Raw genomic sequence first — 72,089 nt, forward strand, 5'->3', positions numbered from 1 at the left:
ATTCTTTATTCCGGCGCTGGGAGACACGGGGGATAGCTCCACCTAGCGTGTATCTCCTTCTATTGCTCCATACATGGCCTTATATAGATGTTGGGCATACATACATATTCATGAGGTTACGTATGGATTACATAATTTTCCAGAAAGTTCCCTGCATGCGTACAAAATTGTGGTAGGGGTCTGTGAGGGTCGTTTGCTTCTTCCAGCAGTCTTCATCACTTCTGGCTGCCTTTGACGCATGCGCAGTAGATGCTCATACCAGCTTAATTGGATCGTTAACACCAAAGACATAATAATCCTTCTAGCTTCCTACTTATCAGTTAGTTTAACTGTAGCCCATCCTGGACACCTGCCATTCCCGGATACTCCTTATCCCTATGTCTCGTTATTCTAGACTATTTTTCTTAAAACTATGTCAACTATAACGACTTATCTTGCACAAGAATTCTCAGTGTTTTCTCTAGCTGTACTCTATTTTCCCTCTACATATCATGCCCCTCAGTAATTTTCCACTGCTACTGTTACAAAGCCATTAAACTTAGCATTACTTAAAACTAATTCTAAAAGTTTATATATTCCATTTTATGATTTTATGGCCCCCTTTGTTTCAATTTCGCCATTCTGAATAAATCCCACATCAACAGATTTCTATTTCTAATTTTTATTTTAATAAGTAAGCCATATAGCAGCTGTGAAGTTACTGATAATAAATGTTAGGAAATAGGATTGCTCAAGTGAGTTAAATCCTTCTGCCTTTTCATTATATGCTATATAATACTTGAAACTCATGTCCTGAATAGACAGAGAACAAGTAAATGGAACTTACTTACATATTTGATCCTTATGCCTCTAACTGAATCACTAAACAATTCTCAGGCAGTATGGGCTTTCCAAGGATCATGTTCATGAGAAAACCTGGGATGACAACAGTATCTAAATGTGCTTTTCTGCACTACTGTGTTTAGAAAATCTCCAGCAGGTTGTGGGAGTTTGTGTAAGATTATTAAGAGTAGGCTGATTTTGGTTTATCTTGGTAAGCTATATTTTAGCATCTAGTCATCAACAGTTTGATACCTAAAAATCCATGAGACATTTATGGCTATAATCCTGCAGAGCCCTAAAGTTTCCATAGGGCCACTCCATACACTTTCTGTCACTGTTACCACTGGGGTTCCACAGAGAACATTTTTATTAGGAGCCTATTATTATATTAGACAATGTTATGAGCCATATGCTAGATATATTTAGGGGTGGAATGAGAAGTACAAGTGATTGGTTACCTGAGTCACTCTGAAATAAATGGTCACAGCCTACTAAAATATATTTAACACACTTCAGTAAGGGTAATACCAAAGGAAACAACTACATCTATACCTACAGAAAAGGAGACTACCTGGGAAAGAAATGATTCAGAAAACAACTCAAATTCATCACTGAACTTCCTTAACATGACCTTTAATTCTCATACTGGAGCAAATGGTCTAATATTCCTGATGAATTTATAAAAGAAAACTGTCAAGTTAAAATAGAGAGATGGTTTTGACTTAATAAGAAAGAAATAGAAAGACCTCTGTAAGGATGTGCCAAATTCCAGTGTCCACATTCAGACAAACATGGAAATACTGAAGATAGTTTAAAGAAGGGCCATAAAAATGGGTGATTTAATCAGCATACAGGTGCTCATTCAAGTAAAAAGGATGTGATAGTGGGGTTGCTCCATATTACAGACAAAGACATAAAAATCTCCAACATTTGGAAGCTGAACTTTGATGAATTCAAGCTTGGAAAATAATTTAAAACAAGTAAGAGTAACTAATATGAAAATAGATGTGAGAAACACACCAGCATAGGGACATTTGAGGTATAGTCTAACGTTTGTTCTTAAATCCATCCAGCATCTAGGAAAACTGAGAAAGAGAACTGACTCATGATGGTGTTTTTCCTTTCGGAGTCTCAAATCTTCATTACTTCAATTTCAATACTTCATTACCGCTTAAGTGAAGGGAAAGAAGTCTATTTTGTAAGAGACATAGGCCAAAAACCACAGCACTTTGGAAAATAATTTTTTCAAAATATATCTTATTTTACACACACATGCACACAAATAATTCTTCTTTCCCATTGATGCTGACTCAAGGAAAAATATAGGTTGTTTGAGCTAAGAAAATTCTCCTTGTACTTCAGTCACAGATCTCAGGGAAAGAGAGGAAATCACTATCCACCTTTTCTAGTGCATTTTATCAACATCTAGGAATGTCAAGCTCACATTTAAGAATCTAATTCACCATTTCCTTTCAATTCCACATTCCAGTCCCAGGAATTGAGGCTTCCTAAACATGAAGTGAGTATGAACTGATCCTGTGTTCAGTCTGTTGAAAGTAACAAGGCAGCAGTAACAGATGAAGGATCATGCTAGGGTGTTAACTCTTGAAATGTTTTCACTGGAAGACAACTTAAATGTCATCTCTTTGCTTCAGAGGATGATTTATATATCATTGCTACCAACAGAGTATTTTCCATGCAGAGTTTTATGTCAGAGAAGCAGACAGATAGTCCTCAGTCTGGCACAGTGATTTGTAACTTTCCTTAAGCTTCATCTTTACTGCAATTTCTTTGTGCTGTTTTCATTTATTTTATTTACTATTTGACTCAATAGGACCAATGTGAGTATGCCTACTTTATTAATAGACTTAGTTCACCCATATTTGGATTAACTCACACAAGGCAGTAGTAATGCAATTGAGAGAAATGTGGATTAGCAGAATTCATGTAAATTGAGCATTGACCCATCTCCCTTATGTATAAAACAGATGAGTTTACCTGTTTTACTTTATTTGCATTACACCTCAGCTTTTATGAAGTGGGACAAATGGTTTTGTTGTACAAACTAAATATGGGCACAGGTCGCTAGACTTTCCTTAGATATCTACAAATTCTCTGAATATAAAGAAATATTATCCAGAAATGAAAAATGGAAAGACAGAAGAAAGGTAAAAAGTAAAATCTGGAAAAAGAAGATTGTTGGTGGGGAAAAAAAAAGGACCATAAGGAGAAAAAGTAGCTCTGAAAAATATTGAACTTCTCCACAACCTTTAGTAGGGAGCAGTTCTTATATTTCTATATGTCACTGAAAGAGCAGATGAACAGAAGACCATCTCTCATATCTTGTTTCTCAGGGAGAACTCAGCTTGAAAAAAGTAATTGTCCCACTTCTATGACATCCCATATCTGCAGATTCCTGAAGGTATTAAAATGTATGTTTTTTCTAGAGAGTTTCTCACTCATATGAAATACCATGGATGAAATGCCATGTACTTACCTGAACCCTGCTATGTCTCTAATCAGATTAATCCCTACTACTCCCACAGTAAAGCCACATAGCCCTTTGGTTGTCAGACTGGTAAAAGAAGCTTCAAGAAAACCTATCTAGCTGTACGAACTATCATCTATCTCCAGAAAGACCTGTTTTGATAAGGCATACTTGGAAATTTTGTTTATTCTTCCTGGAAAGAAGCTGAGCCAGTATTTTTCCTATGTACATCTTTTCAGTTGAAAAAGCTAAATAGTTGTTGGGTTGGGTGAGTTTGTTTTTCAGTTTAGGTTATTAAACAGTAGAGGGAAACTAAAACCAGAGATGAGCACTACAGATGATGAAAATGCTCCACTAATCACTTTCAAAAAAGTGAAAAATTGAAACACAACTGTACATGATTAAACTAAAAAATACAGTAAAATAAAAAAGTTTCATTTCCAGCTTGGCTGTGGCTTATGATTCACAGACATAGGCTGGAACCTAAGAAGATGGAACCTTTCCCAGTTGCTGAAGCATATATCCTCTGTATTGATTCTGTCACGCTGATGTGGGTACGAAATCTGCCTGTGACTATTCTATCAGTCAGGGCTGCTGGTCAAAATTTGCAGAAGTTTTCAATGGTTATTGTTGAAGGTTAGGACAGAGTAAAGGGGATGGTAGGAGAAAGAACTGGAACACGATATTTTCAATTTGAGAGACAATGTTGACAGCAATATGGGAAAGTTTTTTTGTTTCCCTCTTCTTCCCCAAGCCAATAATATTAGAAAGTATATTACTGACTTTGTTGTTGACTTAATAAGAGAAATGAGAGAGTGGAGAAATGTAAGAGTGACAAGCGTCTGTATAAAAGGGTAAGATAGATAATTGCCACCTTTCTTTTTGTTCTTAAAAGTTAATTTATTCCCTGAGCAAACAAACTTCATTTACAGGGAATCATTTTTCCTTTTCACCAACTACATTTATGAACATCTTGTTATGTCTTAAATTTATGTATGTGTTGTTATGTTTTTAATTTATGTGTGCTTTACTCATGTAGCAAAATTCCAGACTTGGAGTTTTATTGCTGTGCTGTGTATTTCAGCAGTTCTGTATGTCAACTCCATTAGATTGAATAATTATTTAAGAACTACTTACTTTATTTAGTTATGATAAACATCAGGTCCCTGTTGAATGTCTGCAACAGGGAAGAAAAGTAAATTTAAAGATACAACATTATTGAAAATATTGCTCATCTGAAAATTAGTGCCCTTTTCCAGCAACCAAGGGTCATCTATATAATTTTGCTGTTAATACTTACTGATTCAAATTGCACCCAACAGTTGGACAGAAATTAGAGTGGTCTTCTTTATGCAACAGCAGACATCTCACCTACTGTATGCTTAAAGTATTACAATTGCAATTTTGCAATTCTTCCGAAAGATAGTTAATTAACATTGTTTTCATTTCCATAATTGTAGAATCATAGAATAGTTATGGTTGGAAAGGATCTTAAAGCATCTAGTTCCAATCCCCCTGCCATGAGCAGGGACATCTCTCACAAAACCATGTCACCCAAGGCTCTGTCCAACCCAGCCTTGAACACTGCCAGGGATGGAGCATTCACAACTTCCTTGGGCAACTCATTCCAGTGTCTCACCACCCTCACAGTAAAGAACTTCTTCCGTATATCTGACCTAAACTTCCCATATTTCAGTTTGAACCTGTTACCCCTTGTCCTACCACTACAGTCCTTAATGAAGAATCCCTCCCCAGCATCCTTATAGGTCCCCTTCAGATACTGGAAGACTGCTATAATGTTGCTTTCTGTCATATTGCTTGCTTACAGTGCTCTGCTCTATCTGCAAAAGTCTACTCTAACTGAACATCTTCAGCTTCTTCCTTCAAAGCACATAAGTTCTTGCCAGCTATTTCTCTAATTCATTTCCTGCTAAGTTTTATGTGATGTAGCTAGTCACATGAGCGAGTCACATGATATTATTTCTACTAGATAACTCAGAAATTTTCAGAAGAGCATTTTATTATGGATTTTTAGTACATGAGTTTCATACAAAAAGCTATCACATTCTTCCAAATTGAAGAATATTTTTCAGAATCCCTTGGCTAGGTATCCAAGAAATTAGAGAAAATGTCTAACAATTCCAAAAATATAATACATGTTAAGTTTTAAATCACAGATACATGTATATCCTATGATTAACTATTCATATGTCTTAAGCTTAGTAAATTCAAACAACTTATTTGTCAGTAAAAGATTAATGTGAAAAGCTTTTTGAATTCATACATTGCTAGGCAAAATCCTTTATGCTTTGCCTAGATACATGATTTGGTAAATGCCTATCTGAGATCATAAAAGGGGCAAAAAGTTGTTAAAGGAATGAATGACATTTTTCTTTTCATACTGCACTTGCAGTTAATTTATTTTCTCTTAACTATGAAAAGCAATTATGAGTTCCAAGTATTAAAACTGTGCAGATCTACAGTAATCACTGTCAGCAGGTCTAAGTTCTTTAGAAAGATCAATGTGACAATATGTAATTTCCTGATTAAAAAAAAAAATAATAATTTCTGCTTCCAGTAAAAAATAAACAATTGGCTAGAGCCAACTCTACCTTGCAATAATTATTCATTAAAGAAACGTTTAAAACCACCTCATACTCAACAAAGAAAACCAGAATTTTTCCTGAAAATTCAAATCCAATCACACATAAAAGAGTGAGAAAGAATATAATACACTTTAAGCTTTATGGTTTTTTTCACCTTGACATTATATATGCTAGAAGTTATAATAGTGTGTTATGAAATACGTGCATACTTCTCCCTTTAAAAACATTCAATTTACTCTTGTGTATCTTCAAATGAACCCTTGGGAATTGAAATTGGTCCAAGAGACCACTAAGCCTATCAAAAATAATTATAAACAGTTTTCAGAGCATGTTAACACATTCTACTGCTTCTCTCAAATATCCAACAGGCTATTCCAAACTATTGTTGCAGGACAAATATTTATATAAATGGATTTTGGTTTTTTTTCCAAAAAGATAAGTCAAGGTAAAAATGCATTTCTATCCATGCAGCTATATAATTGTGTAAAATAAGAGCAAAGTGTCTAGAACTAAGATTCAGATTTGCTAGCATTTTACAACAGTTTTATATATGTCCAAAAATTGAAGTCTTCATCAAAGAATGCTGGACCCAATGGCAAATTTAGTTGGTAGACTTACATTTTTTATCATATCATAGAATCATAAAATGGTTAGGGTTGGTAGAGACCTTAATGATCATCTAGTTCCAACGCCCCTGCCACAGGCAGGAACACCTTCCATTAGACCACATTGCTAAAAGACTCATCCAGCCTGGTCTTGAACACTTTATACAGGTAATCTGAAAAAATATATTCCTAAATAAAACTGGAAGCTAAGCAGATAAATGTAGCCTTTAGGGAAATGGAGGAAGGAAAATAAGTTTCTTTGGTATATGAGGTGGTCCAATATAGAATAACATTTAAAAAGCTTATCCACTGTTACATTTCACTTATTTATTATTTTTTTAACTGTGACTTTGTAAACATTAATTTTAGAATTCAAAGAAAATAATGCTTATGCAGCCATAATTATTATGTATCAGAATATGAATATGCATTCTTACCTATTTGCTCCTTTCCGTTTCTCTCCTTCAGATTCTGGAATGCTAGTGAACTTTTACAAGACATGTTAGAGGAACATATCTGAAAAATAGTACATTTCAACAGAAAGCCTGTACAGGACAACAGTCAACACACCAGCATCTGAGAGGTGAAGTGTTTTGTAGAGTTTACATGGGGGCCAAGAGTAGAGTTCAGATAGGCAATCAGGACTTCTTATTAACTGACCGAATTAGTATGTGTACAACTGGCAAAATCCCAGAAAGGAGAGCAGAAGAAAGCTTAAAATGCTGTAATGGGAGAGTACAGGAAACCTGACACACGAAAAATGTGATGCTGCAGTTCAGATATGAAATACACAACCAGATGAACGATGTTTCATTTTGGCTTCTATTGAAAAAGTCTCTTGTTCAGTTCACAAGGCCTTTTTTCCCTCTGGAGTACAGGCAAATTACATATGAAAAGCCTTTCTATGAGCTATCAGTGTTTAGAAAAACAGGTATCTTTCTGGATCTGTACACCATTGCTTATTCCTAAAATCACAATAACCTGTTTAACAGTCAGTTTTGACTTAATCTTTGTAAAAAAACATATTGTGTATGAGACTTGATTAAAGTGGAAGTTTAGCCATACAAAGAAATAGGACGGTATGAATCAGCTAATATAGAAGAAAGTGAATGTGACTTGCATAGACTCAGTCCAATGTGAAATACTTTTCAACAACAGCCAAAAAACCCTCCCTGGGACTACCCAGTAGCAGAATGAGTTAAAAATGAGACGGAATTAGGTTTGAGTGGAAAGACAATACATTGATAAGAAAGCTCAATGAGAATACTTCTGCCTTAAGAAAAATCTTACTTTTCCACCTGGTGTCCCATCATCTGAAGAATATTCTGCAGAGGTAGAAGTGTAGCTCCCTGAATGATGAATGTGCTGTTTGTAAAGTTGTTTTTCTAATCAAGAAATTACTCGCTTTCTTCTATCATGTGCGCCCATGCTCAAAAAAGCAGAACAATATGATTAATTAGGATTTAAATGTTGTCCAAAAAAAGATGCATATTTTTTTCAGCACTTAAAATGTAAAAAAAGGCAAGACAATTGTGAGCATATTGGCTTCTTTCTGTATAAAAGTAGAGTTCAGTTATTATATGAAAGAGAAGTATCTTTATCAAAAGCAACTCATGGACTTGTGAAATCATACTACCCTTGATTTAAGCTGAAGATTCAGGAATTGGAGACTCCATATTCTATATATTAATATAATAAATAGCAGCAGTGATATAGATGACCATTGAAAAGAGAAAATTTCTTTCAAGCTTCATGAAAGGGCCTAGATTTGATCATGTAAGATGGCCATTCTGGGTGTGAAGCTTCTAAATTTGAATCAATTCCTATGGGTGACATGAAATTGAGGTGTTTATGTGAGGATGTTTGTACCTGTGTCCAGTGTTTAAACTGTCTTTACGTTAGGTAGAGACCTAAGAACTTACCTTGCCTAAACATTGTCATCTAAAATACATGAAATAGCCTATCTGAAATATTTGTACAGGACTGGTGGAAGAAGGACGGAACCTGCAGCAGGCTCACATCTTTACGGAACACCAGTTACAGCCCAGACCTACTTGAAGGCAACTGATCTAAGCTTATATCTCCACTTACTAAAATGGGAACTTGTATTGAGTCACGTAGAGGCAAATTTAACTAATTTAATCAGGGGCTGAATGCCACTCTATCTGTTTACAGAAGCAGGAGTTTCTCCATCTTGAAAGACATATGTAAGTATTCAAAGTTGGATTCTCTTAAGAAAAAATGAAAAACACATGAAACACATAAACACCAACAAAATAAACTGATTGCTGTTTAATTGTTTGTTCTGATTTCAATGTGACAAAATCAGCACTAGATTCTCATTAAGATTTACAATAGAATGGCACAGGTTACAAACAGTTCAGAGCAATAATACACCCTAATTGCCAAATTCTATTCATATGCTTAGCCATATTTATTCAGTTAAAAAGAACAGTAGGGTTCTCTTGAACCTGTCACTAGCAATTTATTAAGTTCATTTTATATTCTTTTGTTTATAGACCAAACATGGGGGGGAAATGCTCACCAGTGTTGAACATATCTAACAAAAAAAAAAAAAAAGAGGATTGGGTATTTAACTTTGCATTGCAATGGGTTCCACAGTTTTAGGAGAGAGACAATAATTAAATTTAAGCAACTGGTTTGATTGAGGATAACTGCTTTCTGACTCTTAAATGCCTCTGAAATCAATGTGCCTACTCAGAGCAAGATAGTATGTCCTGAAAAAACATGGCATCGCCTTGGTGGTGACTGAGGTTTCACTATGTGTTTGGTTTGTGAAAAATTGAGATCAGTTTCACTGAAAATTGATTTCTTACATGCAGGCAATAAATATCAGTGAATCAGACATTGCATGTGCTAGAATCATTCCTTTGCTAAAGAAACACAAATCAGTGTCTAAAAGTGTTGAGTCTTGTAGTTACTACCAAAAAGCTTCTGTCTCTTACCAGAATTACGCTTCACTTCAGAGGAGCAGCTGGAAAAACTGCTAAACTAGCATTTAAATACCAATAGCAAAATTAATTAAAATTAATGAAAAGATGTTCTTAATTTTAGAAGGATTTACATGGTTATGATAAATAGGGTTCTTGGAGAATTTCTGCCATGCTTGATCTCATGCTCACCAAGAGGGAAGGGCTAGTGGAAAATGTGATGCTCCAGGGCAGCCTTGGTTGTAGCGATCATCAGATGGTCGAGTTCGAGATCCTCAGGACAGTGATAAGAGTGTGCATCAAGCTTACTGCCCTGGACTTCAAGAGAGCAGACTTAGGGCTCTTCAAGAGCCTGCTTAGCAAGCTTCCATGGGATATAGCCCTAGAGGGCAGGGGGGCCCAAGTCTGTTGACTGATATTGAAGGATCACCTGCTACAAGCTCAGGAGTGTTGCATCCCAACTAGAAGGAAGTGCAGCAGGAGGGCCAGGAGACCTCCTTGGATGGATAAGGAGCTGCTCAGCAAAATTCAAAGGAAAAAAGAGGCTTATAAAAGGTGGAAGCAGGGACAGGCAGCCTGGGAAGAATACAGGGATGTTGCCCGGGAAGCTAGGGACCAGGTTAGGAAAGCAAAGGCCCAGTTAGAATTGAACTTGGCTAGGGATGTTAAGGATAACAGGAAGGGATTCTATAGGTACGTAGCAAATAAAAGACAAACTAGGGACACTGTGGCTCCTCTCCAGAAGCTATTGGGAGAACTGGCTTCCCAGGATTTGGAGAAGGCTAAGGCTCTAAAGACTTCTTTGTCCCAGTCATCACTGGCAAATGCTCTGAACATACCACCTAAGTCTTGGAAGGCAGACGCAGGGACTGTGAGAAGGAAGACCTTAGGCCTACTGTAGGAGAGGATCTGGTTTGAGACCATCTTAAGAACCTGAACGAACACAAGTCCATGTGTCCTGGGTTCAGCAGTAGCAGTCAGTTTTTCTCCTTTTTAGTAGCTGTTGCAGCACTGTGTTTTTGACTTTCAGCCTCGGAACAAAGCTGATAACAGTGATGTTTAGACTGATCAAAGACTTTGTGAGTCTCATGCTCTGCCAGGGAGGAGGAGGGGCCGGGAGGAAGCAGGGACAGGACGCCTGACCCAAACTAGCCAAAGAGGTATTCCATACCACAGCACGTCATGCCCGGGGATGTAACTGGGAGCTACCCGGAAGGGCACGTCCTTTTTTGGGTCGGGCTCTTTTCCGGCGAGCGGTATCATATTTTCTTCCCTTGTTATTTCTCTTATCATTATTATTATTGGTGGCAGCAGTAGTGATTTGTGTTATACCTGAGTTACTGGACTGTTCTTATCTCAACCTGTGGGAGTTACATTCTTTCGATTCTCCTCCCCATCCCTCTGGGGAGTGGGGGGGGAGGGGGAAGTAGACTGCGTGGTTCTAATTTACAGCCGGGGCTTAAACCACGACAGTTCTTTTTGGCGCCCAACGTGGGGCACGAAGGGTTGAGATAACGACAGATCTGACCGGAGTGTGTCTAATCGTATTTGTGATAAGCATTCAGTGTTTTAGATTAATAGTCACTCGTCACAATGCTGATTTATTGGCTCTCAAAGTTGTTGTTTTTGATCTCACAGTCTCAATATGCCGTAGGTTACTTAGAGCCGGTATTTGCTGTGTTGGTGTTTTTCAAGTGTGGGGCTTGGGCTAAGGTTGTTGTCTCGTTGTATTTTGTAGCAATGACTTGTAATACAATAGAAGGATTGATCATGAAACTGATCTGGCTTGTGTTCCCAGTGTGGTCACCACCTTTATACTTTGGGAGGTATATAATACAAATGCTTAGCAACTATACATCTTTTTTCTCCTTCCTGGGTGGTCAACCTATGAAGGAGACATTCTTTTACCCTCCCAGTGCCCCTCCCAGACCGTTTACAGCATCGTTTGAGAGTTTTGAAATTTTTGAGTGGCCTTTTAATATTGTTGAGACCTGTTTGCTGATTGTGATGGGGGTCACCATGTTGGCACGCATACAGAGTGTGTTTTGTTCACAACCATTACGTCTGATCTCAAGAGTTAAGCAGAGTCGGGTTTGGGTCTTGTCTGGGGTTAGACGACAAAATAGGGGGACAGAGAGATTTTCCCCGAGGCTGGACAGCCATGAGTGGCAAGGTGTGTGGGATAGTATGGGCAAGTACCTAGGTCAGTGGGCCCCTCCAGTGTTTTGGAATTTCACCACCGAACAACTGCAAAATCCAGAAGAATTAGTAGGAGAATTAGAATTGGGACCTGACGAAATCCATCCGTGGGCCCTGAAGGAGCTGGCGAATGAAGTTGCTAAGCCTCTGGCCATCATATTTGAAAAATCATGGCAGTCAGGTGAAGTTCCCGATGACTGGAAAAAGGGAAATATAACCCCCATTTTCAAGAAGGGGAAAATGGATGACCCGCGGAATTACAGACCAGTCAGTCTCACCTCTGTGCCTGGCAAAATCTTGGAGCAGATTCTCCTGGAAGACATGCTAAGGCACATGAAAAAGAGGGAGGTGGTTGGTGACAGCCAGCATGGCTTCACTAAAGGGAAATCCTGCCTGACCACTTTGGTGGCCTTCTATGATGGGGCTATGAAACTGATGGACAGGGGCAGAGCAGTTGATGTCATCTACCTGGATTTGTGCAAAGCATTCGACACTGTCCCACATGAGATCTTTGTCTCTAAATTGGAGAGACATCGATTTGATGGGTGGACCACTCAGTGGATAAAGAACTGGCTGGATGGCCACACGCAAAGAGTTGTGGTCAATGGCTCGATGTCCAGCTGGAGACCATGAACGAGTGGTGTCCCTCAGGGATGGGTGTTGGGACCGGTCTTGTTCAACAGCTTTGTCGGTGACATGGACAGTGGGATTGAGTGCGCCCTCAGCAAGTTTGCCGATGACACCAAGCTGTGTGGTTCTGTTAATACACTGGAGGGAAGGGATGCCATCCAGAGGGACCTCAACACACCTGTGAGGTGGGCTGATGCCAGCCTTATGAAGTTTAACCATGCCAAGTGCAAGGTCCTACACCTGGGTCGCAGCAATCCCAGGCACAGGTACAGGTTGGGCAAAGAAGAGATTCAGAGCAGCCCTGCAGAGAAGGACTTGGGGGTGTTGGTCGATGAGAAAATGAACATGAGGTGGCTTCAGTGTGCGCTCGCAGCCCAGAAAGCCAACTGTATCGTGGGCTGCATCAAGAGGAGCGTGACCAGCAGGTTGAAGGAGGTGATCCTACCCCTCTACTCTGCTCTCGTGAGACCTCACTTGGAGTATTGTGTGCAGTTCTGGTGTCCTCAACAGAAAAAGGATATGGAACTGTTGGAACAAGTCCAGAGGAGGGCCACGAGGATGATCAGGGGAGGAGCACCTCCTATATGAAGATAGGCTGAGGAAGTTGGGGCTGTTCAGCCTGGAGAAGAGAAGGCTGCGCGGAGACCTCATAGCAGCCTCCCAGTATCTGAAAGGGGCCTATAAAGATGCTGTGGATGGACTGTTCATCAGGGACTGTAGTGATAGGACAAGGGGTAATGAGTTAAAACTTGAACTGGGAAAGTTTAGATTGGATATAAGGAAGAAGTTCTTTTCTGTGAGGGTGGTGAGGCACTGGAATGGGTTGCCCAAGTGTCGTGGTTTAAGCTCAGTTGTAAATCACGCAGTTGCTCTCTCACTCCCCCGCTTTCCTCCCCCACTCCTGGAGGGATGGTAAGGAGAATCGAAAGAATGTAACTCCCACGGGTTGAGATAAGAACAGTTTAGTAACTAAGGTATAATGCAAAACCACTACTTCTACCACTAATAATAATAATGATAAGGAAAATAACAAGGAAAGAGAATACAATACCACTCACTGACCGGTAATATCCAGCCCAACCGGGCAGTGAACTAGCTTTTCTGGGTAACTCCCAGTTTAAAATCCTGGGCATGATGTGCTGTGGTATGGAATACTTCTTTGACTAGTTTGGGTCAGGTGTTCTGTCTCTGCTTCCTCCTGGCTCCCCCTCCTCCCTGGCAGAGCATGAGGTTCAGAAAGTCCTTGGTCAGACTAAACATTTGAGCAGCAACGAAAAACATTGGTGTTATCAGCGCTGTTCCCAGGCTGAAAGTCAAAAAACACAGCGCTGCACAAGCCACTAAGAAGGAGAAAAAATGACTGCTATGGCTGAACCCAGGATGCCAAGGAAATTATGAATGCTCCATCCCTGGCGGTGTTGAAGGCCAGGTTGGACAGTATCTTGGACGACATGGTTTAGTGTGAGGTATCCCTGCCCATGGCAGGGGGGTTGGAGCTAGATGATCTTAAGGTCCTTTCCAACCCTACCTATTTTATGATACTATGATTGTAATTGAAACTTGAGCATGTGGGAGCCTTGTTAAGAAACATCCTATTTTTATTTGGAGGCAAGATTTGACATAGGGAAAAAGAGTCATTTTGAGGCTAGCAAAAGTGTACTTTGGGACACTCAAAATATTGTTATAAAGTTATGCTATTAAGGAAAGAATATCTTTGAACTAACTGGTAAGTAAACAGTTCACTGACTGTACAATAGATAACAGTATATAACTAGAGTATTTTTCCCACACCATATAATATAACAGAGCAAAGTTACATTACAGTCACTCTCTGAAAGAAATTCCAGATCACTCGTAGACAATTGTCTGACATCTCCTCCTGACACTTTGGATATAACTGCTAATTCACCAACATGCACCTCCTCTATCCCTTTTAAAACCTCCCCCTCATATTATGTCAGTACTGAGATTAAAGTTAAATACTTAACCTTGTTTTCAATTTATATTTTTTCACTCTCCATCATCCCAAATGTGAGAAAAGCAAAAAAGAAAACATGGGTTCTGGCTCCCACAATTCTGGGTAACAATTTACAGCAGCACGTGCTTGTCAGTGTGTCTGCATTTTAAAAAAATAGCCTCATTCACCATTTTGCTATCTCAAATACATTTTGAGACATTTCTAGAATTATTCAGATATGTCCTTGTTTGATTTTATACCTGTGGCTTTTATCTGTCTCTTTCAATGGGATTCATAGCTCATGGTTCAGTCACTTGTTGTGTAATGCTTTATTAGTGTTATAGATTTTACAAATAGGGAAAAAAGCTTCAAAAAGCATCTGCTAACATCAAAGAAGTATAAAAAGAAGTTATGTGCTCTTGTTATTTATCTCATTTTGAATTGCACTGTGAAAGACAAGAACAGTCAGTGATTAACTTGAAAAGAAGGAGGCCTTCTGGGGAAATTATATTTTATTCACCCAATAGCAAAATGTAAAGAAAAAAATATGACAGTAAATGCCAATGTAAAATTTGTGCTCTTCAAAATATACAAAATACACTGTTCAATATTGCGAAAGCATGAAAGTATTTTAAAAAGGAGACCATAAGTGCTTGCTTAAAAAAATGAACAAGGGATGCACCGTTTTGAAACAGCACATTCAAATAAAGGTTCAAGTTAAACACAGAGAGAGTGGAGAATATGCTGTTATTAATGATATTATACAATTCAGTCATTAGAAATAACACGAGCAGCAACAGATTATAAACGCAAATATTACAGGGAATAGTTACATAAGAACTTAAGTAAGGTTAGGTAAAAAATTAAAAGAATTATGAGATTCACATCTGGTGGCTCAGTGAAATGAGGAGTGTGGTTACAGCTTCTCAGACTGTCACACATAAAAGATGTATGGAACTTGAAATGCTAGAAAGTCTTTTGTCATTTTTAAGGGTGCTGCTAAAGTCAGTCAAAAAATGTGTTCACCAGCCTATGATAAGGAAGAGTAAATGTTTCAGGGTAACAGCATTGGTCTTTACAACTCTAGCTGATGTTGTGTTAATGATGGAATAGACATCACATTCAGCAAGTTTTGTTTGACATCACACAGTACTTACAGTAAAGTTCCTTCCACTTGGAGAGCTGCTAGTTTTGTTAAATACTTCAGCAGCTTTTGAACACGCAGTCATAAATAGCTTTGAGATATGACTTAACTCTCATGGTAATTCCCAGAGTGTTCAGTCCCCTTCTATCCTTCTATATTTTCTAAATTGTTAATGAATAGTTAGCAAAATTTGGGGTTACAGTAATTTGCCTTCTTCATTTCAATAGCTAAGCATTAATGATGAGGCTACACTGAGATATTCCAGCTAAAATCCTCAATACTATATTTATAATAATTTTCTTCACCAAAGGAATTAACTGTTTCCTTGTCTGTATTATTGTGTATTTTTTGGGAAGTAGTGTCATTTTTTGGGAAGTTGTGTCCTTAAATCGTTATCACTGAAATAGTTAAGAGAGTAAAATGGAAAGCCAGAACTGCTCAGTTTCAAGCTTGTATTTGTCCAGCAGGATTTAGCCTAAACAGTTATCTGTTAATGATATCTTGTTAATAATTTTATATGTTATCTACACTCAGCTTCAATGCATAGGTAGTCTGGGCCATTAACACCTGATACTGAAATACAGGATAGTTTAGGCCCTGATCAAGCATTCTGCAACAAACTGTTCTATTAGGTTATCAGTAATTAAGCATTCTCAGTGTCCATTTTTCACTTGTGTTGAGGTGCTCTTCATTGAAATTGATGTGTGAACAAGTTTAGAAGTCTGTCAGTTTTTGGACAAATATGCTTTTGTCGTTACATTAAAAAAGTTAAATTATGGCCCAAATTAAAGAGTGTGTAGGTGTGAAACTATATACCCAGCATGTTAATCTTGCTTGAACTTGAAATAAAACTAAAAATAGATACAGGGACACAAAAAAAATCCCAAACCAAACCAAAACAATAAAACAAAACAAAAAAAACCCCACCAAAACAAAAAACCCAAACACTAAACAACAAAAACAAACAAACAACGAAGAACCAACAACCAACAATCCAAGAAACTAAACAGACAAAAAAGAACCCCAAACCATTTGGAGTCTGTCTTATCTGAAAGCTTGATTTACTATACATTTAAAGGTAGCTTCTGTTCAAAATATTGGCTAATTCACACTGAACTCAAAACCACTACCCTAGTCTAGGTAAGGTCTAAACTCTCTCTCCATCTTCACATCTGTGCACAAATAAAAGAATGAGGCTCAGAAGAAAAACAGCCGGTTCTTCTCACTCCCCATTTCCCAATTATTTTTTTTTCCTCAAGAAAGAAAATTTCAGAAATCCAGCAAAGACAAACTCAACTCTTTTGTGTTAACTGGGGGTAACTGAAGTAGGACAGCATATGGACTATAGTACATAAAAAATGGACAGTGTTAAAATTATGTTTCGTGCTGCTAACCTGATGCCATTAGTGGTCAAGCACTCCCTGCTTAATGAGCACATTTATTTGGAATTCATGTCTGTAGCATCAGGAAACCTCAATTCCTTTTTCCAAAGTGTTAACCAAGATAACAAGGACAGAATTAGTACAGAATGTCATTGAAAAGAAGCATGAACATATATGAATAGGTGACAACTTATGTGGAACCTAATCTGCTAATTTTCTAAATGACATTTAGAACCTGTCACCCATATTTTGCATAAATATTAGGTTGTGTACAAAACTGCTTTCCAATTATAAAATTGCAGAGTCATTCTGGTTGGAAGGCAATGCAGTAGTTCTCTAGTATAACCTCCTGATCAAAGCAGAATCAACACTGAATTCAGACTAGATGCTTAGGACTTCCTGCAGTCAGGTTTTGAAAACCTCTAAGGACAGTTGCCACACAATCTCCCAGGGCCTTCTGTCACAATGCTTAATTATCCTAACAATGATTTAAAAAATTTTAATTTTTTGCTGTTGTAATTTTTGACCAGTGTTTTATTTCCCTGCTTCAGTAGGTCTGTGGTGTCTGGTCCTGTCTTTTTAATAACTTCCTCATACTTACTAGCAGACTGCTGCTATGTATCCCTGAAGCTGCCTCTTTCCTGGCTGAACAGGACTAGAATCTCAGCCTCTTCTCTGAGTGCTCCAGCTCCCAAACTTCTTGGGACCCTCCACTGAGATTGATCCCCTTTGCTGGTATCTTTCTTGAATTGTGGGGTCCAAAACGGGACACAGTTTTCCAAATGGAAGTGTCAAGTGAAGTGTCAAGTAATAACCGTCAAGCCCATCCTGCTTCCACCTCCTCCATATTGCCTCTTTGCATCAGACTTCGGTAATTTGTTTTCCTGAGCATTGGTGTGGATGGACAGTATCTGTGCTTGGAGAAGGCTGGGTTTTGAGATCTGCCTGTTTTGTTGAACTCTCTTGTCCCTCAGAATCACCACCACATGACCATACCTGCCAGTTCCTTGAGAAAACTGAGGTCTGATGCCATCCTGACGAGTAGAAGCTGCTCTCCAATTTGCTCTATCTACCATCTGGGAGATCTTTTAAACACTTACATCAAAAAAAAAAAGAGAATCCCTTTGTGAAAGTATTTTAAATATTTATTTCCTTTAAAGAAGTCTTGAGTCATAAGGCATTTAGACGGCAAGGTTTATGCTTTTGATCATCTAATCTACCCATAGCTGGATATGCAGGAATGTGTATGCAACACAAGATAGTGAGGAGTTCATGACTGGCACAGTAAGATCCTGCTCCCATCTCCAGTATGATAATCAAATTCCATTCATGGGTCATTTAATATCTGTGTGCAGAGATAAATATATTTTAAGCATCACTGAGCCAAAATCTTAAGTAACAAAATTTCCTTTCCATTTCAGACAGCCTCAATCTCTTGAATCTTGCATTAGGCACATTTTATTCTGGTTAATAACTGCAACTGCAGGTCACAAATTATTAAAATAAGCCTCAGTAACTTCCAGTTTATTAAGGCAATCAAAGTACCAGAAAAATATTTGGCTTCTTCACAAGGCTTAGACACTCCTAATATTTCTTTGACTTTCAACTCCAGTTAGTGTTAAGAAGCTGTAAAGCGACCATGTTAATTGCTCATTACTGTGTTTTAAATAAAAAAATATGCATATATGTTCTGATATATCCACATGCACACAGACACACATTTATCTCAGTAGCCCTCTTTTTAATTGAACAGCTGGTCTATTGAAGGAAGGGTTTCTTTGTAATCTCTTTGAATTTGGCTAAAAGGTAGAAGTAGATTTTAAGTTCCCTGATGTTATTTGTGCTATCATCAGGTACCTAAACCCACAGAATATTTTATTGCAAAGAAGAAATAGAAAACTGAAAAACGAAGAAGTTTGCCTACATAAAAATTATTATAGTTTGGACATACAGATTTTGCGCGGTTGGTTAAAAAAAAAAAATCTCAAAAGCTGTATCTGGCTGAAGTATAAAGGTAAGGGTTTGAAGATCCTTTTATTTTCTCAGAAGTGTGAACTTTGAAATAAATGTAACAGACAGGTAAGCACAGAGAAATCCTTATGCTCCAAAGTCATTTTTGCAGGCAGAGGAAAACATGCTGAAGTTCCCCCTCTGTCATTCCTGACTCCATCATTTGGAAAGCATTTGTTTACAGGTGATACAGTCATATTAGAAAAAAAATACCTAATACTGAAAAATAACCCTTTATCCACTGTTTGTCCATTCATGAATATTTAATTTGCATGTAAATCATGTAATAAAGTTATATTTTCAACATACATGTTAAATAAAATCAAGACTTCTGTATCAGTAGTCTACAACTTGTTACCTCTGTACCTGAGAAGAACTGAAGTAATAGTGGGTACTATATAGCAGGATGCTTCTGCAGGTCTATGTAAACCCATATAGTAGAATATGGTTGGATTTTTTTGAGAAAACACAAAGTTTAATGAATGCCCAAGACAACTATAGAGTGTTGTTGTAATTTCAAATAAACATAGCAATATCCAAATGGCTGATGGAAATAGCAAGACACAGATTCAGTTGGACAGGATGCTGGGACATCTTGTCTAGGTCATGCTTTGCCTAGAAAGGTTGGACAAGATGATCCTTGAAGTCTCTTCCAACCAGGTATTCTATGATTCTATAATTTTCAAATAATCATCTAATATAAAATAATAAACAATTACTTTATAAGAGGTCACTAAATTGCAAGATCTCGCAAATAACTGTTGAATTTCTTTCACATACTTCATCTTTTTCTCGTATTTGAAGAAGGCATCTCCTTTCAGCACCTAAGTAATCAAACAGTCCTGTAGGAAAAAAGGCAATAATATGATGTTGTATTCAGTATTTCACTCTACTGCTAATTAATGTTGAACAGCAGCTTTCATTAGGAAATAACATAAACAGTTCTGAAATCATAGAATCATAGAATAGTTAAGGTTGGAAAGGACCTTAAGATCATCTAGTTCAAATCCCCCTGCCATGGGCAGGGACATCTCTCACTAAATCATGTCACCCAAGGCTCATAGTCCTTCTAGAACTTGCAGCATTATGAACGTTAAGCTGATAGAACAAGCAATACTTCCTTTTTATGTCATTTCAAAGATGGCAGCTACACTTCAGGAGAGATTTCTGACAATGCACCCTTGAGCTTAGATCAGAGGAAAATTAAAACCAACATAACCACTATACATCTGCATTATCAATCTACTGGACAGAAGGAACATATATTTGCAAATTGAATTCTGGAATGCAGCAATGTCTTAATAAATGTATTAAATCATTGCAGCTTCCTTTTTTCTTATGAGTTTTCTTCCCAAGCTTAAGTCAATATTCTTTGAGATTTCCTAAAACAGCCCTGTATACTTTAGTCTCTTTTTCCCTACCAATGGCTGACAGATTTCATGATTGATTATCACTACTGTTTTTTATCACAGATTGCTGTGCAATGACAAGAATCAGTCTAGAGCACAGTATGAAGGTTCATATTTTTACTCTTTTTCAGAAACAAAGTGGGGAAAGAAAATTAAGGTTGCTTTTTGTCAGCAAAATTCATTTATGGTTTAGACTTTGTACAGTCATCACGAACCTTAATAAATTATTCTGCCTGTTGTCTCTTTCTCCAGATAAAATAAGATTATAAAAATCTTAAATCTGGCAGTTTTGGCTTTCTAATAGCAATTTAGTTAAGGACAAAAAAAACCCCACACTTAATTTTAATCTTCCCCCAAAATTACGAACAAGCCCACATTTATTGATCATTTCAGCCACAATGTTATTTCTTTTTATCTGATGTAAAATCTGAAAATAGAAATATTTTCTGTCGCTTACAGGAAATAATTTGTATAAAGTCATTGTCTAATATATGCTAGAAATGTAATCCATACTTCATTTTTATGGTGACAGTTATGATGCTAGTTTTCATCTCACTGCAGTATGCCTCATGTTAAAAAAAAAAAAAAAAAAAAAAGAAAAATCAACCCAAAGAAATCACTCATTACAACAGAAGAATAAAGCATTTATTGTATTTATTTAATTACATACAGAAGTAAGTTAAAAACATGTAAGTACACTTCTTCAACAGGACCTGGAGCACTGCACAAAGCCATAAAGAGGAGTAACTCTGATTTTATTTTAGAATTTATTACATTTTTGAGAGATTTACCCACAGCCTCCACTGGGGCCTCCCTCCAGCCTTGTCCATGGCCCATAACTCCATTTCAGCTCAGCCTAAGGCCATCGGTCCCTGGTTAGGGGTGACTGGGCAGGTCCTCCACGTCCCACCACTCTTTGGACCTGGCAAAGGAAGACCTGCCTTGCCTACCTGATGGCAGCCCCCACTCGAGAATTCACTGATTATTTCAGGAGAATCTTTAGATATTGAAGGCACTCAAATCTCATTAAAGATTTAAATTCCACATACCAGGAATAGTCAGTGTCTGTATTTCTGCCTGGCATGTCAATAAAATTAAACTGGGCACTTCTGACAGAAGCATGGTTGTAAGAGTTATATTGTGAGTCAGCAATGAAAAAGAGATTAAAAAGGGATTGTAGAGACCTCTTGTTAAAAGATTTGACCTTCTAATTGTGCTTCTAATAGCCCTTTTGTCGTAAGGGCTAGATCTGGCAGTTCCCAAAGCTATCTTGGCAAGAAGGTCTTGTAAGATTTCCAGCAAAAAATTTCTTAAGGGTAGAAAGATAATATCAGTAATGTTACATGGTAAAGCAAGCAACGTGTTCCTTAAGGTAAGCAGAATAGCCAGGAAGTTTCTAAATGCTGCTAACTGCTGCCGACAGACTATTTTCTGTTGTTTGTTCTGAGGTTGATTAACCTGTAGCAGTGTGATGGAAGTACCCAGCTGCAGGTTAATCTATCAAATTAAACACAGAATGGAAGAAAAGCAAAATAATGACAGTATCGCCCTCCTTTAGTCTTCCAGCAAGCTAGATACAAGTCCAGAAACTATTTCTATTCTTTCTCTTAACCTCTTTTCATTGCAAAGGTGTTCTTAGAAGCACACATTAGGAATGACCACCAAGAAGTATGCATCTGGATTAATGTGAGGTTTGAGATGAACATGTATGTACGTAAAGATTAACATCTGTATCCAGGGTATTCAGAAATTTTCCCATTACATAAGTGGGATGGGTAGGTAATAATGCTTCTTTCTTCTTTTGTCTGATTTTCATGTAAAAAGAAAAAAGAATAACAATCACAAGCAGCACTTCAAGTACTTCAGCTCACTGCAGACAAACCTGTGCATTAGTGACAAAAGGGTCTCCCTCATGAAATGTAACACACACTTTCTAGCCTGGAAGTTTATTCTCTCTACATCCCTCCCCATAACCTGTAGTAAGAAGAAAACATGAAATATTGTCAAAGGCCAAGCTACTGTTGCACACCTAATGGCTGTTTTCGGTGGTTACCTCATTACATGCTAGAAAGAGCTGTTTGGGCCCACCCCAAAAACACGTGTTTGAAATAGGTGAAGACTGGAAATATAGCACACTACTCCTGAGTGAAAGGGGAGATAAGTATAAATAACAAAATTAATAAGCCCAAGCCTTAAGAGGAAGCAAACATTTTAAAACTGAAACCCTGAACTACTTTCAGAACTGGGAGGCAATCTTCAGGTTTAATTAGGGGTTAATCAAAGAAGAATCTGAACAGTAGCTTAAAAGCATAAATCCCTACAGAAAATACTTGGAAAATGACTTAGGAAAAGAAGCATCAGAGAAACGATGAAGAAACATGAAGTGATTCCTGTAGAGCAGACCTGGCCCTACTCTGTACTCATAAGTGCTCATTTCTAGACCACATTCTCCACCTCTGTCCCACAGTCAGTCTGATATGAATAAGCAGTAGATTTATGTGTGTCACAAAGAGAACTTCATGTCAGTTCAGATCCCAATGTCATGGGCAGTCCCAGATGCTTATTATATAAGGTGTCTGGTCTGCCCAGCTTCCTGCAAAATTTATGAGATAAAATATTTGCCAGGACCATAGTCATTGCCAAGCCCATTGCATGAAAATATCAAGAACATAAATATCTTTATGGTCTTTTATTTGCAGCCTATAAAATGAAAAAATATTTATAAAACAAATTAAAATTAATTGCACAATTACCTTTCTCATGGGTAGGTTCCAAAAAAAAAAAAAACCCCAACAAAAAAACCAATGCCAAACAAACAAACAAAAAACATAAAATGGCAGCAACAAAACCCTAATGCTATTTAATGTTTTTCTCTATGCTGTGTATTGCTTTTCTGCTTGCTCCATAGCCAAGTAGGAAAAAAACAAAAATATTTAGCAAAACCTTTTCTTTCCAATTTATGTTGTCAGTTGTCTCTTCTGAATCTCATCACTGAGATTTCTCAATCAACCTTATTTTTCTTGTGACAAAATTTACCTGAAGTCTTTTGTAAAAAATATTAGTAATAAAGGCATGGTATATACCTTTATTTTTTTTTTATCTTTTAAAGACTTTAATTTATTCTTTTAGAAGTCATAAGATTTAAAGTCTATTAGCTGTGGTTATTTCTTTCACCTTGAGAAAGTCAGTATGTCCTCAAAATTTCATTTTCTTTACTTATCAAGTAATAATAATAATAATAAAAATAAAAATAATTAACTTCAGTGATATTGGGTCAGGAAGCAGCTGTTCCCAACAGCCCTCCTCTGAGGACAAGGCTGGCAGTGGCAGTGCCTGCAACAACCAGGGTGCAGTCACACAGCACATAGAGCAGCAGAGCAGCCAACACAGAGATCTCCTGACAGGCCTGGGGTCATCCTGAGAAGTCAAGTCCACAGGTCAAGTTCAGATCAGCAGGTATGTGGCTGCACACATGCACAGCTATGTCATAGCTGGCACAAGGACTAGAATTCAAGGCAGCTCCTGAGCAAAGCTAAGCTTTTGTCTTCTACAGCTCTTTCTCACTGGAGTGCCATCCAGGACCATACAGCAGCATCAGTTGTTTATCTATGTCTTTGTTGTTCCAAGTCCATCTTTTTCAGTGTACTCAACAGAAGATTATGTATATCGAATTTTTCAGTACCATAAATCATCTCATGTCCACTCATCTTCACTGGTTTCTCTAAATATGTTTTTAGGGAGATAGAGCTTACTTGTGAACCTTCTGTATCATCTGGTCCTACATTATACTGGAAAAGGAATTATGTGCTTGTATTTCTTAGAATTGGGCTTGTCTACTTGTTCTTTTTGGTTTTGCATAATGTTTAAAACCAATGACAAAATTATAAAAAAACCCCAGTTGATTCTTATGGTTTAAAACACCCAGTAATAATCTTATCAAAGATTAATGTCATCAACAGATTGACTGGAATTCCTGGAAACTTCAATATTTACCAGGGCTAGTCTTAAGTTGAGGTCTTATGGTTTACCTTTGCTGCTAATAACAACAGCAACTATACCTCCAGCTGTAGTGAAGAGATGAACAAGGATTTCAAGTAACAAATGTGATGGAAAATAATATAGCCAATATTTTAATATGAATCAGCAACTTTTTATATATATGAAATATATCTATAACATTATATGACATATATATATATAAAACTAATTTCTTCATGAATACTGGAGAAACTGCTGGGGAGAGAAACTGAACTTTAAAAAATTTTAGGAAGAGTCATATTAAAAGTTTGCAAAATAGTTTTATGGTGAAGAAAAAACCTTGTTGTTCATCATGGCTGCTAAATTTCCTATTTAGTATTCAGTCCAATTTCTTATTTTTAGATACAAGTTTATCACTCAGAATTTTATTCAATTTTTACTTTAAAAAGTGCTGCTTTTTTATATACTTTCCTTTGAGGTTTTAAGTGTTTATCTGCTTGTGTGCTGAAACACACAACTAGATGGAGCTCAAATCTGACCTAGTGCTAACATTTCCATATTCAGGTCTTGTTTTCTGTTTCTACTCCTTGAGATGTGTTTTCTAATTCCTTAGGCTATGATTGCAAGCAAAAGATCTTATTTGCCATCAGGGAGGGAATTAACAGAAATAGTTAATCTTTGTGGATGACAGCATGGAAGATTGGAAAAAAATTCTATGTGAGGGCTTGGAATCTGATACAGGCAGTATACCCCTATGTTGGATATCCAGCTGAAGAGTGACATTAATCATGTGCAGTCTTATCTAAACTCAGCAAAATCTCTGGAAACTCTCTCCTGGATGTTGGTAGCTAAACCAAGATTTCTTCCACCAGGAACAAAAAAAAAAAAAAAAAAAAAAGGGAGTGACTTGGATATTTTTTTTTTCCAGCTTCTTTATCTGTTACAGTTGGTCACATGTTTTGAAATTATATATCAGCATAAACTTTGTTATGTCTGCTGAGGAAAAGCAGAGGTAGATAAAAAATATAATCAATTTAAATTGATTTGATTGCTATTAATTGGCTAAAATGCCATTTTATGTTGCTCTAACAATACCCTTTATGTTGAAATGTTGTCAATTTCAAGCACAAATTACCCTGGAATTTGCGTCAGAATGGTGGTCTAAGATATTTTCTTGTTGATTGTCCTGTAATGTGGATAAACTGGTGTCTGTAAGACTAAATCATCAGATGCCTTTGGATATTCTGCACCCTTATTGCCTCCAACAACCTAGAAACTGATAACCCCATTGGATTTAAAGTAAACTTATGACCCACAGGTCTCATTCAACGAGTTTTTTGTAATGTTCTATTCAGATGCTGCCAAATTTGTTTTTCAAGAGGAAGGTCTCAGTTACCAACTGAGTGGCTGCTTTCATTTACAGAAATAATTTGATTAGTAAATTAGTAACGTGGAATCTCTACATGACCTACTGTAATGCCTTGTAGATAATCAAAATGTGATGAGAGTATTTTTAAATGAACTTTTATCAGTTTCTTCCCACAAATATGTTACATGAATAGTGGAAAGTTATCAATGGCTGTAATTTAATGGTAAGACGTCTTCTATAATTCTCAAGTCTCCTTATTTTTTATTCTACACCATTGCATGAATGATTACTCCTAAGAAACTATATATATATTTCTTCCATCTTTCAGGATGACCCATAAGGGCAACCTTTATTGAAGTACAACAAAACAGCAAACCCTTGTTTTCAGAACGTCTTAATAGTAAGATGAATCATGCAAAAAAAAAAAAAAAAAAAATAGTTACACAGTGTCCTATTTTTATATTGAGAAACTTGAAAAAATCAGCTACTATTTATTTCAGTTCTGGTTTTCCATTTTGGAGTTTGCAATCTGTAGTGACATTCTTATTCTGGATCTCTCACCACATATAAACACTTTCTGTGTTTAGTTCTTCCAAGCTGCCATCTGTAAAGTCTATCTGGATCACACTTGAAGAAATTTACCAGGTATTCATTGTTCTTCCTTGAATGGAAGTTTGCATGTTCAAACATGGGTATGAAAGAGCACACAGTGTCACGGTAAGTCAAGTCAAAATATTCTAAAGTTCATTTATGTGAAACTAACTAGATGTCTAGATACTGGCAGGAAATATTTAAGTTGTCATAGAGATATGAAATATTTTAGCTGTCATAAAAATGTTGTATTTTATTTTAGGATACTATGGAAAAAGGATAGTATTGTTGCATTATTTAATAAGCAACTGTTCAATAACAGAAACTGTAGTTGCCACTTTAGAGTTATTAAAGAGCCTTTACTGAGTAAGTTTGCACACGTGGAATCCACTGAAATACATGAGTACATGTGAATGTACATTAGTAATGCCAGTATCTCAGTCTGAACTAGTTAGTCATTAAAGTTTTCCTTTACAAGTAGCAGAGAGGTACGAACACTTACCAGATACAATACAATTCATTATAAAACTGCATCATCATCAGAATTGCCAAAAATTGCCAATATAATTATATATTTTTTCAGAGACTATAAAGAATGAGTAGCTCAAATGTAGATTACTGCAGGTCATCAGTTCATTAGGAAGAATTGCAGTTGTTCTGGTTTACTTACTTGAGACCCTTATGGAAAGATACAGATATTGGCATGGAAAAATTTGGTGAAATGAATCCAAACCCATCCCACATGCTTGATTTTACATACAGTTGCTGTTAGTTGGGGTTACTAAGATCACTGGTGCACAAAACTAGGGAGATGTTGAAGAAGTTACTGCTCAGTAATGCTACTGGCCAGTAGTGTACAATGTAGCATAAGATTCTTATATAAAGAGGTAATATGTTACATTTGTTGTATCAGGGAAAACTGTGTAAATTTATTCCTAGTCAAATTTCTGGTCATAAAAAGACATAGATGTGCTACATGTTTTTATTCTCTTTTTTTGCACTGCATCACAAGTTAGATACTGTTATGAAAAATAGTTCAGTACCTATAGTTCAGTACTTTTTGCACCCATCCTTTCACATGCCATTGATTCTTAACTCAATATTAATTCTGTCTTAAAGCACATTAGATAAAGCACATTTTCTGTCAAATAGCATTAAACGCACAGGTGTTCAAATCCACAGCAGATTCTGAAATCTAAAAATATTACTCATATAATTTAAAGATCTGGTTTCCAGTATCCGAGAAAGTGATGTGTGGTGGGATACAGTTTGAGATTCTGACACTTAAACTTTCACATCCAAATATGAGTGTCTAGGGGTAAGTCGGATGGCATCACAGTCTGGGAGAATCCCATAATAGTGGAGATGCACACAGTACTTTTAAGGAAGTGTGGAGAGATGTTGGGTTTACTGGTCACCACATTTTTTTAGGATGAGGCAAATCTCAGCTGAACTGGTTGCATTGACTAAGGGAGGAATTTGGTTGCCTAAGATAGATGTCCATTGATATTTAAGATGACGAAATGTATTCTTCCCAGCCTTCAGCTACCATATCAAGCGACCAAAAGACTCCTTTTAGGACTGTTGCCTATGTGCCAACTCCATGTTGATATCTCTGGAGGCCTATATTTGTGAAATCTAGAAAAGTTCTAGATTCGACTGACCACAACAGCAATTTAGTGACTGCCTCTTATGTTGAAACAAAACAATTGGTAGGAATTAACACTGTCTAATACATCTTCATGCACCTTTAGATATCTGAGACATCTAAGTACAGGTGGCAGATATGACAAAAGACCTATAAAAGACCTGTTCTCTTGTGTAGTGGTTGATAGAGGCCAGATATGATGCCCTGAAAACTCTCAAGTGGCACTAGATTCTGACATCTAGGAAATGAAGCCATGTTCTCAAGTTTAGATGCTTAAATTTGTATCTCACTGTATCTGTATTTCATTGTATCTGCAGAGCAATTGTATTTCACCTGTAATGTCCAGTAAAGTCAGTCAGTGTTTTCAAGATAGAGATGACATAAGATGATACAAACTAAACCAATATTCTTTCTTCTCTGAATCATACAATTCTGGATAGTAAGAGGAAGGAGAGAACACACTGCTTCAAATTCTGGAGGTTCACTAAGCACAAATATGATCAATCAAACATATAGGATCTGCAGTAAAAGGATGAGGCCTTCTCAAACATTTTATTATATCCTTAGCCTAACAGAGGTCAGCTCTTATTTCAGCCTATGAGTCCTGCATGTCCACAAAACCAGTGTAATACCATATATTAGAAAATGAGATATCCTATAGCTTTTTCATGATGACTGGATATGAAAAAATGGTTAGTGATGTATAAAACTGGGCAACCAAGGCACCTTAGGATGGGAGCATGGAAGAAGAAGGAAAGATAGATGGAAAAAAAGACCTATGCTAATCTGAAACTATCACCATGGGCACCAGCTGAATACCATGATACCATGGGCACCAGCTGAAACAGCAAAGATGGAAGTCTGGCCAGGTTTATAACAATTATTTGTTCATATTATTCTACCCAACACCTGTTTACAACAAAACACACTAACCCAGAATATCTGATATGCTATAATCTTTTCCACTGTCAAAAAACAGTGAATCAAGCTTTCTAAAATCAAGGCCGTAACAGAATCTGAGAGAGTATCAAGAAACTTGCTACATCTTTATATATTTGCACAATTTCACCCAACCCAAATTTGTCACCAAAAAAAAAAACCCCCAAAAAAAAAAAAAAACCATCCCAGGCTGAAGTTTGTATTTTTGACTGATTTAAGATTCAGAATTCTGAAGTGAAACAGGAAACACCATAGCATCTTAAGTATGTGTATACTTACAAGTAAGCTGGTATGTAGGTGGTTGCATAGCTTGCTTACTTTATTGCGTAAGAGCTCAGCTGGTAAAATTCCCACAAGCAGTAGCTTTCAGTGATACCAAAAACTTCTTCATGGGAAAAAGAACTGCAGCTTCTCAGGGAATTACCTTCAAGTTACAGTACAAATTGACTGCTTGGTTACTTATATCCCTGGAAATTATAAAGTCAAATGGGAAATTGACACAGATGCAGAGGTAACAGTTGGTTGAGAAACAATATATTAGAAAAGTTAATTCTTTTCAGAATTCAAGAAGGATAATATGAAGCTTTGCAGAAAACATTAGAGGTAGATTAACTGTTTGGAAATGCCTTTAAAACACAGAGGAGATTAAAAAAAAAAGAAAAAAGATGCATATGTTGTATAAAACCTAAGCCAAACACTCTTGGTTATTCTGGCATTGAGGAGTTAGCCTTATCTCTAGGGTGGAAGTCATTGGCTCACAGAAAAATCAAAGGTTTTGTTCCAAAAAAATCTTCAAGAATTAAAGAAGAGGTGAGGGAATACAAACAATAGCCAGATGCCAAGCCATATGCCACACATACTCCCAGGAAGATCTCAATCCCTGGAAGATCTCAATCACATATAACCATGATATGTGAAAAGTATAACTGATCTGGAAGGTATAGAACTGCTCCCGTAATATAAGAGAAAAAGACGGTCTGCAGTGATGTTCTTAATAACGATTAACGTCAATGAAAAATTATATTCACAGAAAATAATGCCATTCTTAATATATCAATATAATTCCTTTCATAAGCGTATTCTCTACTGCATTGGTTAATTGATACATTTAACCTATGTTATCTCTTAATTAAAACACAATGTCTGTTATTTGACTCCAGAAATTACTGACTGTTCTGGTTTGTAACTTGAGAGCAAAATGCAGTCCATTATTCTGATGCTGCTGACAATGAAAGTAAAGGCAATGAAAAGAATAGGCAATGAAAACTATTCCTGTTTTCTTTACAATCTTAAAATATGTTAGGGAGAAAATATTATACAGCGAGATAATACTCTTTTTACTGTTTTGGGAGTGCATATTTGAACAGTATTATGGCTATTTATACATTAGTAACTTTATACTAATCAATTCAAAAGTTCTTAGGCAAAATTCACACTTAATTACAGCATTTAATTTGCATTTTTGTTGTTCTGTCAGTGGAGTTCAGCTCCTCCCAAGACTAAATGCATAAACATTACAATTCTAATCATGAGAGGTGTCCCTGCCCATAGCAGGGGGGTTGGAACTATATGATCATCAGGTCCTTTCCAATCCTAATTATTCCATGATTCTATGGGAAGTAGCCATTTTTATTGTATGGTGTAGCTTATGCTTAGTAATCCATTCACTGAAATTGTAGTTTTAGTAAATTCGAATTAATTTTCAAATGTGAATGAATTTCAGAAAACAGTTTAGCTAAAATACAATTCAAATTCTGTACTAACTAGCTTATTTTTATATTTACTTTCTCTCTACCACCCTCCACTGCCTTTTTTTCTTCATTTTCTTTTTTTTTTATTTTTTTCTTCCCTCTGAAATCAAGTGAAGTGGAGAAAATGAGAAGAGATGTTGCGCTGCACCACATACATAGATTACAGTATAGAATCATAGAATCATGGAATAGTTAGGGTTGGAAAGGACCTTAAGATCATCTAGTTCCAATCCCCCTGACATGGGCAGGGACACCCCACACTAAACCATGCCACCCAAGGCCTCATCCAACCTGGCCTTGAACACCGCCAAGGATGGAGCACTCACAACTTCCTTGGGCAACCCATTCCAGTGCCTCACCACCCTCACAGTAAAGAATTTCTTCCTTAGATCCAATCTAAACTTCCCCTGTTTAAGTTTGAACCCGTTACCCCTTGTCCTGTCACTACAGTCTCTGATGAAGAGTCCATCCCCAGCATCCTTGTAGGCCCCCTTCAGATCCTGGAAGGCTGCTATGAGGTCTCCACGCAGCCTTCCCTTCTCCAGGCTGAACAGCCCCAACTTTCTCAGCCTATCGTCATACGGGAGGTGCTCCACTCCCCTGATCATCCTCGTGGCCCTCCTCTGGACTTGTTCCAACAGTCCCATGTCCTTTTTATGTTGAGGACACCAGAACTGCACACAATACTCCAAGTGAGGTCTCACGAGAGCAGAAGAGAGGGGCAGGATCACCTCATTTGATCTGCTGGTCACGCTCCTTTTGATGCAGCCCAGGATACAGTTGGCTTTCTGGGCTGTGAGCGCACACTGAAGCCACCTCATGTTCATTTTCTCATTGACCAACACCCCCAAGTCCTTCTCTGCAGGGCTGCTCTGAATCTCTTCTCTGCCCAACTTGTAGCCTTGCCTGGGATTGCTGCGACCCAGGTGTAGGACCTTGCACTTGGCATGGTTAAACATCATCAGGTTGGCATCAGCCCACCTCACAAGCGTGTCGAGGTCCCTCTGAATGGCACTCCTTCCCTCCAATGTATCAACTGAAGCACACAGCTTGGTGTCATCAGCAAGCTTGCTGAGGCTGCGCTCAATCCCACTATCCATGTCACCGACAAAGATGTTGAACAAGACCGGTCCCAACACCGATCCCTGAGGGACACCACTCATTACTGGTCTCCAGCTGGACATCGAGCCATTGAGCACAACTCTTTGCGTGTGGCCATCCAGCCAGTTCTTTATCCACCGAGTGGTCCACCCATCAAATTTATGTCTCTCCAATTTAGAGACAAAGATGTCATATGGGACAGTGTTGAATGCTTTGCACAAGTCCAGGTAGATGACATCAACTGCTCTGCCCCTGTCCATCAGTTTCATAGCCCCATCATAGAAGGCCACCAAATTGGTCAGGCAGGATTTCCCCTTCGTGAAGCCATGCTGGCTGTCACCAACCACCTCCTTGCTTTTCATGTGCCTCAGGATGCCTTCCAGGAGAATCTGCTCCAAGAGTTTGCCAGGCACAAAAGTGAGAATGACTGCAATTCCCCGGGTCATCCATTTTCCCCTTCTTGAAAATGGGGGTTATATTTCCCTTATTCCAGTTGTCAGGAACTTCACCTGACTGCCATGATTTTTCAAATATGATGGGCAGTGGCTTAGCAACTTCATTCGCCAGCTCCTTCAGGACCCGTGGATGGATTTTGTCAGGTCCCATGGACTTGTGTTCGTTCAGGTTCTTAAGATGGTCTCAAACCAGATCCTCTCCTACAGTGGGCCTAGGGTCTTCATTCTCACAGTCCCTGTGTCCGCCTTCCAAGACTTGGGTGGTGCAGTCAGAGGCTTTGCCAGTGAAGACTGTGGCAAAGAAGTCATTAAGAACCTCAGCCTTCTCCGAATCCTGGGTAGCCAGTTCTCCTGATATCTTCCAGAGGGGGCCTACGTTGTCCCTAGTCTGTCTTTCATTCACTATGTACCTATAGAATCCCTTCCTGTTATCCTTAACATCCCTTGCCATACTTAGGCAGCCTGTAAGAGACTAAAGGTTAAAACCCTTATGCTGTTAGAGAAAAACTAATTATTTCACTTCCTAAGAGAATGCCCTAATCTTCAGGATATGTAGAATTGGTTTTCTTTCCTAACACAGTTGTTGTCTTCTTTTTAAAATTATTAAATATATTGTGGAGAAGGCATGGGAATCAAAATGTCATATTTATTTGGTATACAAGTAATAAAGTATTTGAACAGCTTTGACTGATAATTCTCATCCCAGAATATTAGTCTTTGGCTTGTATGCTTTTATGACAAAAGATAATTTAATTTCTGCTCTAACTGATGGAAAATAGAGGGTCTCGACCCTGAATTTTTTTTAAGTTTCAGTTTATCTCACTGCAAATGAAACAGCTTTGGGATCCATTTCAGTAAGCCAGGAGGAAAAAAATCAGTTCTCTGTGGCAGTTTATTTCAAAGCAGAAGAATCACAGAATCGTAGAATAGTTAGGGTTGGAAAGGACCTTAAGATCATCTAGTTCCAACTCCCCTGCCATGGGCAGGGACACCCCACACTAAACCATGCCACCCAAGGCCTCATCCAACCTGGCCTTGAACACCACCAAGGATGGAGCATTCACAACCTCCCTGGGCAACCCATTCCAGTGCCTCACCACCCTCACAGTAAAGAATTTCTTTCTTATATCCAATCTAAACTTCCCCTGTTTAAGTTTGAACCCATTACCCCTTGTCCTGTCACTACAGTCCCTGATGAATAGTCCCTTCCCAGCATACTTGGAGGCATTTACAGCTGCCCATCAATGTTAATTTCTATACCAGATATCAGTGTCTTGCAAATCTTACAGAGCATTTTAGTTAATGCCTGAATAATAGATGAATGTGTAACTCATTGAAAATTGTTGGGATTCATACTCCATGCCTTAATGCACCCATGTTTGTAAAGCATTTTCAGACTGCAAAACTGTATCCAAATATTAAATGTGAGCTCCAAACAAGAGCTCAAGAATTTATACATTATTTTGAGGAAACTGCATTATCAAAGTTACAACCTAATATGTTTTAAAAGTCTTGATTTTCAATAAATGGTGAGAATTTTCTGCAACACTCATCTGTCTGTTTGACCACCAAAAATTTTAAGCTGGCTCTAGGTTTTTTCACGCACCATAAGAAAACACAAGTAAACTGCTTGTAAGAAATTAAGCTTTTGTAATTTTTTTAAATTGCAAACTACACTTGACCAAAAATATTACAAAGAACACAGAATTAGACAGCATCTCCTGGACTAGCCACTCTCTTGCTCTTACAGGAGGTTATATAATTTTAATCTTAGAATCATAGAATCATAGAAAAGTTAAGGTTGGAAAGGACCTTAAGATCATCTAATTCCAACCCCCCCTGACATGGGCAGGGACAATACACACTAAACCATGTCACCTAAGACTCTGTCCAACCTGGCCTTGAACACTGCCAGGAATGGAGCATTCACAACTTCTTTGGGCAACTTGTTCCAGTGCCTCACTACCCTCACAGCAAAGAACCTCTTACATCTAATCTGAACTTCCCCAGTTTAAGTTTGCATCCATTACCCCTTGTCCTATTGCTACAGTCCCTGATGAAGTGTCCCTCTCCAGCATCCTTGTAGGCCCCCTTCAGATACTGGAATGCTGCTATGAGGTCTCCATGCAGCCTTCTCTCCTCCAGGCTGAACAGCCCCAGCTTCCTTAGCCTGTCTGCACGTGGGAGGTGTTTCAGCCCCCTTATCTTCCTCATGACCCTCCTCTGGACTTGCTTCAACAGCTCCATATCCTTTTTATGGAGTTGTTGCGTGCTTTGCATGCTTTGTCATGTCTGCTTAAAAATCAGCTAGGTTCCTCACTTAAATTTTTGGTTGAAAGGCTATTCCAGAATTTCATGTTCTGACAGCTGTTAGAGATATATACTTTGCCATACATAGAGGAAACTATCATAAAAAAGGACTGGGTACTATGAATGACAAGAAAGAAACCCTGATTTGGCCGCTCCTTTTCTTATCAGGTAGAACAACTTTCAGCTTGTCTTACCTTATTTTTTTTTATTGTATCCTTCAAAAGGTCTAGAAATCTCATGGATTTCTTTCTATGAACATTTGCAAGATAAAGAATATAACTTAGGTAACTGAAACATTTTCATTAAATTTATTGGGATGGAGAGGTTATTATTTTTTGTAGTTTCTAATGTCATAATACCTGATTAAGAAAATGGATGACATTTTTACGTGAAGATATTGGAAAATATTTTAAATTAAATTGTCTGAGTTTTCTGGATGGAAGGACATTAAAGTTCTTTTCTTGTTATTACTCTTGTTTTTAGATTTCTGTTCTTAACAACAAAATAAGATTATTCATTTGTGCTTAAGGAAACAAGACCAAAAAAAGCCCTGTAGAATCTGATTCTAATAAAAATTCAGTGCAGGAACAACTTAAAGTATGGAACAAGAAACAAATCCCTTAAAATAACTTTCTTGAGGTTAAAGATTGAGAACTATGGAAAGATTTTTCTTTAATAAATTATGTAAATTCTAGTTCAATTGTGTTAAGCCTGGAAAAATGGGAAATTCATATGATATTAATCTTTTCAGAAAGAGTTATCTTTTACACTGACATCAGTGAAAATGAGGCAAATAAATTACAATATGTGCTTTTACTGTTGGTTTTACCAGGCAAAGTAAGCCTGTCACTGGCTCTTTGAGGTAAGTTCGTAGATGAAATCTCAGCAAGACAGGGAAGATTGCACTGTAGTAGACCATGCTGCAAGTTCTTAGCCTGTTGTACTCAGATCTGGCTGTGGAACCATAACAGCATGCAGAGGCAGCACAGAAGGAAGTCTGTAACCAGCATTATTACTACATTTACCAATTTTAAAAAGTTTTTAATGTAAAAAACTGTTACATATTTTCACTTTTATGCTATTGAGAAGTAGAGATAGTGTTTGTTGTGCTACAGACTTGAGAAATGACAGAAGTAAAAATGACACAATAAAAATAAGTTTAGCTTAGTTTTCAGATCAACTATACCAGAGCTGGTGATATAACAAGGGAGTGCCTACTCTGACATACACATAAGATGTAATGTGTGCTGCTTTTGCTGTAGTGTTATTACAGCGTACTCGTCCTATATTCAATAGGGCTAGAAAAGATATGTTATGTTGTTATCACACATGCTGCCTGAGAAGCTGCAAAAGGAAAATATGCCTTTTAATTTCCATAATGGCAGTATAATATTGCAAGCATTGCTTCCTCTTCATTTCACTATAAATCTTGGTATTGTCTTTCTCTTTTTTGACTAACTCTGTGCAATAAGCAGACATTTTCATGGTACTAACTGACACTCATTTCTTTCTCCTCAGAGTTTACAATGTATTAATATAAGCTTTTATTATATTTATATATTGTCAAAATTGTTCTTATATAACCACATATAATCAGAAAATTCCAATACATTCAGCCAAATCTTAAGCACAAACACTATCAATGTAATCCATGGGAGTTAAGTAAATACTTAAAAAATTAGTATTTTCTATATAGTTAACTGTCCTGCAGAAACAGGGCTCTCCAGTACTTTTTAAAATTCATATTCTTATTATTTGAAAAAAATGCAAAGGAGCATTGTATTAGAAACTCCAAGAAAACATTCATTCAAAGAAATAATATAGTTTCCCTTAATTGCTTTCATTCTGCTTAATGGTTGCATTTTTTTATACACTAATTTTTCATATGTGTGAGTGTCTGTGTGTGCCCCTGTGTGTATTTGTATGTACCTGTGTCTATATATGTAATACTTGTTCTTTTTTGACAAAAACTAAGCTTATTAAATTCTGTTAAGTCCACTTGACCCACCTCCTGAGTAGGAATGTCACAATTATGCCTTTTAAAGCATATTTATTCCTGTACTTCAGTTTTTTCTTTTTTCCTCTTTTTTTTTATAGTATGTAATTTATGCTATTTTTCTTCTTTTTTTCCTCAGAGTTTGGGATTTTGTTTCCTGAAAAATGCTTCTTTGGTATGTTGCACTACACTTCTTCTATTTTGCAGACTCTGAAAGTGCATAAGAAGAGTGAAGAAATTATTGATAATCTAATGAAAATTAGTATTAGTCTGATGCTAATACCAGTAGTCCAAATTATACACTTATTATAGCTAATTCATATTAGTAGGACAATTAATTATTATAATTTATTTTATTCTCAACTTTCCACTGTCTTGATAAAGCTAGATGCCTGTATCCCAAATCCAAAGAGTGTAGTAGTAATGGTAGATTTCGATTCCTCCTTGTCTTTGGGTCTACATGCAACTATTCTTATGTGCTTGCCAAAACCACCAGCTTACTTGCTTTTTCTTCCCCTGTCCTCAATTGTATTATTTCTTGTATGTTTAATATTTCTTCTTTATTCTCTTTGATCCCTTAAAGCTGATTTTACCAGCTTCTAAGTGACAGATGGTTGACTGTTCATGATTAGCATCTATATTCAAGGGTCTGGGCCTGTACTTTGAATGCCTCCATGATTACTCCATGGCTCTCATCCTCTATGCTACAGTCCTTTTCTAGTGTCACAGGTACCTCTTTCTGCTGCATAACATAGCTACTTGTTGGTTTTAGATATGTACTACTTTTGGCTGGGACAGAGTTAATTTTCTTCATAATGACCTGTATTGGGTTATATTTTGGATTTGTGATCAAAACTGTGTTGATAACACAGAGATGTTTTAGCTATTGTTAGTAGAGTTTACACAGAGTTGAAGCCTTTTCTGCCCCTTACACACCTCCATCTGTGAGTAGGCTGGGGCTGAACAAGAAGATGAGAAGGGACACAGATGGGACAGCTGACCCCAATTGACCAAAGGGATATCCCAGACTGTATAATGTCATGCTTAGCAATGAAAGCTGGGGAAAAAAAAACAGGGGGGACATTCAGAGTCACAGTGTTTGTCTTCCCAAGTAACTGTTACTTGTGACAGAGCCCTGCTCTCCTAGAGATAGCTGAACACTTGCCAAACAATCACAAGTGGTGAATTAATTGCTTGTTTTGCTCTGCTTGTGTGAGTAGCTTTTGCTTTACCTATTAAATTGTCTTCATTTCAGCCCACAAGTTTTCTCACTTCTACCTTTCTGATTCTTTCCCCCATCACACCTGGGGGAGGAGTAAGTGAGTGACTGGGTGGGGCTGAGCTGCCTAAAAGGGTTAAACTGTGATGAGACATTATTTACATAAAAATATCAACACTGTGGTAACAGTAGGTGATCTAAGCTTAAACTGAAAATCTTATGCCCATCTTGTCATTCTCCAAGGAAGTGCAGAGAAAATCTGATAGGTCCAGGGACTTTCGTTGTTCATACAAAGACTGTGACCTGTTCCTAGCAGTTGCAAAATCATATGTATTGGATTATGGGGCCAAAAATATTTCTAGAGTTTATTATCAATTTCAAAGTTCTTTTTTTTTGGAGCAAGGATGTCTTATAAAAATACGTTGATGTTTAGCGCAATTAGAAATCTCCTGATTATGTCAATTTTGATTTTAGAATATTATAAAATAATTTTCTCATCTTTTTCTTCCAATTTCTAGAATCTTCATACATAATTTGCCATAGTCCCTGAGCACCTAATGTAGTTCCCTATAAAATGCACATTTAATTTCTTTTTTCTTCTTGGGTTTAATAGTAGATCTATTACCAGCTCTAAGGTTCCTAAATATTATTCTGATCACTGCCAATTGTCATTCTAGGGACATATTTACATAACAGGTGGAGCGATGCTTGGTCTTATTTTGTGTACTATGGCCAAAAGCAAATTCAAGATGATTCCTTAGTCTGTATAAGCAATGAAAAGGTCTTATGCCCTTCTTGGACATGATTACACTGTTGAAAGTTTTAAAGACCTTTCAGATAAAAGAAATTTCAAATAGACCCAAATAGTCCCTCTGGATGGCATCCCTTCCCTCCAGCGTATCAACTGAACCACACAGCTTGGTGTCATCAGCAAACTCACTGAGGGCACACTCAATCCCACTGTCCATGTCACCGACAAAGATGTTGAACAACATTGGTCCCAACACCAATCCCTGAGGGACACCACTCGTTACCGGTCTCCAGCCGGACATCGAGCCATTGACCACAGCTCTTTGCGTGCGGCCATCCAGCCAGTTCTTTATCCACTGAGTGGTCCACCCATCAAATTGATTTCTCTCCAATTTAGAGACAAGGATGTCATGTGGGACAGTGTTGAACGCTTTGCAGAAGTCCAGGTAGATGACATCAACTGCTCTGCCCCTGTCCATCAGTTTCATAGCCCCATCATAGAAGGCCATGAAATAGTGAAGCCATGCTGGCTGTTACCAACCACCTTGTTGTTTTTCACATGCCTTAGCATTTCTTCCAGGAGAATCTGCTCCAAGGTTTTGCCAGGCACAGAGGTGAGACTGACTGGTCTGTAGCTCCCCAGGTCATCCATTTACCCCTTCTTGAAAATGGGGGTTATATTTCCCTTTTTCCAGTCATCGGGAACTTCACCTGACTGCCATGATTTTTCAAATATGATGGACAGTGGCTTAGCAACTTCATTCGCCAGCTGCTTCAGGACCCGCGGATGGATTTCGTCAGGTCCCATGGACTTGTGTTCGTTCAGGTTTTTAAGATGGTCTCGAACCAGATCCTCTCCTACAGTGGGCTTGGGGTCCTCATTCTCACAGTCCCTGTGTCCGCCTTCCAAGACTTGGGTGGTGCAGTCAGAGGCTTTGCCAGTGAAGACTGTGGCAAAGAAGTCATTAAGAACCTCAGCCTTCTCCAAATCCCGGGTAGCCAGTTCTCCCGATATCTTCCGGAGGGGGCCCACTTTGTCCCTAGTCTGTCTTTTATTTGCAATGTACCTATAGAATCCCTTCCTGTTATCTTTAACATCTCTAGCCTAGTTTAATTCTAACTGGGCCTTTGCTTTCCTAACCTGGTCCCTAGCTTCCTGGACAACATCCCTGTATTCTGCCCAGGCCGCCTGTCCCTGCTTCCACCTTTTATAAGCCTCTTTTTTCCTTTGAATTTTGCTGAGCAGCTCCTTATCCATCCAAGGAGGTCTCCTGGCCCTCTTGCTGCATTTCCTTCTAGTTGGGATGCAACATTCCTGAGCTTGTAACAGGTGATCCTTGAATATCAACCAACAGTCTTTGGCCCCCCTGCCCTCTAGGGCTATATCCCATGGAACCTTACTAAGCAGTTTCCTGAAGAGGCTAAAGTCTGCTCTCTTGAAGCCCAGGGCAGTGAGCTTGCTGCACGCTCTTCTCTCTGTCCTGAGGATCTTGAACTTGACCATCTCATGACCGCTGCAACCAAGGCAGCCTTGGAGCGTCCCATTTCCAGCCAGCCCTTCCCTGTTGGTGAGCATGAAGTCAAGCATGGCACCTCTCCTTGTCGGCTCCTCTATTACTTGCTGATGGAAGTTGTCTTCCACACAATCGAGGAACCTCCTGGATTGCTTGTGCTGGGCTGTACCTTCACTCCAACAGATGTCAGGGTGGTTGAAATCCCCCATGAGAACAAAGGCCTGTGAGCGTGAGGGTGTTCCTATCTGTCTATAGAGTGCTTCATCCACAGAGTCCTCTTGAATGCATTGTTTATAAATGCAGTACTTAGTGGAATCTGTTCATGTTAAATGTGATTTCTGGTTAATTTTATTGATGTTACCATTAGTGTAATGGATCAACGATCCATTAATAGGGACCATGGCAGGCATTACACACTTTTGCCTGTTCTAGATGACCAAAATTAATTAACATTGGAAAAATTTTGTTGGTTGACATGATAAAAAACAATAGGAAATTTAACACTGTCAAGCTTCAAGGACAAAATAAAGTCCTAAAAAAAAGGGGGAGAAGAAAAGCATGGTAGAAACTGCTGTTAAAGATCTGCTGTCTGTGAGCAAAAGAACCTCTTCAATTCCAAGTTTGAATAATATAAATTGAGCTGATCGATCAGTTACTCTGAGAGATGCAAATAGCTTCAGCAGAGGAGAAGAAGCTTTGTAATAAAACTCTCAGATCAATAATAATGCTCCAGAGATATGTTGGGAATTTTTTTCTCTTTTATTTATTTGGATCTGTAAGTCTATATTTTTTTCTATGAATAAGGAGTTTAAATTTATAAATTTACTTTCCTGTATGTAGATATTCCTTAAGATACTCGTGGGGAGTGAAGGTGATAAGGTTTGCTGAAAAACAGTTTGGGAATAAGCTCTGAGGCCTTGATGCTTAGCAAGCCCTGAGGAGATAAGTTGTACTGCTGAAAGACAGGAAAGGTCGAAAAACAAGCCTTGGGGGGATGGGCCAGGATGTAGTTGTGGCAGGAGTCTCAGTCAACGATGTGGGGGTTGTGACAGGATCTGCAGCATTGTGATTGGACTATTTACCTGGAGAGTTTTACAGGGGCCAAAGAGATTGAACGTTGTATGTATGTGCAGGTTGGGAAAGCATCGAACAGAGGGATAAAAAGGGCTTGGTTGTAACAAAATTGCATTTGAGCCTCTGCATCAACTTCGGTCAGTGTCGTGAAACACCACAAATACTTGCCATGAGAAATAGAACTTAAAGGTTTGGTAGCCAAAAAGACGGAATTATAGCAACACAAGTTCTGCAGTTCTCAATAGTGTTTTTGGAAACAGTTCATGTTTTCATGCTGTTGCACATCAGGATATTATTTCATGAAAGGGTTGGTATGCAAGGAGTAGGATTTATGCCTAATTTCAGAGGTCCAAAACATAGGTATTGAATTCTAAGCTAATTACTTTCACCCTCTGCTCTAACCAGTTGACAGACACCTGGAGAGAGTGATTCATCAAAATTAGACAAATAACTCAGAAGTTAAATGGATCACATTTGTAGGTATTTCTTTCTATTTAATAGGAAAAGGGAATCTGGGGATTTTTAGTTGCCTAAAAATAGACAAGTAAATTAATTCTATCAAGAGACTCTTCTTTTTGAAAAACCAAATTCTAGGTCTGATTTGTATTGCATTTCAGGTTCAGTTGTGCATTTTCTGTGTTTGTCTCCAAACAGAAGATACTTTCCTGAATCACTGCTAATGACTAGTCTGTTTCTGGTTCCACACAGTAACACAGAAGCATTTTCGGTTAGATTTTATCTATACAAAAACTTACTGTTGCTGCAGCTCTTTGTATGGCCTGGAAAATCCGGGGGGATTCTTGCCACAGCCATACAGCTGAATTATCTTTTGAAAAAGGGTGGCCTACATCCAGGTTGCCTATTGAAATTAACCAAGTCACAGTCACTTTCAAGCCACAACTAGGAGTTTTCTGGATGGAGCATGTCCACAGTCAACCGGGCCAGCTTTTTCACAAGTCAGCCTCCTTCAGGAGGCCTCCGTCTGGTGTTGTATTTTCCTTGGATGTCAGATGTTGTAGCCTTTTCTCTGGCCCTATTTTAGGCATTATCTCCTTTCTGTTCCTCTGTGGAGCCCCTGGATGGGCCCTGGAGTCCCTGGATGGGCCCTGGACATGGTTCACCTATTGCTGTGGCTTTGGCTGTTAAAGGACTTTATTACTGCCACAGGATTCAGACCCTGTGGGGCTGTGTCTTTCGACGAGTGCACAATCTTGTCACCCTTGATTTATGCCTTGCCCCTGTGGTGTGAAAAAATCTTGTTCTTGCTTCTGCTTGACGTTTGGTATCTGTATCAACCTGACTACTGTGAAAATGGATTAAACAGATTACTGGGAATGAACCTGAAGTGAAGAAATAGTGCTTTCAAGGAACAAACCATCTCAGAACTAGAATATAGAGATTAGTATTTCTCTAGACAATAATTTTCATGTGTACCTGCAGTGCTAATTTTCATGTACTCCTTGCCCACACAACAAGAGTAGAAGACTCAAAGTATATCAGCGATTTGACAAGTATGTAAACTGGTCAGGTTATGGGAATATAGAGTTCTATTCCTTTTGCTTCAAGTGAATTCTTTCATAGATAACTGGACTGCTTTAGAGTAAGTGTAAATGACTGAGGAATTTTTGTATCCTTGAAGCTTGCCTAACTTTTCTGTTACAAATAGTTCCAAAGTAAAAATTGTCTAGTGTCGCACTCCCATATATTTCTTATGATCAGAGGAGGATGCACTGCTTTAAGTCAGAAGAGTGCTACTGCCAGCAGTGTCTCAAACATAAGGACCTCCTTACATTCAAAGCTCCATATGTATTACTCGTGCTTGCAAGGGAGGGAGCCTCAAGTGTTGAGTCTGCATTCATCTGTTACAGTGAACAACTTTCTTTTATTATGGCAAGTTCTCGTGTTATTTCAACAAGACATATATATGAATAGGGAACATAAATATGATAACTTCATGATCTCTTCAAAGAGATGTTCCTTCAGCCTAGAGACTGGAAGCAAAACTCTTAGATGTAAATTAGAGAAACAAAAAGAGAAGCCGTCTTGTATCATAATGAAATCTTAATTGCATACATTTTATTTTTATTGGCACAGTCACTGATAAACATTTCTGAAGGTAGAATATTTCTAAAGTTGAGTTACTCAGAACAGAGAGATTTTGTAGATGCCCGTAGCCCAAATCCATCAATTTCACAGCAGTTAGCATGTCTGTCAATCACATTTATTCTGCAAAATTCAGAATATGATGTTCAATGGGATAAAAAGGTAGCATAAAGAGGAACTTGACAGGTAAATTTTATAGAAAGCTTTGTCTCACCTGAACAGTTAATATATATACATGTATATATTTTTATGCATTGATTAAGGGGAAAAATTATCTGAATGTTATTTTTTTAAAACTTTTGTGATAGATCCTTTTGTATTATCTAGATATCTTAAAGGTTAACTTCCTAAAGACCTATTACGGTTATCTGAATAATAGGACTAAATTATAGGACTGGATTTCCAATACTGACTTTCGTATGTAATTCCAATGCATACTTTCGTATGTAATGTCACCAAAAGTTAAACTAAAAATTGTCTTGCAAAAGTCTGTAAATACCAGAGTTCATATTAAAATGTGAGGTAAAAACTTACATGTAGTCACTGATAGCTCACCATGTGTGAGCATCTCCGTTTAAAAGAGGAAGACCTGCAAAGTTTACTTTCCACAAGGTTTTTTTTGTCTTCCAATGTACACAGTTTAGTCTGTCACTCTACTCAAACACCACTCTTCCATTTTTAGGGGAAACACAAACCCCTTATGTCCATAGGTTTTGAAATTGGGCTTGCTGTTCTGCAGTGGAGAGAGTTGTACAATACTCCCAAATAATGAAGGTTTTATTTAAATTAAAGGTCTATTTCTGATTGGTAAATTTCCATTGTGGGACTTCATTTACTAGTGTTTTAACATTTTAAAATTTGGTTTTATATATAAGTCTGGTGCCATGGATTATTTTCCTAATTTTGGCTATGCCGTTATTCAAATCAGAAGAAATAAAGGACAAAATCAGATAACAATTTTACATTATCTTGAGGGAGGGGTTTGTGAAAGCAGCCTTATTGTGAGTGTGAGATAGAAAAATGTGCAAGACTGTAACAGAGACAGCATACAACATTCGAAAAATTGTTATCTACAAAGTGACTGTTTTATGAAAGGTTTCTTACTTAAATAAAATAATGCCAGTACATGATTTGATTTAGCTATTGACTGTTGTTCCAGTTTCTGGGAAAATTGAGGACTTTCTGGTTTCTGTTTTGTTTTCTGTTGTATTTGGATGCAAAAAACCCTAACAGTGCCTCAGAACCAATGGCAAATAATTTTTGCACTCATACTTGAAAGACATGCTGATATTTTGAATACAATATTATGAAGATTCATTATGACATTAACATGACAAAGTCAGCTGTGATGCACCAATTCAGGAGTAACTCTCTCATTTTAAAATAATATTATTCCTAGTCATGCAGAGAAATGTAATTAACGTAAATCTAATTTGCATACTCCTCATTTCATTTCTTTTTTACTTTAATCTTGTAATCAATACAAGTAATTTTTCAAAAAAAGTGACCTTAAGAAGTGATTAACATTTTCTTAAATTCAACCTAACAATTTTTAGTATAATATTATTAGTGTTACTGTAAAGAAACAAAAAATTCATTCTAAAAAGATATTCTCAAAAAGCAAAACACCTTAAGAAAATAGTAAAAGGTACATTATTTCATTTAAAAGAGTTGAAGTAAAAATTAACACTATAAAATATATATGCCAATACAGCCACAAGGTTCACGCCTACTGTGAATTTCCTTAAATGGTTCTTATGGACCAACAATTGCTGTCATGCTGCCTTACAAATTTTTTTTAATCAGGCAGAAAACTCTGAGTTTGGGGTTAATTATCTGTAATAGACACATGGGTTAATTGATCTTCCTTCTTCTGTATGAATTATTCACAAGCATATTTCTGAAATACAGTAATTATTCAAAGACTATTTTATGCAGACTCTGGTGAATAGTGGTGTTAAAAAATATTTATAGTTAGTGTATTTTAAAAATAAAATCACAATTCTGTTCTAATTTCCATGGATAGAAATCCACAGAAATAAATCATACATCAGTGAGCAGAAGATCAAAGCAACTGCCACAGTTGAGAGACACCAAGAATACTCTGAAACACAAAGTATTTCCAGGACCAAAGAAACCCAGAATTGAAAGTATAAATATTTAAGTTGCTGAATTCATTACACATTTTAGTCAAATTTTCTGTCATTGCTATAGTAATTATTCTTATTGGCACATCTTCCTTCAAATAACTCATTTGCCAGAACATTCACAAAAAAAGAAGAACATAAAGCAGTGAGTACAAGTGAAAGGATTAATTTAAAAATGAATATTCAGAGGAAATTATTTGCCCAGCTGGCAGAAATAACTGTAGTAGCTAGAAGTAATTACTGGATATCTGAACTACATAGTTTTAGCCAGGATTCAAAAGCCTTTTCTTTGCAAATGGGAATCATGGAGGTTGGGATATTTTAAATGAGCTTTTGATATTTGTTCAAGTCATAGTCCCATGTGACATGTTAGCTATCTATTGCTAGCTAAAAGAAAAATTCACTGTCTTGATCCAATCCTGCTCTGAATTTATCAACGTAGTAGGGCATAATTGCAAGTAGCTACTAATGTTCACATCTCTATCAGGTATTTCTATTAGAATTAGCTCTTTATAGCAAGCCTGAGAATTTTGAAACCAAATGCTGCAGCCATAAATTTATACTTCAAGCATAATTTTTTAAAAAATTTTATGTGATATATAATGGCAATAATTCCCTTGTAAGAAGTTAGAGTTAACAGCAAGCTTCATCATATTCATAGTCAGTATAACTCAGATGTTTTTATGACTTCCCGAAGAGTCATAGAAATTTTATTGTTTGGTTGCTTATTTTCATAAAAGATCTAGGGTGTTTCTTGTGATCTTTCATGCTGTGGATTTTATCATTCTAATGTTATATGAAACTACTATAAGATTCCTCCCAAGTTGTATGACTACTCTAAGTTTGTTTTATTCTGTTCAGGCAGATTTCAATCATAAGTCTTATAATTATTCAGTATCAATCTATATTTAGACTACTCTTCTATGCAATTAATTGGTGTGTTAGCAAAAATTATAATCTAGAGAGGGACTTTTTACAAGGTGCTGTAGTGACAGAACAAGGGGCAATGGCTTGAAACTAAATAAGTGTAAATTTAGATCTTTAAGGTCTCTTACAACGCAAACCATTCTATGATTCTATGATAACTGAGAAAAAGGTTTTGTATGGGTTGACTCAAATTACTTTACTGGAAAAGTCATAGAGAACTGCTTCCATGTTTTAAAATTAGACTTTAGAATCATGCTAGTGCATCCATCACATTAAATTAAGAAATGAAAGGTTTATCTTTGTCTCATGTTCCTTTCAAAATGTCATTCCATAATCACAACAAAATTATTTTGCCTTTCTACAGAACCTGTCTATTTACATGAAAATTGGGTTTTATCAGCCACTATTATTAGTAACTCATTCTTAAAAAAAAATAAAATGGAATAACATGATTTTTTTAAATTGATACTGAATTGCAGGAGACTGTCTCACAGTTCCTGCTGCCTTAGTGTAGCAGATGTCACTAAATTACCTCCAACTCAAACAGGTAAAGACTTACCCACTGAATTCCACAGTACCTCGACACTTCTGCTACAACCTTCAGGGTTTTCCACAGTCTCTGAGATTTGAAATCAGGACTTGATATCTCCTAGAAGGAAGTCTTTAAACTAATGACTCCAAAGGGAATAATTCTGGCATTAGGGCATACTGCCCATGTTATTCAAGAAATCATAGTCTAGAAAACCAAGCACTTATATTTAGTCATAGACTATAAATGTAAAATATATAATTCTAAACTTGAAATATGTTAATATGAATTTCTTCCAGATTATTCCATTTTCAATTCATCAACACTGCTTCAGTTATAATAAATTGCATTGTTTACTAAAAATATTTAACAGAGCTACCAAGGGCTCTGTATATTTATTTTCTTTTTATGATTTAAATGCAGTACTGTGCCTTTTGTATCAGATGTAGTCTATGGGTAGAATGTGTCATAAAGAATTTTGCATTAAAGTCTGTTATAAGAACTAGTTCTGTAATATGCTCATTGACAATATTTTGATCAGGCACGCCTTTGAGAAGTGAAAAAGAAAAACAGTGTTTATGGTTATTGCCAGTTATGTTATTGTCCTGGTTTTGGCTGGGATAGAGATAATTTTCTTCCTGGTAGCTGGTGCAGTGCTGTGTTTTGGATTTAGTCTGAGAACAATGCTGATAACACATGATGTTTCAGTTGTTGCTAAGTAGCTCTTACTCTGATCAAGAACTTCTTAGTTTTGCATGCTTTTCCAGTGAAGAAGCTGGGAGGGAGCAGAAACTGGCCAAAGAGATATTCCATACCATAAAACAGCATGCTCAATATGCGAACTGGGGAGAGTTGGCTGGGAGCTACCAATCCCTGCTCACTTGTGTTTCTTGAGTTTTATTCCTTTCTCTTTTTTATTTCCTATTATAATTTTTGTAGTTATAATTGTCATTACTATTATAATTTTACTTTATTTCAATTATTAAACTGTTCTTATCTAAACCCATGGGTTTTAACTTTTTCTGATTCTCTTCCCTATCCCACTGTGTGTGAGAGGGAGTGGATGGAGTCAGTGAGCAGCTGCATGGTACTTAGTTACTAGCTGGGGTTGAAGCACAACAGTTACGTATTTATAGTCAAAAGTCTACAAGTGAAAGAGAGGGAAGTGAAGGTCAGCTACTGGGAAGAAGAGGGTGTTCTAACTCTTCTCTGATTTTTGCTTTTGTACAGAATTCTCTTTTACAAGCACAGACACAAAAAGAAGGAAATAAAGCAGTTTTAAAAGCTTCAGTAGTTTAGACTAGTGAGAGTTTACCAGTTCTTTTCTTTGATACTATTTTCATTTTAAATCTTGTCTGCAGAGGAATCTTTTCATCCAGATAACAGTGGTTAATTGACTGTTATTTTCAATATTTATGTAATGGCACCACTCTATGTAATACATAAAGGCTTCCACAGGCATTTGAAAAACACAGATTCTCTCATGTGAGTTAGGTGTATTTATCAGGAAAAGAAAGATGAACTATCTTAACCAAGGCTAGTGCTAGAGAGATAGACGATTCTGCATGTTCCCTACATTAATGCTCTGCATGATACAAGCTGCCTACTGTGGGAATGAAGTTTCCCTAGAAACTGGAAATGCCCTGACATGTTGTTAAGAAAAATAAATTACGTGTATGAAGCTTTGTGTGATGTTTCTCATGAGGAGGGGGGAAATAACACAATTTCTAACTATGAATGCTATGAAATTTACGTGTGATTCCACACTGTATAGCTGGGCTTTAAATTTTTGATTCTATGTTATAATTATTTTCTTTTTCTGACCCCTAGTAATTAAATGACCCATTGGCCATTTCATGCCTTAAATACAGAACACGTGAAAGAGGTTTGCTCACAGCTAAGGAGGAAGAGTCATAACATAAATTAGGATCATAGAATAACATGACTCAGAATCATAGAACGGTTTCGTTGGAAAAGACCTGAAGATCATCTAGTTCTAATGCTCCAGCCATGGGCAGGGATGCCTCACACTAAACCATGTAGCTCAAGGCTCTGTTCAAGCTGGCCTTGAACACTGCCAGGAATGGAGCATTTACGACTTTGGGTAATCTGATCCAGAGCCTCCCCACCCTCACAGTAAAGAACTTCCTTATAACGAACCTGAAATTCCCTATTTAAGTTTACACCCATTACCCCTTGTTCTATTGCTACAGTCAATGACGAAGTGTCCCTCTCCAGCATCCTTGTAGCCCCCATTCAGAAACTGGAAGGTTGCTAGGAGGTCTCCACTCAGCCTTCTCTTCCCCAGGCTGACCAGCCCCAGCTTTCTCAACCTATCTTCATATGAGAGGTGCTCCAGCCCCCTGATCATCCTCGTGGCCCTCCTTTGGACTTGCTCCAACAGTTCCATGTCCTTTTCATTTTGAGGAAACCAGAACTACACAATACTCCAAGTGAGGTCTCACAAGAGCAGAGTAGAGGGGCAGGATCACCTCCTTCGACCTGCTGGTCACGCTCCTTTTGATGCAGCCCAGGATATGGTTGGTTTCTGGGCTGCAAACGTACACTGCTGGCTCATGTTTCCCATCAACCAAGACCCCCAAGTCCTTCTCTGCAGGGCTGCTCTGAATCTCTTCTCTGCCCAACCTGTACCTGTGCCTGGGATTGCTTTGACCCAGGTGTAGGACCTTGCACTTTGCCATGTGCTCACCTCACAAGCATGTCAAGGTCCCTCTGGATGGCATTCCTTCACTCCAGCGTATCAACCGAACCACACAGCTTGGTGTCATTGGCAAACTTGCTGAGGGCTCATTCAATCCCACTGTCCCTGTCACTGACAAAGATGTTGAACAAGATTGGTCTCAACACCAATCCCTGAGGGACACCAGTCGTTACTGGTCTGCATTTGGAAACTGAGCCATTGACAGCAACATTCTTTGTGTGGCCATCCATCCAATTCTTTATCCACTGAGTGTTACATCCATCAAATTTATGCCTCTTCAGTTTAGAAACAAGGATGTCATGCGGGACAGTGTCGAACACTTTGCACAAGTCCAGATGGATGATGTCAACTGCTCTACCCCTGTCCATCAGTTCTGTTCCATCACAGAAGGCCACCAAATTGGTCAGGCAGGATTTCCCCTTAGTGAAGCCATGCTGGCTGCCACCAACCACCTCATGTGGCCTAACATGACTTCCAGGAGAATCTGCTCCAAGAGTTTGCCAGGCACAGAGGTGAGACTGACTGGTCTGTAGTTCCCTGGGTCATCCATTTTCCCCTTCTTGAAATGGGGGTTATATTTCCCTTATTCCAGTCGTTGAGACCTTCACCTGACTGCCATGATTTTTCAAATAGGATGGCCAGTGGCTTAGGAACTTCATTCGCCAACTCCTTCAGGACTCGCAGATGGATTTTGTCAGGTCCCTTGGACTTGTGCACATTCAGGTTCCTACGATGATCTTGGATCTCATCCTCTCCTACAGTGGTCCCAAGGTCTTCATTCTCACAGTACCTTCATTTGTATTTCAAGACTTAAGAAGCATGGATAGAGCACTTGCCAGTGAAGACTGAGGCAAAGAAGTCATTAAGAACCTCAGCCTTCTCCAAATCCAGGGTAGGAAGTTTTCATGTTTCCTTCCAGAGAGAGCCCACATTATCTCTAGTCTGTCTTTTGTTTGTGACATATAGAAGCCCTTCCTGTTATTCTTGACATCCCTGCCCAGACTTAATTCTAACTGGGCCTTAGCTTTCCTGACCTGATGTCCTTGTATTCATCCCAGGCTGCCTGCCATTGCTTCCTGGATGAACTTCTATAAGCTTCTTTTTCCCTTCTGAGTTTTCTCAGCAGCTTGTAATCCAACCATGAAGGCCTCCTGGCCTTCTTACATTTCCTTCTTGTGGGAACACAATGCTCCTGAGCTTAGAGAAGGTGATCACTGAATAAAATCAGCCAGGATTCTTGGCAGCACCTTTACAGGGTGTCATGGTTTAAGCCCAGCTCATAATTCAGAACCACGCACCCATTCAGTCACTCCCCCCACTTCCTCCCCCCTCTCCCAGAGGGATGGGGAGGAAAATCAAAAGAATGTAACTCCCATGGGTTGAGATAAGAGCAGTCCAGTAACTAAGGTATAACACAAACCACTACTGTTACCACCAATAATAATAATGATAAGGGAAATAATAAGGGAAGAGAATAGAACTGCTCACCACCTGACGACCGATACCCAGCCCAACCCAAGCAATGATCTAGCCCTTTTGGGTAACTGCCCCCAGTTTATATAGTGGGCATGACGTGCTGTGGTATGGAATACCTCTTTGGCTAGTTTGGGTCAGGTGTCCTGTCTCTGCTTCCTCCCGGCTTCCCCTCCTCCTTGGCAGAGCATGAGGCTCAGAAAGTCCTTGGTCAGACCAAACATTACTGAGCTACAACTAAAACCATTGGTGTTATCAGCGCTGTTCCCAGGCTGAAATTCAAAACCACAGCAGTGCACCAGCTACTAAGAAGGAGAAAAATCACTGCTACTGCTGAACCCAGGACACAGGGGGCACACAGAATCAGGTTTTATGTGGGAAACTGTAAAAACTATTTTACTTTCAACTAATTCAGCGTGGTTAATGATTAATAGCTCTGAACAATATAAACTTTTCCTTAAGTTAAATTACATAAGCACAGGAAGTATTTCAGAAAATTATTCTGTACTCTTTTAAAGGAATAGAAATTCTTTAGATTTTCACATTAAAATGTATAAGCCCTATAAAGAAGCGTCATTACAAAATTATTGCTTCTGCTATGATCAGGTATCTCAGGTACAGATTCAGCCATATGTGCACTAGTGAAAGAGTTAACTGACCACAATTTCATGTTAATATAAGTCTGGTCTGTGTTCAGTTACAGGCCCCTCACTGCAAGAGAGATTGAGTTGCTGCACTAGGTCTGCAAAGTGCAACAAAGCTAGTGAACAGCCTAGAACAAAAGTCCTGGGAGGAACAGCTGAGGGAACTGGGGTTGTTTGGTCCGGAGAAAAGAAGGCTCAGGGGGGACTTTATCACTCTCTACAACCACCTGAAAGGAGGATGGAAAGAAAAGGTGACTGGTCTCTTTTTCCAAGTAACATGTGTCAGGACAAGAGGAAACAGCCTCAAACTGTGCCAGGAGAGGTTTACACTAGATATTAGGAAAAATTTCTTCACCAAAAGGGTGGTCAGATATTGGAACAGGCTTCCCAGGAAACTGGTGGAATCACTGTCCCTGGATGTTTTCAAAAATCATGTAGATGAGGCCCTTAGTGACATGGTTTAGTGGTGGACTTGACTTGGTGGTCCTGGGATAAAGGTTGGACTTGATGATCCTAAAGGTCTTTTCCAAACTAGTTGATTCTATGACTGTATGATTATTTCAGCCATAGTCTGGCCCAAGAAATTAGTTTCTTTGCAATTATAGAAAGAAGGTTTATAGATGTCAAATCTCATACTCAATTTTAAATGTTAGCAGATAGAAGCTTGAAGCTAAGGATCCTCAACCAAATTCAGGGATCCCTCCATCACTACTTATAGAGAAATTGATATCATTCTTTCTGTCCCTTCCTTGGAACAACGTTTGTTGACATAGATACAGGTAAACTATTTTAACTCTTATATATTATGGATGCAGTGATTTGTCACTCATCATGGTTCATTTTATGGAAATTTTAGTAGATTCAGCATAAGAAAACATATTTTCAAGAAATTCAGACATGATGTAGAAGAGCATCATATAAAAAACTAGAGGGAGCTGAGTCTACAAAATGTATATTAAGACATCATTTATCACTTCCCTTGTTTTTCATTTTGTATTACATCTGCTATGCTACAACTCTATTACTATTCCGGGCTGTGGTCATGTTCCTGCATTCTTAATGGTATCTCAACTTTTGTTTGTATTTTCAGGCAGTTATTTTTGGGTGATTAATTTGAATGTCAAAAACCAAACTGCTGTCTTCAGACACTATTCTGATCAGATTAAATGTGTCATTATACACAGGTATAAGGTATTTCAATTCTAGCCCATTGCTCAGTCTAGATAATTAAGTTGTCACTTCTTAAAGGAATTTATTACAATATAGTATGCAATTGTTTTATTATACATGAAATACTGTAACAGACAGGTTCCCATCAGTGGTTTGCAACTTGAATATGTGCATGACTGTCAAAAAAAAAAGCATGTCACTAGGAAAACGAATGAAAAATGAAAGTTAGAAAACGATTCATAACATTTCTAGTTATAGAATCATAGAATCACAGAACAGTTAGGGTTGGAAAGGACCTTAAGATCATCTAGTTCCAACCCCTCTGCCATGGGCAGGGACAACTCACACCAACTCACACTAAACCGTGTCACCCAAGGCTCTGTCCAAACTGGCCTTCAACATCACCAGGGATGAAGCATTCACAACTTCCCTGGGCAACCCATTCCAGTGCCTCACCACCCTCTCAGTAAAGAACTTCTTCCTTATATCCAATCTAAACTTCCCCTGTTTAAATTTACACCTGTTACCCCATGTCCTATCACTACAGTCCCTGATGAAGAGTCCCTCTCCAGCATCTTTATAGGCCTCCTTCAGATCCTGGAAGGCTGCTATGAGGTCTCCACGCAGCCTTCTCTTCTCCAGGCTGAACAGCCCCAACTTTCTCAGCCTATCTTCATACGGGAAGTGCTCCAGTCCCCTGATCATCCTCGTGGCCCTCCTCTGGACTTGTTCCAACAGTCCCATGTCCTTCTTATGTTGAGAACACCAGAACTGCACACAGTACTCCAAGTGAGGTCTCACAAGAGCAGAGGGGCAGGATCACCTCCTTTGACCTGCTGGTCACGCTCCTTTTGATGCAGCCCAGGATACGGTTGCCTTTCTGGGCTGCGAGCGCACACTGAAGCCGGCTCATGTTCATTTTCTCATCAACCAAGACCCCCAAGTCCTTCTCTGCAGGGCTGCTCTGAATCTCTTCTCTGCCCAACCTGTAGCCGTGCCTGGGAATGCTCCAACCAAGGTATAGGACCTTATTCTTTGATATTATCTCAGGGTTGCAGTGACCAGCTAATCCAATTTACAGAAACTGTTAATTCACTTCTGAACAGGTCATTCTACATATAATTGTGAACTTAATAAATTAACATGTATTGATTAAATAAACAATAAACAATAGAATATTCAAAACCACATCTATTTGTATTGAGTGAGATACCCTTCCTTGAACTTATAATTCATGAGGGACTAAAGAGGCAAAAAGAAGGCAAATATTTTCATAACAGAAACCATTGTCTGAACATGATGAATTCAAGAATTAAAGTCTGTCTTTTTCAGTAAGAATATGGAAAAATAAAACATTGGAGACCAGGAATGAAATAAAGTTAAATCTGCTGTGAGACCAAACAAAGCAGCAAAGTTAGTAGGCAGAATGTGTAGAAAATCAGCTTTAAAAATGTACATAGCTTCGATGCATTCAAATCCACAGGCTTAGATAAAATTCCCCCCAAAGTATTTAAGGGACTAATGAATGACTTGAAATTATTAGTCATTCTCTTAGACAAATTAAGCATGGAGAAAGTTCTAGGATACTGAAGAAGTCCAAACAGTATTTATTCTTAAAAGTCAGGTAAAAGAAGAACCAGGAAGTTTTAGATATCAGGCTCTTTTCAGTACATGCAAAGAGTGAATTTTTTTTTAAAACCAAAAGTTTTATAAGCTCTTAGGAGATAATAAGATCTGAAACAAACTCCCAGCATAGTTATGTCTATAACTATATAATTTATTTGTTTATTAGAATGGCTGCTTTGGTTGACAATGGGAAACAGTACATGAAGTATGTGATTTATGGTAATTTTTACATCTAAGTCATATAGGATATTGTTATAGTAAAATGAGGAAAATATAGTTCAAATGAAAAGAACTATTTCTGAAAAAAGTAGGGCTTTTTCTCAATTCTTTACTAAAAGCAAGTTAATCCAAAAAAGTTTCAGCATGTTTTATTCCATGCTTGCGCTACCAGATATAAACAGAATAAAGAGTGTGTGCATGAAAATTGTGAGTCACTCCAAAATAGGAGAAATCAAAAATATAATTGGGGTGAGGATCAGATTCAAGATGATCTTTGCAAATTGGAACAATAGCAGAAATCATCAGGAGGCAATTCAGATGGTAGAGCGGTAGATGTGGTTTTTCTTGATTTCAGTAAGGCATTTGATACTGTCTCCCACAGCATTCTCATAGATAAGCTAAGAAAGTATGGGCTTGATGATCAGGTAGTGAGGTGGATCAAGAACTGATTGAAAGGAAGAAGGCAGAGAGTTGTGGTCAATGGGGCAGAATCTAGCTGGAGGTCTGTGACTAGTGGAGTCCCTCAGGGGTCGGTGCTGGGACCAGTGCTGTTTGATATTTTCATCAACGACCTGGATCAGGGAACTGAATGTACCCTCAGCAAGTTCGCTGATGACACTAAACTGGGAGGAGTGGCTGACACACCAGAAGGCTGTGTTGCCATTCAGTGAGACCTGGACAGGCTGGAGAATTGGGTGTGGAAAAACTTGATGAAATTCAACAAGGGCAAGTGTAGAGTCCTGCATCTGGGGAGGAACAACCGCAGGTTCCAGTACAGGTTGGGGAATAACCTATTAGAGAGCAGTGAAGGGGAAAGGGACCTGGGGGTCCTGATGGATGGGAGGATGACCATGAGCCAACAATGTGCCCTTGTGGCCAAGAAGGCCAATGGCATCCTGGGGTGCATTAGAAAGGCTGTGGTTAGTAGGTCAAGAGAGGTTCTCCTTCCCCTCTACTCTGCCTTGGTGAGGCCGCATCTGGAATATTGTGTCCAGTTCTGGTCCCCTCAGTTCAAGAAGGACAGGGAATTGCTTGAAAGAGTCCAGCGCAGAGCCACAAAGATGATTAGGGGAGTGGAACATCTCCCTTATGAGGAGAGGCTGAGGGATTTGGGTCTCTTTAGCTTGGAGAAGAGGAGACTGAGGGGTGACCTCATCAATGTTTACAAATATGTAAAGGGTGAGTGTCAGGATGATGGAGCTAGGCTTTTCTCAGTGATGTCCAGCGATAGGACAAGGGGTAATGGGTGCAAAATGGAGCATAAGAGGTTCCATGTGAACATCAGGAAAAACTTCTTTACTGTGAGAGTGACAGAGCACTGGAACAGATTGCCCAGGGAAGTTGTGGAGTCTCCTACGTTGCAGATATTCAAGGCCCAGCTGGACAAGTTGCTGTGTGATGTACTCTAGGTTACCCTGCTCTTGCAGGGGGGTTGGACTAGATGATCTTTTGAGGTCCCTTCCAACCCTTGAGATTCTGTGATTCTGTGATTCAGGAAGGAAAAAATCTAAGTCATCAATGCAGTATCCAGACAAACTGGCTATAAGCAGTTGCAAAGGTTCTGCAGGACAAAGCTAACTGGACTAGAGTCAAGGCTATTATACAGTTTCAGAATGACTCTCTGAGAAGTATTCTGTATAAAACTCAAGAAATTATTCCTCTCAGTACTGGGAAAGCTTCATCTGCGGTAATGTATCCAATATGGGGAATGACACTGGTGAAGACAGACCAAAAAGATATTTAGAAGATATGATCTGATATTTGTTTTATACAGATTTTTAAATTCTAAAATTGGAGACTATCTAGACAACTTGATAATTATCTTGTGTTTTGTTACATGTTATAAACAAGGTTATGATCAAACGTTTTCCATATCTACTTGGGCAAGGACAAAGAGATAATCTCTTTGATTAACAGTAAAATGATATCCCTGGATGTCAGGAAAAAATTTTTAATACTGTGACAAACACTGAAATTGTCAAACTAAGGGAAATTTTAAAAATTTGCTTCCTTGAAGATTTTTAACAGTCATTTAAGGGATATAAGAATGTAGGAATGGCTGAAACAGGTTACTTCTCAGATACAGCTGTCCAAGACTTTAGGGGAAACAGCGTAAGTTAGATGGTTTTCCTCAGGTGAGGGGCAACGTTTTCATATTGTCCTGGAGAGGTGGGAGGAAGTGTGTGTGGCAGTGGATGTGTCTTCCTTAGAATACACACTGACCCCCAAGGGAATCATAAACTAGGACTGTTTTTACTGTGTTTAATAGTTTGAGATAGATTTTTCTTCTCTGTGTTTTTCTTATGAACCCTTTTGAAGTTTTTTAGCTTGCACAACATTCAGTGCAAACTTTTTTCATAGCTTTATGTGAACAATCTCCTAAGGATCATTTCAAGCCTTCCGGCATGATTCATGACCTGCATAATTCTTCCTATTGTTGAAATTTCACGTACATTCTGCTTACTGCAGTGCAAACAAGCTCTTAGCTGGCATGTAAAGGGTCTGTTTACCAGAATGTGATTAAGAAAAACAGAGGATTATAGAGCAGCAAAATGGTGTAAAAGGCACACAAATACCTGTATTTTAATCAAAAGCATAAAATATAACTGAAAAATAGAAATCTTTTGCAGAACCACACAGTTTTCCATTCTGCAGAAAACAACCTTATTTGAGATATGATTTTATCACAACTTGGCAAAAAATCATACATAATTTCTAAAAGATTTTTTTTGACAGACATTATTTTTCTAACTATTCTTTCCCTAATTTTTCTAACAATATTTTGTTAAAATTTTTTATCCTAATAAACACTGAACTTCAAATAAACCTTCTATTTCATCAAGAAAATAATTATTACTAAATTTCAAGAAGTCCTTTAAATTACCACCTACAAACTGAATGGAAGCAAAAGATTGGTTTCACATAGAGAAATGCTTATTCAGCCTGCATTTCCTGCATGTGGTTTTGCAATAGAAATAGTTATGTATCTGAGCTTGCATATTCTCAATTGCTTGGCAAGATATATGACACTAGAACCCCCTTTTTCTCCCTTTTCCATGTTGTTTTGAGCTAAATTGCAGGTTTTACACACAATACATGTAATGAATTCTGACATATGTCATTATAATAACCTTTATTCAATTATATTAATGGATTTTGAAAAGACTATTGGCAACATTAGAGTGATCATTCTACTTTTTTTTGGTTTAGGAAGTGCAGAAGAAAAATCGAGACACTATAGTATGCGGCTTGCCAAGAAAAACCTTCTATTAACAATTTATGCAAAAAAGAATTTGTCTTAGGTGGCATAATGTATATTTTAAGTAACATTTAACGTGTCCCACTGGTCTTAAAAAAGCCTGATACATAGCATGTTTTTCTCTTGAAGAAAATAATGCCAATCACAGATCAGCCCAGAGAGTCTTTCCATGCTTTGTGAGTCTTGACATTCTGGAAAACATAATGTCATCTTGTTAGAGGCCTTTGGTTGACAGACATGGAGACAGATACAAAAGCAAAGCTTGTTAGTGCTACATAATAAAAACTGGATGGTAGTGTTTTTCATATAAGCTTTGAAGCCTTATAAGTATCTATGAGCAAAACTGTACTTACAAGAGAATTCTAAAGATAATGCGTTTAGGTAATCCTAGAGGACTCTGGGGAGGTTAAGGCAACATTGCATATCAAGCTATTCATGCTTTCACACAAAAGTGGAAAAAAATTAAAGAAATGTTTCCGAGTAAACAGATTTTAAAATAGTCACTGTCCTTGTAAAACGCAAAGCTTAGTTTCATTAAAAAAAAATAAATCTATAAACTATCTTTAAAAAATTTACAGGTTCTTTACGTTCCCATAAGTAAATCATCACAACTTCTCTCATTAACTCTTCAGCAGGTCTAGAATACTGTTATAATAACACTGGTGTCATTTATTTGTTAAGTTTACTGCATGTTTTTTGGGGTGTATATGAGAGACACCATAAGGCTTACACACAGGGATTAAACTTTGTTGCTGGTAGTCTGAATTTATTTTTACTATGCCTTTCCTTTTATACTTTTCTTTTAGTGGCTTCTTGATAATTTTCTAATAAACATACTATTAAAAAAAAACCCCTAAAAAGTATTCATGGCTAAGCACCTCATACTCATTAGATTATTTAGTAATACACGTATTTGCTAGCACGTCAAGTGATAATAAAAGTTAATTTACATGAATCTGCAATAAGAATTATTTTTAAAACCCTGTTAGGAAAATGTGTGCAATAATTTTAATTGCTTTTATGGCTTTCATTATTTAAATTACACATAAAAATATTTGAGTTTATTGGAAAACTATATTCCTGCAAACTGAGAATCCAATTTTAAATACTTTTTCTCTCTCACTATTTCTCTTTATGAATTTCAGCTGGTCTGCCATTTATATTTTCATTTAAGAAATACTGTTCTCATTTTTTCTGTGCAAAATCTCAGCTTTGAAACAATGTAAATTAATTCAGAATGTGACCCAGTGAAAATGGTTTGCCATCAAAGGATTCACACTTCAAGCTGTGTTATGTAGCTTTCCAAAAGTGACATCTGGCCTCTTGGCAGGCTCCTCGGGCATCTGTGCTGGTGGCTCAGAAACTGCTGATAGGTTTGCCATATGCAGTACCTGCAGTTTGGCTGCTTCAGGCTTGCTCCAATTCATTGCCCTACTGAATAAAATTTGCTTTGAATTATCTTCTATCTGCAAGTATTGGCATACTATTCCTTTTTTTTTTTTTTTTTTTTTTAATTTAATCAAAGATGTGGTCAGAGAGGAGTTTTCAGACTTCTGTTACATTGGCTTAGTTAGAGAAAACAACTCTGTGATCTAAGAATATCCCCATGCTGCCAGCTGCGATTAAACAGATCTCCAGAACCTGACCAACAGTTTTGTATATCTTAGTGCTCTTGACTATTCAGACGAATCTGTTTCTCTGCACAACCTGTATAGCTCTGGAGTGGCCTGGAATCAGGTATTGATTTTTTTTTTTTCTATGATAAAACTTGGTGCACCTATTCATCATTTCATGAAACTTTGAAAGTGATGACAATATTTATAAACACGGGTTGCAGTCAGGGAATATTTGTCTGTTTGGTATGTTAATACAATGAAAAATGGGAAAAAAGTTCCAAAAACCTGACAGGAATGAGGCCACAGAAAGAGCTTTGTGCTTCTTAACAGGATGCTTTAATCAAATTGTTTTTCTTTTTTGTCTGAACGTATACACATAAACATTATTTAATAGTTGTATTGCCTTAGCAGCTACAGACCCATACTTATAATAAGGTATCAATTGTGCTAAACTCTGTACACTCATACAAATGAATAATAACATCAGTGCTCGGCAAGTTTGCTGTATGTTAAGACCTTCTCCCCTCCTGTTTCATTTTATGAACTAGATACCATGCCCAGATTAACTCAGCAGAGGTGCAGGAAGCAACACACAACGGCTTTGCAAGCGCTCTCAAAATCAGTAGTATTTCAGCTCTGAAATAATCTTTCTAATCATTAAGTTCTTGAAAGATTTTAATAATTATTACATATCCAGGAGTCAATCTATTGAACACAAAACCACAGGCAGATACTGCTTTCAAAAACTATTCTAAAGTCAGCATGTACTCAGATACACTTTTTATGAATATCCCTGAGGCAGAATGGCTAAGCACACATAAGCTGCGAAGTAGCAGAATTTAGATCATATATAAAATATAAGCTCTGCCACTCTGAATGAAGATGACATTAAAAGCTATTACAAGGAAGACATGCAACATAATGATTCCTGTGCATCCTGTGTGATGGATGGAGTGTGGTGGGCTAACCCTAGCTAGTAGCTAAGACGTCACTCAGTTACTTGCTCACTCTCCCCTACTGGGATTTGGGTTAGAAGGACAAAAGCGAGAAAAACTCTGAAGTTGAGATAAAGACAATGTAATGAGTAAAAGGGAAAAAAGGAAAAGAGGTACAATCACTCACCACCTCCCACCAGCAGACTGATGCCCACCCAGTCTCTGAGCAATGGTTACTTTGGAAATGTTAGCACAAGTTTACAACAGGAAAGTCATGCCTGATCAACCTGATTGCCTTGATTTGGTTTGAGGCAGACAATATTTGACTCTTTCCATTTTAGAAAGACTTTTTACATGATCTGCTTATATTCTTGCATTAAAGTTGGAGTGTTACAGTACAGACGGGTGGACGATTAGATGGGTGAAAAACTGGTTAGGTGCTTGAACTCAGAAGCTGCTGATGAATGAAGTCAAGTCTATGGAGAAACAGTGTAGTGCAAGAGTCTATCCTGGAACCTGCCCTGTTTGGTGTCTTTGTCAATGACCTGGAGAATGTAAGATTATGCGCACTCTATCAGGTCTGCAGCTGACAACAACTGTAGAGTGAGGTTAATATGTTTGAGGGCAGGGCTGATATTCAGAGCTTGATGAATTATCCAACAGAGACCCATTCTGAAAATCAACAAATTCAAAGTCCTACATTGAAGAGGTGGCTTTGGAGGGTGAGCTGGCAGCCAGTACCCCAGCACCTATGCGGAGGTTACCAAGTAGACAGGGGTTTGGTACATGAAAGGATGACCTCGTGCTCAATAACAGGGAAGGGCTGGTTGGAAATGTGACGCTCCAGGGCAGCCTTGGTTGCAGCGACCACAAGATGGTCAAATTCAAGACCCTTGGGACAGTGAGAAGAGCGTGCAGCAAGCTCACTGCCCTGGACTTCAAGAAAGCAGACTTTGGCCTCTTCAGGAACCTGCTTAGTAAGGTTCCATGCGATATAGCCCTAGAGGGCAGGGGAGCCGAAGACTGTTGGTTGATATTCAAGGATCACCTGCTCCAAACTCAGGAGTGTTGCATCCCAACTAGAAGGAAATGCAGCAAGAGGGCCAGGAGACCTCCTTGGATGGATAAGGAGCTGCTCAGGAAAATTCAAAGGAAAAAAAAAAAAAGGCTTACAGAAGGTGGAAGCAGGGACAGGCAGCCTGGGAAGAATACAGGGATGTTGTCCGGGAAGCTAGAAACCAGGTCAGGAAAGCAAAGTCCCAGCCAGAATTGAACTTGGCTAGGGATGTTAAGGATAGTAGGAAGGGATTCTATAGGTACATAGTGAATAAAAGACAGACTAGGGACAACGTAGGCCCCCTCCGGAAGATATCGGGAGAACTGGCTACCCGGGATTTGGAGAAGGCTGAGGTTCTTAATGACTTCTTTGCCACAGTCTTCACTGGCAAAGCCTCTGACTGCACCACCCAAGACTTGGAAGGCGGACACAAGGACTGTAAGAATGAAGACCCTAGGCCCACTGTAGGAGAGGATCTGGTTCGAGAACATCTTAAAAACTTAAACGTGCACAAGTCCATGGGACCTGATGAAATCCATCCGCGGGTCCTGAAGGAGCTGGAGAATGAAGCCACTGCCCATCATATTTGAAAAATCATGGCAGCCAGGTGAAGTTCCTGACAACTGGAATAAGGGAAATATAACCCTCATTTTCAAGAAGGGGAAAATGGATGACCCGCGGAATTACAGACCAGTCAGTCTCACCTCTGTGCCTGGCAAACTCTTGGAGCAGATTCTCCCGGAAGGCATGCTAAGGCATATGAAAAAAAGGAGGTGGTTGGTGACAGCCAGCATGGCTTCACGAAGGGGAAATCCTGCCTGACCACTTTGGTGGCCTTCTATGATGGGGCTACGAAACTGATGGACAGGGGCAGAGCAGCTTACGTCATCTACCTGGACTTGTGCAAAGCGTTCAACACTGTCCCACATGACATCCTTGTCTCTAAGCTGGAGAGACATCAATTTGATGGGTGGACCACTCGGTGGATAAAGAACTGGCTGGATGGCCACACGCAAAGAGTTGTGCTCAATGGTTCGATGTCCGGCTGAAGACCAGTAACGAGTGGTGTCTCTCAGGGATCGGTATTGGGACTGGTCTTGTTCAACAGCTTTGTTGGTGACATGGACATTGAGATTGAGTGTGCCCTCAGCGAGTTTGCCGATGACACCAAGCTGTGTGGTTCGGTTGATATGCCGGAGGGAAGGGATGCCATCCAGAGGGACCTCGACACACTTGTGAGGTGGGCTGATGCCAACCTGATGAAGTTTAACCATGCCAAGTGCAAGGTCCTACACCTGGGTCGGAGCAATCCCAGGCACAGCTACAGGTTGGGCAGAGAAGAGATTCAGAGCGGCCCTGTAGAGAAGGACTTGGGGGTGTTGGTAGATGAAAAAATGAACATGAGCCGGCTTCAGTGTGTGCTCCCAGCCCAGAAAGCCAACTGTATCCTGGGCTGCATCAAGAGGAGCGTGACCAGCAGGTCAAAGGAGGTGATCCTGCCCCTCTACTCTGCTCTCGTGAGACCTCACTTGGAGTACTATGTGCAGTTCTGGTGTCCTCAACATCAAAAGGACATGGAAGTGTTGGAACAAGTCCAGAGGAGGGCCACGAGGATGATCAGGGGACTGGAGCACCTCCTGTATGAAGACAGGCTGAGAAAGTTGGGGCTGTTCAGCCTGGAGAAGAGAAGGCTGCGTGGAGACCTCATAACAGCCTTCCAGTATCTGAAAGGGGCCTATAAAGATGCTCGGGATGGACTCTTCATCAGGGACTGTAGTGACAGGACAAGGGGTAAAGGGCTAAAACTTAAACAGGGGAAATTTAGATTGGATATAAGGAAGAAGTTCTTTACTGTGAGGGTGGTGAGGCGCTGGAATGGGTTGCCCAGGGAGGTTGTGAATTCTCCATCCCTGGTGATGTTCAAGGCCGGGTTGGATGAGGCCTTGGGTGGCATGGTTTAGTGTGAGGTTTCCCTGCCCATGGCAGGGGAGTTGGAACTAGATGATCTTAAGGTCCTTTCCAACCCTAACTATTCTATGATTCTATGATTCTATTATGACAGGTAAATGACATATTTTGAAACAAGAGACATTCCGACTGAATGGAAGGAGAAGCAGTTTCTCCATTATGACAGTCAGGTGGTGGAAAGGCTGCCTAGAGAGGTTATGCAGTCTCTGTCTTTGGAGATTACGAAGACTTGACTTGATAAAATTCTGAGCAAGTTGGTAACTAACCCTTTTCTGAGCAGGAAGTTGGACTTGAGTCCTCCCAAGGTCCTTACCAGCCTCAATTATCTGGTGAACTTGTTATTCTATAGAGACTGTCACTTCTGAAGAAGACATTGAAAGTTACTGTGTAGAAAAGTAAAATGACCATCAAGAGCTTAGTGGATCAGAAAAGAGATACCTCTTCTTTCAACCTCTCTTACTTACCAAACGTGAGCTCTCTTTTTAAAAACTTTGGTTTTCTTTTTCCTATTTTGTGTTACAGTAAAATTTACCATTAGAAACTGAACACCTTTTGACAGTTTCGGTGTGATCATTTCAAGAAATCGCAGGTAGACCCACCTGAAGAAACTGAAAGTCTTTGGGTTTACAACATCTGAACTGAGGTGTAATGACTTCAAATATTTGTCACTTTTATGTATTCATGAGGGTCAGCTATAGGGGCTTGAATCCTCCTTTCTGCAATTATGCAAGGGAATTATTACCAATTAAATGTTCCTTTAGAAAACAGCTATGAGATTGCCTATACCAGGGGTACAGTTGGAGAGGAGAACATATTGTTTTCCTGAAACTCAGAGTAAAAGGCAGAAGTTTTCTTATAGTTTCACCACTTCAATACACACGCCTATTAGCTTACTAGTCTTGCCAGGAATGAAACTGTGCATCAAAGCTTGTTATTTTTCTTTCCTCCAAAGCTTGTTATTTTCCTATAAGCAGACCATTTGTTTTGCCTTTCATTTTTTTGAGTAAGGTCCTCTGAGTATTTAAATTAACTTTTTCTATCTGCAGCAATGTATGATACATTTCCTTTTTACTGGTAATGTAGCTTTCTTTTAGTACATTACAGAAAATGAAAAGAAGCTTAATTCATGTATCAGTGGAACCGTATATACTGATTGCTTGTGATACAGGGGAACTGGACCTAATGAATCAAATAGACTCCTCACAACCCCCTCTGTGTTCTTGCTTGCTCCCCTCAGTGTCATATAGACTGCTTACATGCCTAAAACATAATTTTCCTTCCTGAAGTCACAGGCAGCCTACAGGACAAAGCTTTTTGCTGGGTAAAGAACGTATTGGGTCTGGCTGGGATGAAATTCCTTTTCCCCATAGCAGCCCTCCTAGTGCTGTGTTTTGTATTGGTAACCAGATAGCTGTTGGCAACACACCAGCGTTTTTCTTACTGCTGATTAGTGCTCTCACGGCATCAAGGCTGTCTCTCCAACATTCCACCTCACCAGTAGTCTGGAGGCGCCAATGTCTTGGGAGGGGACACAGGCAGGACAACTGACTCAAACTGATCAAAGGGGGCATCTGATATTATGACATTTGTCTTCTGGAGCAACTAGTTATACTGAAACCCTACTTCTTGGTAAGTGGCTAGACATCACCTGTTGATGGGAAGTTGAAAAGATTATTTCATTTTCCCTTGCTTCTATGCACGGCTTTCACTTTTGCTTTATTAAACTGCCTTTATCTTGACTAACCAGGATTTTTCCCACCTGATTTCCCTCCCCCCCCTTGTCCATTTATCTACAAAGTCACTATTTTACTTTATGGTATTCAGAGTTAAAATGTAACTTATGTGTTGTCAGTAAAATATATCCATTTTAAATATGTGTAGGTAAAATACACACTGTGGATAAATTTCCATATAACCATCTTTTGTGTATGCTGTTTGCATCATTCAGCAGTATTCAGCATCTGCATATGCTATGCCTTTAAACAATGATCTGAAAAAATAGAGATAATACATTATTTTAAATTACTTATTAGTAATAATGGTTATGCAAAAAAAATAATTAAATATGTATGCTTGCTATTAATACATAGCACATGTAGGAGATTTTCTCCTTGTGTTTAACTGACTCACCCTGTTCAAAATTTTTGGTTTAGGTTTTTCTGGAGTAGTCTTACATAACTTCAGTCATGTAATCAGACATCTAGCCTGAATAGTCAAAAAGGCTCAATCTGCAGTAACTGGAGAGCAGGAGATAGGAAGAAAATAAATTGTTAATTGATGTAATTATTTATTGGCTTGTTTAATAGATAAGATATATAACAAATAAAAATATACGACATGCTATGTTTTATATTTTCTGTATCTTACATTGTATATAATGTGTATATATAGTTGCATGTGTCTGGATATGCAGCAATATAGACAATGTGCTCTCTGGGACTCCCTCTTGTTATCCCCCTCTCTTTAAAGAAGATGGTTTGCTTCTTCAACAGGACTATCTCACTGGCCATTGTCTCATTGACTATAGAGAAAGCCTTTATGCCTAGCTTTTACAAGATGAACATCAACATTAGTTTCTAATTGGCTTATTCACATGCAACATCTGTTTTCTGTGAGGCCTGCCTTAAATTCACACTTTTGATACAAGCAATCATTTGTTCTTTCCCTAACCTGGTGCCAGTGTAGAAGCACAACTGGTTGTCTCAGTATGAAGTATAACATGTGATGGATATACAGAACTTTTCTTTCTGTAAATGACAAATTTCTAGTTTGCACAAAACATCTCAGAAGAAAGCATGACAGATGGTAATAAATGTAAGTAACCATTCTAAACTTAGAGAAAAAAAGTTTTTAAGAGAGAATCTTGTCTTAGCTAAGAACTGTGTTACTGAGAGTTTTTAATTTTCTTTCTCATCTGAAGAAGCATGTTCTTTATTGATGAACAGCTGTCTGTCAAAAGTACTATGCTGATTTGATTTGTCCAGTGATTCTTTTGGATGCTAGTAAGCATATATGCTTCAGGAAGAGTTTTCAATCACAGTAAACGCCTAGTTCTTTGACCCAGAAGAGTATTGCCAAAATGAAACAGGTTGCATGGCACTTATCAAACATTTTACAGAAAACACAGTGGTTGTATTATTTTATTTTGTTCCATGGATCAGCTGGAGACCTCTTATCATAACCCTAATTACTCAATAGTTTTTTCTTTACAATGTCTCAGAGGGAAATACTCATATCAAGTTAATATAACTGGTAAACACTGACAGCACTGAAAGCTGCTTTGAAGTCATATTTTATCAACCATGACCTAAACAATACATCCTAGCCACAGCTGTACAAAACTTATTTGTGCACAGTGTTATCATTAACTGAACACTCTGAGCATGAAATTGTAATGAATAATCTTATATTGTCTCTTTACAGACTAGGCCAAAGAGACAACTATATAAATACTGAAGATGTAAAATAACGGAATGCTACTGTAGGCCCCAACACTGACCATGAATACCACCCCTCATTAATTTTTACTTTTTTGTGAAGTTCTTTCAAGTCTCATAATAGACTTTAAACTCTTACTTGAGGAAAGAAAAAAAAAAAAAGAAAAAAAAACCCATAAAACAAACAAACAAAGAAAAACCCCAACAGGATAAAGCAAGCTTTACAGACCTCTCATGGAAACTACTCTGTTCGCCTGAGGCAACTATGCAAGAGAACTTTCAGTTCAAGAGATTAAATTGGAGCTTGGGAAGAGAAGGAGAGAGGCCTGGACTTTAGCCACACTCTACTCTCCACATTGCATAGTGCCTGTCATTCAGCCTAGAGAAACATTTCGTATCAGAGCCTAATATGTACAACTATCCATATTAGGACACATAACAGTGTCTTAATACTTCCTAGAAAAGACTATCTGCTTGGCATTTTAGATGGCTTTGTTTGATCAAAAGCTGCACTGTCATTCCATAGCCAATCATATGCATGATGTCCTTATGAAATAGCTAAATATGTTCCATCTCTTTGCAGATTTCCCCCTTGGGATATTTGAAATAAAGATGAGGTTAGCATTTTTCTCTAACCTTATTTTAAAGATCTGGGTTTTTTCCTTCAGTGTACTTGTACAGCTTTTGACAATGCAACAGAGAAGTTATATTCTAGCTACAGAATTCTGTAATACCACAATCCTACTGTCACCTACAGGAATTGGAAAGATAAACCCTTACAATGTTTAATATGTACCATCCATGTATACAATTTGCCACTGGTTTTTGTCCTCAGTATCTCTTCATTTATTACTATTCCATTTATATTTCCTCTTAATATTATTGTACATTAGTTTCACATATACCTCTGTTAAGAAAACACAAAAATTTCTACTCAGCATTCTGTACTAGCACAGTAAAACCATGTGATACTTTTCTGATAAAAAAACACTGCACAAAACAGAACAAAGAATTACAAAAAACATAAAGCATAACTTAATTAGTATCAGGAAGTCCTGGATAGATGCTGATGCCATCAGACCTACAAGATGGTGACACCAGGTCACCAGTCCATCAGTCCAGGATCCCACCATCCCACTACCCCTGTCTTCTTAACTACATGCATCTCACCTGGTATGGTCAGAACAACAGGCTGGCGTTTTGCCCCGGTTATAGATGTCAGTGATCAAGGGCAGGGCTTCCCAGCAGGTCCCCCAAAGAGCATCAATCACATAATTTAGCTACTTTACAGTATCAGACTCTTTTACAGTTTCTTGGCCCTGTTTTCAACCTTTCCTTTCTTCTTTACATTTTCACATCTGTTTCAAAACTTTTTACTTCTGTTCCTGTTATCTCTGTAATGTGAGATGATATCACTGAGAATTTTATCTAGGTTGAGTTGGTTTTGCAAGAGTTTACTCTTCAAGAAGCACCATGTATTCCCCTCTATTGATCTATTGCGTTCAGCTATTTGTCACACAATTTCCTCTTAATCACCCCAGCATTTTTTCCACATCCTTTTCTTTTAGTTTAACCTTTAGACCAGGTCCTAGTTACTCACCTGAACATTTTCTTGCAGCCTTGACAGTTACTAGGAGAATAGAAAAGTTCTTTCAATACACCTTGAGGATGTTTAAATTCAGCTAAACACTGCAATTAACTTCAACATGTTATGATGTTTCTTCCACACAGCGTGTCTTCATCGAAGAAGCTAACAGTGTGTGAATAACAAGCCTGGACATGGAAGAGAAGCAGTATGAATAATACTCAGATAGAGTTTTATATTATATATCAGAAGTGACACCTGGAGCTGAAGAAACATTGATTCACCAGATAAGGCCTTGCCTTTCCTAAGACTACCCTAAATAACAAGAGGAGACCATATGATCCAGAAACTATAAATTCTGAATTCTTGGAGCATACAGATACAGCAAGCCCACTTTTCTTAATATCTCCCATTCTTATTACTAACACTCCTGTTATCCAAAGTCAGGATATGCATGCACATGGTGACTTTAATTTCTGTCATAGCTGAGTGACCCTTTTCAGTTCAATTTCAGGAAAAGAAAAATACTGCAAGGCTCAGTGGACAGGAGATAATAAAAAACTAATGACATAGTAGATCAAAAAGTGTGTTTCTAATTTCTATGAATGGATACAGAGAGAGGTCCAAGGAGGTAGTGATACCATGAGAAAGATTAATTTCTGTATCTTCCAATAACTTCTGAGAAATTAACATTCCTAAACATAGAAACATGAACATCAAAGTATCATCTTTTATGCCTTTAACTGTGAAAAAAAAAAAAAAAAAAAAAAAAAAAAAAGAATTAAAAATAGCATCTGAGTGCCAGGACAAAAAAAATTAAAAATCAAATAACTACAATGTATGTACCCTCTTTCACATTTGATATACAAGTGCTTTCAGACAGGTGCATTAGGACTAACACCACGGTTCATTCTCTTTTGGTTCTCTGAATTGTTCAGTGCGAAAACATACTGTATTGGAGAAATACATGTAAATTATCAAAAGCCTTCTAAAATGTAGAGGTTTAGTAATAAGCTTTTTCATATTATTTTATGCTTTTTTGTTCCATTCTTCCTGTTTAAACACAGGCATTTTTCTGTGATGCCTAGAGTATGGTCTCCTCTGTAAGCCACAGTTTCCTCTGTGATTAATAGAGACCAAGCACCAGCTTCTAAGGAAAGTAATGTCTTAAGCAGGCTGAATACTCTTCTGGAGGTAATAAGCTTTTTTGTTGATTGTGTAAGGACACTAGAGAGCGTTTGTTCTTAATCTGGATATTGTAGTTAAGTATATCAGCTTATGCGTCATGAATCCAGGCCTAAGACCATAGATTTTAGATAGAGAAAATCAAATCTAGATAGTGATTCCTGTCCTGGGTTCAGCAATAGGAGTCATTTTTTATCGTTCTTAGTAGCTGGTGCAGTGCTGTGGTTTTGAATTTCAGCCTGGGAACAGCGCTGATAACACCAATGTTTTTAGTTACTGCTCAAATGTTTAGTCTGACCAAGGACTTTCTGAACCTCATGCTCTGCCAGGGAGGAGGAGAAGCCGGGAGGAAGCAGAGACAGGACACCTGACCCAAACTAGCCAAAGAGGTATTCCATATCACAACACGTCATGCCCAGAATGTAAACTGGGAGTTACCTGGAAGGGCTGACTCACTGCTTGCTCAGGCTGGATATTATCAGTTGGCTGCTGGTATTGTATTCTCTTCCCTTATTATTTCCCTTATCATTATTATTATTGGTGGTAGCAGTAGTGATTTGTGTTATACCTTAGTTACTGGATTGCTCTTATCTCAACCCATGGGAGTTATAGTCTTTCGACTTTCCTCCCCATCCTTCCGGGAGCAGGGGGGAGGGAGGAAGGGGGGAAGTGTGTGAACGAGCTGTGTGGCTGTGTTTAAACCACAATAATTCCAAAAAATCTAGATGAAAAAACTGGATGAAAACCATCTAGTTACATTTAACATCACTATCTTTTGTTGTATTTATTCAAGATATACCATGATACAGTTCAAGTAAGGTTGAAAATACAGCAGGAATAGCATCTTCTGAATCAACTCTGTATATGGCTTGAACAGATTTGTGGAACCCTTTGCTCTGAAAAAAAATTGCTTTACATTGGATGATATTGAACTAGTCAGGTGTAAAATATTATTAAAAAGGTACCAGCTGTGGTGCAACAACAGAATGAACAATGAAGAATCTCTGTAGAGAAGTACAGGCAGAAAAAAGACACTAAAAATTTGGTACAGAAAGTCTAGCTCACTAAACATTTTGACACGACAAAACTCTTCAGCATGTTCAGATCTTATTTTGCAAAAAATAAACAAGAAAGATCATGTTCAGGTTGGCTTGATGTTACGAAAGATAGATGGGTGAATTTTCACTGAAAGGAAGGCCAAATAGAAGACTGCCATCTGTTTTAAACTATTTTAAACTTTTACAGGTCATTTATGGTTTGTCCTGATCAATCTGGAATGGAATAGAAATGCACATACAAGGTCAGAACTGGTGCTTTCAAAATGTGTTCACTCCCTGCAATTGCATGGTAAAAGTTAAACACCAAGACAGACCCAGACACAGCCCCTGTGTCAGGCTTTCAGCAGTTAACCGCTCAGTGCATATGCAGTTCATGCTCAGTGCCAGCAACAGAGGTGAGCTTCCCTGCAAACAAATATAAATTGCATCAGTCCCATGGTACTGGGTCCACACAGGGCCTCAGATATAAACCCTCAGTTCTTTCTTCTTTACAAGCAAACTTACGCATTAGCAGAGATACATACTGAGTAAACAGCAAGACTTTTTTCTTGCTGCACTGTGGTGAAGTATAAATATTAACCGACTATGAATTTATTGCTAATTTTCAAATAAAGTTGCATGTATAATGTAATTTTAAGGTCTTGGTTCCTCTGTCTTTTAATACGTTTATTTTCTTTTGGTTTTGGAGCAAGTACAGATCTCCAAAAAGAAACAGAAGAGGTTTTTTTTATTTAATCTTCAGTAGTTCACATTTTATTATTCCAGAATAGACACTTTATAATAATCACAATGCAAACGTCAACAGAGAGACTGTTTAAACTTTCCAGATGGAGGACACATTTCAAGTTGGAGAACAAGGACAAAGATGTAAAATTACACAAAGATTTGCAAAGGTTCAACAAAACATCCAGGAGAGTTAAAAAAAAATATAGTAAAAAAAAATGCAAATAGAGGTTAAAAAAAACCCAAAACAACTAAAAAATCTTTTCTCAGATGAGAAAAACAGAGATTGCTCTGCAAGCAAGGGCAAATGAAATGTCAGAAACTATTTGGGAAGCAACTAAACCCAAAGGCTAACCAGTACAGTTCTAAAATAAAGCACATTTTTAAAATAAAATCATTAAGGGGTAAAAGCAGATCATAAGGAAAAGTCATCTATATGATCTATAGGTCTTTTATTTCTTCTTTTCTTCTCTCAAGTATTTGTAAATTGCCATTCTTGTATATAGAAAAATCAAAATAATTGGACCCTTAGCCAGGCTCACTGTGGTAGTTCTTCATCTTAGAACTGGTTTGTAACAGCCTGAAAAAATCTGCACCAGAAGTAAAGCTACATCTCTATTTCTCATGCGTATTAAGAAAAACAAAGCAAGCAGACAGAATACTCAGAACAGAGTATCTCAGTGTTAAAAATATTAGCTAAAAAAAATAAAAAATAAGTAGATGTGCTAATCAGAGTGAGAAACAGCCAAATTGGGAGGCTCTGCATCCCAGGATCAGTTTAAGCACCCAGTAAAACAAAGCACCTTAA

Source organism: Psittacula echo (genome assembly GCF_963264785.1).
Source record: "Psittacula echo genome assembly, chromosome: 1".
In the NCBI taxonomy this organism is placed as follows: Eukaryota; Metazoa; Chordata; class Aves; order Psittaciformes; family Psittacidae; genus Psittacula; species Psittacula echo.